We start from the raw sequence: 69,511 nt of genomic DNA, 5'->3' as shown, positions 1-69,511 counted from the left end.
GAGTTACGACGGGGACCTCAGGGACCCGCCCTGGTGGCCTCAGGAGAGGCCAGTCCCCATGCGAGTTGCTACGGGGCCTCTCGGGATTCCTCTCCCGTGGATACTGGGGCCAAAAACCTTGTGTGAAGTCAGGACCGGAATCGAGGATTCCTCTCAGGGGCTGACATGGATCTTTGGGTACTTCTGGAGTCTCCCCAGGGGAGTCAGGCCTCGTCTCAAGTGGGGGCATGCACATGCGCTTTCCTTCCAGGCTGTAGCAGCAATGTCACACTTCCCGTCGCGTGGATCAAAGGATCTGTGATTTTCCCTCGAGGCTTTCCCTCGAGGCTTTCCCACAGGGCTGTCCCACGTGCCACCGTGGAGTGAGTCGATCCTCGGCGTGAAAGATGAGCCAGTGCAGGGCAAAGAGGTTCCTCTGGAATGGACTGAGACATCTGGGGGACTCTTGGCATGGTGGTACGACCATGGAGTTCCTCTCGCCTTTCCTGTTGAGAGTGCCTCCTCTTGAGATGCGACGGGAACGCCGGGAATTCTTTCCCGTTGAAAGCAGGGAAAGGATCCCTCATCTCGAGCTACGAGGGGGAAACGGGGCTCCTCTGAATGTGGGCGGGACCATCGTGCTTCCTCTCGAGTGGAGACAGGTATGGCGGTAAGCTTCTTGAGTTGCAGCAAAGGTGTGAAAGACCCTTTCGAAGTTCCAGAGGTTAGGTGTCATTAGTCTCCAGACGCCTCATTGGAAATAGGCCTCATCTCGCCTGGAAGGGAGAACTTCCTGGGTTTTCTCGAGTTGCGGCAGGTGTTCTCGAGTTACGACGGGGACCTCAGGGACCCGCCCTGGTGGCCTCAGGAGAGGCCAGTCCCCATGCGAGTTGCTAGGGGGCCTCTCGGGATTCCTCTCCCGTCGATACCGGGGCCAAAAACCTTGTGTGGAGTCAGGGCCGGAACCGAGGATTCCTCTCAGGGTCTGACATGGATCTTTGGGTACTTCTGGAGTCTCCGCAGGGGAGTCAGGCCTCGTCTCGTGTGGGGGCATGCACATGCGTTTTCCTTCCAGGCTGTAGCAGCAATGTCACGCTTCCCGTCGCGTGGATCAAAGGATCTGTGGTTTTCCCTCGAGGCTTTCCCTCGAGGCTTTCCCTCGAGGCTTTCCCACAGGGCTGTCCCACGTGCAACCGTGGTGTGAGTCGATCCTCGGCGTGAAAGATGAGCCAGTGCAGGGCAAAGAGGTTCCTCTGGAATGGACTGAGACATCTGGGGGACTCTTGGCATGGTGGTACGACCATGGAGTTCCTTTCGCCTTTCCTGTTGAGAGTGCATCCTCTTGAGATGCGACGGGAACGCCGGGAATTCTTTCCCGTTGAAAGCAGGGAAAGGATCCCTCATCTCGAGCTACGAGGGGAAAACGGGGCTCCTCTGGATGTGGGCGGGACCATCGTGCTTCCTCTCGAGTGGAAACGGGTATCGCGGTGAACTTCTTGAGTTGCAGCAAGGGTGTGAAAGACCCTTTCGAAGTTCCAGAGGTTAGGTGTCATTAGTCTCCAGACGCCTCATCGGAAATAGGCCTCATCTCGCCTGGAAGGGAGAACTTCCTGGATTTTCTCGAGTTGCGGCAGGTGTTCTCGAGTTACGATGGGGACCTCAGGGACCGCCCTGGTGGCCTCAGGAGAGGCCAGTCCCCATGAGAGTTGCTAGGGGGCCTCTCGGGATTCCTCTCCCGTTGATACCGGGGCCAAAAACCTTGTGTGGAGTCAGGGCCGGAACCGAGGATTCCTCTCAGGGGCTGACATGGATCTTTGGGTACTTCTGGAGTCTCCCCAGGGGAGTCAGGCCTCGTCTCGAGTGGGGGCATGCACGTGCGCTTTCCTTCCAGGCTGTAGCAGCAATGTCACGCTTCCCGTCGCGTGGATCAAAGGATCTGTGGTTTTCCCTCGAGGCTTTCCCTCGAGGCTTTCCCACAGGGCTGTCCCACGTGCCACCGTGGTGTGAGTCGATCCTCGGCGTGAAAGATGAGCCAGTGCAGGGCACAGAGGTTCCTCTGGAATGGACTGAGACATCTGGGGGACTCTTGGCATGGTGGTACGACCATGGAGTTCCTCTCGCCTTTCCTGTTGAGAGTGCCTCCTCTTGAGATGCGACGGGAATGCCGGGAATTATTCCCGTTGAAAGGAGGGAAAGGATCCCTCATCTCGAGCTACGAGGGGGAAACGGTTCTCCTCTGGATGTGGGCGGGACCATCGTGCTTCCTCTCGAGTGGAGACGAGTATGGCGGTGAACTTCCTGAGTTGCAGCAAGGGTGTGAAAGACCCTTTCGAACTTCCAGAGGTGAGGTGTCATTAGTCTCCAGACGCCTCATCGGAAATAGGCCTCATCTCGCCTGGAAGGGAGAACTTCCTGGATTTTCTCGAGTTGCGGCAGGTGTTCTCGAGTTACGACGGGGACCTCAGGGACCCGCCCTGGTGGCCTCAGGAGAGGCCAGTCCCCATGCGAGTTGCTAGGGGGCCTCTAGGGATTCCTCTCCCATCGATACCAGGGCCAAAAACCTTGTGTGGAGTCAGGGCCGGAACCGAGGATTCCTCTCAGGGGCTGACATGGATCTTTGGGTACTTCTGGAGTCTCCGCAGGGGAGTCAGGCCTCCTCTCGAGTGGGGCCACGCACGTGCGCTTTCCTTCCAGGCTGTAGCAGCAATGTCACGCTTCCCGTCGCGTGGATCAAAGGATCTGTGGTTTTCCCTCGAGGCTTTCCCTCGAGGCTTTCCCACAGGGCTGTCCCACGTGCCACCGTGGTGTGAATCGATCTTCGGCGTGAAAGATGAGCCAGTGCAAGGCAAAGAGGTTCCTCTGGAATGGACTGAGACATCTGGGGGACTCTTGGCATGGTGGTACGACCATGGAGTTCCTCTCGCCTTTCCTGTTGAGAGTGCCTCCTCTTGAGATGCGACGGGAACGCCGGGAATTCTTTCCCGTTGAAAGCAGGGAAAGGATCCCTCATCTCGAGCTACGAGGGGGAAACTGGGCTCCTCTGGATGTGGGCGGGACCATCGTGCTACCTCTCGAGTGGAGACGGGTATGGCGGTGAACTTCTTGAGTTGCAGCAAGGGTGTGAAAGACCCTTTCGAAGTTCCAGAGGTTAGGTGTCATTAGTCTCCAGACGCCTCATCGGAAATAGGCCTCATCTCGCCTGGAAGGGAGAACTTCCTGGATTTTCTCGAGTTGCGGCAGGTGTTCTCGAGTTACGACGGGGACCTCAGGGACCCGCCCTGGTGGCCTCAGGAGAGGCCAGTCCCCATGCGAGTTGCTAGGGGGCCTCTCGGGATTCCTCTCCCGTCGATACCGGGGCCAAAAACCTTGTGTGGAGTCAGGGCCGGAACCGAGGATTCCTCTCAGGGGCTGACATGGATCTTTGGGTACTTCTGGAGTCTCCGCAGGGGAGTCAGGCCTCGTCTCGAGTGGGGGCATGCACATGCGTTTTCCTTCCAGGCTGTAGCAGCAATGTCACGCTTCCCGTCGCGTGGATCAAAGGATCTGTGGTTTTCCCTCGAGGCTTTCCCTCGAGGCTTTCCCACAGGGCTGTGCCACGTGCCACCGTGGTGTGAGTCGATCCTAGGTGTGAAAGATGAGCCAGTGCAGGGCAAAGAGGTTCCTCTGGAATGCACTGAGACATCTGGGGGACTCTTGGTATGGTGGTACGACCATGGAGTTCCTCTCGCCTTTCCTGGTGAGAGTGCCTCCTCTTGAGATGCGTCGGGAACGCAGGGAATTCTTTCCCGTTGAAAGCAGGGAAAGGATCCCTCATCTCGAGCTACGAGGGGGAAACGGGGCCCCTCTGGATGTGGGCGGGACCATCGTGCTTCCTCTCGAGTGGAGACGGGTATGGCGGAGAATTTCTTGAGTTGCAGCAAGGGTGTGAAAGACCCTTTCGAAGTTCCAGAGGTTAGGTGTCACTAGTCTCCGGAAGCCTCATCGGAAATAGGCCTCATCTCGCCTGGAAGGGAGAACTTTCTGGATTTTCTCGAGTTGCGGCAGGTGTTCTCGAGTTACGACGGGGACCTCAGGGACCCGCCCTGGTGGCCTCAGGAGAGGCCAGTCCCCATGCGAGTTGCTAGGGGGCCTCTCGGGATTCCTCTCCCGTCGATACCGGGGCCGAAAAACTTGTGTGGAGTCAGGGCCGGAAACGAGGATTCCTCTCAGGGGCTGACATGGATCTTTGGGTACTTCTGGAGTCTCCCCAGGGGAGTCAGGCCTCGTCTCGAGTGGGGGCATGCACGTGCGCTTTCCTTCCAGGCTGTAGCAGCAATGTCACGCTTCCCGTCGGGTGCATCAAAGGATCTGTGGTTTTCCCTCGAGGCTTTCCCTCGAGGCTTTCCCACAGGGCTGTCCCACGTGCCACCGTGGTGTGAGTCGATCCTCGGCGTGAAAGATGAGCCAGTGCAGGGCAAAGAGGTTCCTCTGGAATGGACTGAGACATCTGGGGGACTCTTGGAATGGTGGTACGACCATGGAGTTCCTCTCGCCTTTCCTGTTGAGAGTGCCTCCTCTTGAGATGCGACGGGAACGCCGGGAATTCTTTCCCGTTGAAAGCAGGGAAAGGATCCCTCATCTCGAGCTACGAGGGGGAAACGGGGCTCCTCTGGATGTGGGCGGGACCATCGTGCTTCCTCTCGAGTGGAGACGGGTATGGCGGTGAACTTCTTGAGTTGCAGCAAGGGTGTGAAAGACCCTTTCGAAGTTCCAGAGTTTTGGTGTCATTAGTCTCCGGAAGCCTCATCGGAAATAGGCCTCATCTCGCCTGGAAGGGAGAACTTCCTGGATTTTCTCGAGTTGCGGCTGGTGTTCTCGAGGTACGACGGGGACCTCAGGGACCCGCCCTGGTGGCCTCAGGAGAGGCCAGTCCCCATGCGAGTTGCTAGGGGGCCTCTCGGGATTCCTCTCCCGTCGATACCGGGGCCAAAAGCCTTGTGTGGTGTCAGGGCCGGAACCGAGGATTCCTCTCAGGGGCTGACATGGATCTTTGGGTACTGCTGGAGTCCCCCCAGGGGAGTCAGGCCTCGTCTCGAGTGGGGGCATGCACATGCGTTTTCCTTCCAGGCTGTAGCAGCAATGTCACGCTTCCCGTCGCGTGGATCAAAGGATCTGTGGTTTTCCCTCGAGGCTTTCCCTCGAAGCTTTCCCACAGGGCTGTCCCACGTGCCACCGTGGTGTGAGTCGATCCTCGGTGTGAAAGATGGGCCAGTGCAGGGCAAAGAGGTTCCTCTGGAATGCACTGAGACATCTGGGGGACTCTTGGCATGGTGATACGACCATGGAGTTCCTCTCGCCTTTCCTGTTGAGAGTGCCTCCTCTTGAGATGCGACGGGAACGCCGGGAATTCTTTCCCGTTGAAAGCAGGGAAAGGATCCCTCATCTCGAGCTACGAGGGGGAAACGGGGCCCCTTTGGATGTGGGCGGGATCATCGTGCTTCCTCTCGAGTGGAGACGGGTATGGCGGTGAACTTCTTGAGTTGCAGCACGGGTGTGAAAGACCCTTTCGAAGTTCCAGAGGTTAGGTGTCACTAGTCTCCAGACGCCTCATCGGAAATAGGTCTCATCTCGCCTGGAAGGGAGAACTTCCTGGATTTTCTCGAGTTGCAGCAGGTGTTCTCGTGTTACGACGGGGACCTCAGGGACCCGTCCTGGTGGCCTCAGGAGAGGTAGTCCGCATGCGAGTTGCTAGGGGGCCTCTCGGGATTCCTCTCCCGTCGATACCGGGGCCAAAAATCTTGTGTGGAGTCAGGGCCGGAACCGAGGATTCCTCTCAGGGGCTCACATGGATCTTTGGGTACTTCTGGAATCTCCCCAGGGGAGTCAGGCCTAGTCTCGAGTGGGGGCATGCACGTGCGCTTTCCTTCCAGGCTGTAGCAGCAATGTCACGCTTCCCGTCGCGTGGATCAAAGGATATGTGGTTTTCCCTCGAGGCTTTCCCACAGGGCTGTCCCTCGTGCCACCGTGGTGTGAGTCGATCCTCGGCGTGAAAGATGAGCCAGTGCAGGGCAAAGAGGTTCCTCTGGAATGGACTGAGACATCCGGGGGACTCTAGGAATGGTGGTACGACCATGGAGTAACTCTCGCCTTTCCTGTTGAGAGTGCCTCCCCTTGAGATGCGACGGGAACGCCGGGAATTCTTTCTCGTTGAAAGCAGGGAAAGAATCCCTCATCTCGAGCTACGAGGGGGAAACACGGCTCCTCTGGATGTGGGCGGGACCATAGTGCTTCCTCTCGAGTGGAGACGGGTATGGCGGTAAACTTCTTGAGTTGCAGCAAGGGTGTGAAAGACCCTTTCGAAGTTCCAGAGGTTAGGTGTCATTAGTCTCCAGACGCCTCATCGGAAATAGGCCTCATCTCGCCTGGAAGGGAGAACTTCCTGGATATTCTCGAGTTGCGGCAGGTGTTCGCGAGTTACGACGGGGACCTCAGGGACCCGCCCTGGTGGCCTCAGGAGAGGCCAGTCCCCATGCGAGTTGCTAGGGGGCCTCTCGGGATTCCTCTCCCGTCGATACCGGGGCCAAAAACCTTGTGTGGAGTCAGGGGCGGATCCGAGGATTCCTCTCAGGGGCTGACATGGATCTTCGGGTACTTCTGGAGTCTCCGCAGGGGAGTCAGGCCTCGTCTCGCGTGGGGCCATGAAAGTGCGCTTTCCTTCCAGGCTGTAGCATCAATGTCACGCTTCCCGTCGCCTGGATCAAAGGATCTGTGGTTTTCCCTCGAGGCTTTCCCTCGAGGCTTTCCCACAGGGCTGTCCCACGTGCCACCGTGGTGTGAGTCGATCCTCGGCGTGAAAGATGAGCCAGTGCAGGGCAAAGAGGTTCATCTGGAATTCACTGAGACATCTGGGGGACTCTTGCCATGGTGGTACGACCATGGAGTTCCTCTCGCCTTTCCTGTTGAGAGTGCCTCCTCTTGAGATGCGACGGGAACGCCGGGAATTCTTTCCCGTTGAAAGCAGGGAAAGGATCCCTCATCTCGAGCTACGAGGGGTAAACGGGGCTCCTCTGGATGTGGGCGGGACCATCGTGCTACCTCTCGAGTGGAGACGGGTATGGCGGTGAACTTCTTGAGTTGCAGCAAGGGTGTGAAAGACCCTTTCGAAGTTCCAGAGGTTAGGTGTCATTAGTCTCCAGACGCCTCATCGGAAATAGGCCTCATCTCGCCTGGAAGGGAGAACTTCCTGGATTTTCTCGAGTTGCGGCAGGTGTTCTCGAGTTACGACGGGGACCTCAGGGACCCGCCCTGGTGGCCTCAGGAGAGGCCAGTCCCCATGCGAGTTGCTAGGGTCCTCTCGGGATTCCTCTCCCGTCGATACCGGGGCCAAAAACCTTGTGTGGAGTCAGGGCCGGAACCGAGGATTCCTCTCAGGGGCTGACATGGATCTTTGGGTACTTCTGGAGTCTCCGCAGGGGAGTCAGGCCTCGTCTCGAGTGGGGGCATGCACATGCGTTTTCCTTCCAGGCTGTAGCAGCAATGTCACGCTTCCCGTCGCGTGGATCAAAGGATCTGTGGTTTTCCCTCGAGGCTTTCCCTCGAGGCTTTCCCACAGGGCTGTGCCACGTGCCACCGTGGTGTGAGTCGATCCTAGGTGTGAAAGATGAGCCAGTGCAGGGCAAAGAGGTTCCTCTGGAATGCACTGAGACATCTGGGGGACTCTTGGTATGGTGGTACGACCATGGAGTTCCTCTCGCCTTTCCTGGTGAGAGTGCCTCCTCTTGAGATGCGTCGGGAACGCAGGGAATTCTTTCCCGTTGAAAGCAGGGAAAGGATCCCTCATCTCGAGCTACGAGGGGGAAACGGGGCCCCTCTGGATGTGGGCGGGACCATCGTGCTTCCTCTCGAGTGGAGACGGGTATGGCGGAGAATTTCTTGAGTTGCAGCAAGGGTGTGAAAGACCCTGTCGAAGTTCCAGAGGTTAGGTGTCACTAGTCTCCGGAAGCCTCATCGGAAATAGGCCTCATCTCGCCTGGAAGGGAGAACTTTCTGGATTTTCTCGAGTTGCGGCAGGTGTTCTCGAGTTACGACGGGGACCTCAGGGACCCGCCCTGGTGGCCTCAGGAGAGGCCAGTCCCCATGCGAGTTGCTAGGGGGCCTCTCGGGATTCCTCTCCCGTCGATACCGGGGCCGAAAAACTTGTGTGGAGTCAGGGCCGGAAACGAGGATTCCTCTCAGGGGCTGACATGGATCTTTGGGTACTTCTGGAGTCTCCCCAGGGGAGTCAGGCCTCGTCTCGAGTGGGGGCATGCACGTGCGCTTTCCTTCCAGGCTGTAGCAGCAATGTCACGCTTCCCGTCGGGTGGATCAAAGGATCTGTGGTTTTCCCTCGAGGCTTTCCCTCGAGGCTTTCCCACAGGGCTGTCCCACGTGCCACCGTGGTGTGAGTCGATCCTCGGCGTGAAAGATGAGCCAGTGCAGGGCAAAGAGGTTCCTCTGGAATGGACTGAGACATCTGGGGGACTCTTGGAATGGTGGTACGACCATGGAGTTCCTCTCGCCTTTCCTGTTGAGAGTGCCTCCTCTTGAGATGCGACGGGAACGCCGGGAATTCTTTCCCGTTGAAAGCAGGGAAAGGATCCCTCATCTCGAGCTACGAGGGGGAAACGGGGCTCCTCTGGATGTGGGCGGGACCATCGTGCTTCCTCTCGAGTGGAGACGGGTATGGCGGTGAACTTCTTGAGTTGCAGCAAGGGTGTGAAAGACCCTTTCGAAGTTCCAGAGTTTTGGTGTCATTAGTCTCCGGAAGCCTCATCGGAAATAGGCCTCATCTCGCCTGGAAGGGAGAACTTCCTGGATTTTCTCGAGTTGCGGCTTGTGTTCTCGAGGTACGACGGGGACCTCAGGGACCCGCCCTGGTGGCCTCAGGAGAGGCCAGTCCCCATGCGAGTTGCTAGGGGGCCTCTCGGGATTCCTCTCCCGTCGATACCGGGGCCAAAAGCCTTGTGTGGTGTCAGGGCCGGAACCGAGGATTCCTCTCAGGGGCTGACATGGATCTTTGGGTACTGCTGGAGTCCCCCCAGGGGAGTCAGGCCTCGTCTCGAGTGGGGGCATGCACATGCGTTTTTCTTCCAGGCTGTAGCAGCAATGTCACGCTTCCCGTCGCGTGGATCAAAGGATCTGTGGTTTTCCCTCGAGGCTTTCCCTCGAAGCTTTCCCACAGGGCTGTCCCACGTGCCACCGTGGTGTGAGTCGATCCTCGGTGTGAAAGATGGGCCAGTGCAGGGCAAAGAGGTTCCTCTGGAATGCACTGAGACATCTGGGGGACTCTTGGCATGGTGATACGACCATGGAGTTCCTCTCGCCTTTCCTGTTGAGAGTGCCTCCTCTTGAGATGCGACGGGAACGCCGGGAATTCTTTCCCGTTGAAAGCAGGGAAAGGATCCCTCATCTCGAGCTACGAGGGGGAAACGGGGCCCCTTTGGATGTGGGCGGGATCATCGTGCTTCCTCTCGAGTGGAGACGGGTATGGCGGTGAACTTCTTGAGTTGCAGCACGGGTGTGAAAGACCCTTTCGAAGTTCCAGAGGTTAGGTGTCACTAGTCTCCAGACGCCTCATCGGAAATAGGTCTCATCTCGCCTGGAAGGGAGAACTTCCTGGATTTTCTCGAGTTGCAGCAGGTGTTCTCGTGTTACGACGGGGACCTCAGGGACCCGTCCTGGTGGCCTCAGGAGAGGTAGTCCGCATGCGAGTTGCTAGGGGGCCTCTCGGGATTCCTCTCCCGTCGATACCGGGGCCAAAAATCTTGTGTGGAGTCAGGGCCGGAACCGAGGATTCCTCTCAGGGGCTCACATGGATCTTTGGGTACTTCTGGAATCTCCCCAGGGGAGTCAGGCCTAGTCTCGAGTGGGGGCATGCACGTGCGCTTTCCTTCCAGGCTGTAGCAGCAATGTCACGCTTCCCGTCGCGTGGATCAAAGGATATGTGGTTTTCCCTCGAGGCTTTCCCACAGGGCTGTCCCTCGTGCCACCGTGGTGTGAGTCGATCCTCGGCGTGAAAGATGAGCCAGTGCAGGGCAAAGAGGTTCCTCTGGAATGGACTGAGACATCCGGGGGACTCTAGGAATGGTGGTACGACCATGGAGTAACTCTCGCCTTTCCTGTTGAGAGTGCCTCCCCTTGAGATGCGACGGGAACGCCGGGAATTCTTTCTCGTTGAAAGCAGGGAAAGAATCCCTCATCTCGAGCTACGAGGGGGAAACAGGGCTCCTCTGGATGTGGGCGGGACCATAGTGCTTCCTCTCGAGTGGAGACGGGTATGGCGGTGAACTTCTTGAGTTGCAGCAAGGGTGTGAAAGACCCTTTCGAAGTTCCAGAGGTTAGGTGTCATTAGTCTCCAGACGCCTCATCGGAAATAGGCCTCATCTCGCCTGGAAGGGAGAACTTCCTGGATATTCTCGAGTTGCGGCAGGTGTTCGCGAGTTACGACGGGGACCTCAGGGACCCGCCCTGGTGGCCTCAGGAGAGGCCAGTCCCCATGCGAGTTGCTAGGGGGCCTCTCGGGATTCCTCTCCCGTCGATACCGGGGCCAAAAACCTTGTGTGGAGTCAGGGGCGGATCCGAGGATTCCTCTCAGGGGCTGACATGGATCTTCGGGTACTTCTGGAGTCTCCGCAGGGGAGTCAGGCCTCGTCTCGCGTGGGGGCATGAAAGTGCGCTTTCCTTCCAGGCTGTAGCATCAATGTCACGCTTCCCGTCGCCTGGATCAAAGGATCTGTGGTTTTCCCTCGAGGCTTTCCCTCGAGGCTTTCCCACAGGGCTGTCCCACGTGCCACCGTGGTGTGAGTCGATCCTCGGCGTGAAAGATGAGCCAGTGCAGGGCAAAGAGGTTCATCTGGAATTCACTGAGACATCTGGGGGACTCTTGCCATGGTGGTACGACCATGGAGTTCCTCTCGCCTTTCCTGTTGAGAGTGCCTCCTCTTGAGATGCGACGGGAACGCCGGGAATTCTTTCCCGTTGAAAGCAGGGAAAGGATCCCTCATCTCGAGCTACGAGGGGTAAACGGGGCTCCTCTGGATGTGGGCGGGACCATCGTGCTTCCTCTCGAGTGGAGACGGGTATGGCGGTGAACTTCTTGAGTTGCAGCAAGGGTGTGAAAGACCCTTTCGAAGTTCCAGAGGTTACGTGTCATTAGTCTCCAGACGCCTCATCGGAAATAGGCCTCATCTCGCCTGGAAGGGAGAACTTCCTGGATTTTCTCGAGATGTGGCAGGTGTTCTCGAGTTACGACGGGGACCTCAGGGACCCGCCCTGGTGGCCTCAGGATAGGCCAGTCCCCATGCGAGTTGCTAGGGGGCCTCTCGGGATTCCTCTCCCGTCGATACCGGGGCCAAAAACCTTGTGTGGAGTCAGGGCCGGAACCGAGGATTCCTCTCAGGTCCTGACATGGATCTTTGGGTACTTCTGGAGTCTCCCCAGGGGAGTCAGGCCTCGTCTCGAGTGGGGGCATGCACGTGCGCTTTCCTTCCAGGCTGTAGCAGCAATGTCACGCTTCCCGTCGCGTGGATCAAAGGATCTGTGATTTTCCCTCGAGGCTTTCCCTCGAGGCTTTCCCACAGGGCTGTCCCACGTGCCACCGTGGTGTGAGTCGATCCTTGGCGTGAAAGATGAGCCAGTGCAGGGCAAAGAGGTTCCTCTGGAATGGACTGAGACATCTGGGGGACTCTTGGAATGGTGGTACGACCATGGAATTCCTCTCGTTTTTCCTGTTGAGAGTGCCTCCTATTGAGATGCGACGGGAACTCCGGGAATTCTTTCCCGTTGAAAGCAGGGAAAGGATCCCTCATCTCGAGCTACGAGGGGGAAACGGGGCTCCTCTGGATGTGGGCGGGACCATCGTGCTTCCTCTCGAGTGGAGACGGGTATGGCGGTGAACTTCTTGAGTTGCAGCAAGGGTGTGAAAGACCCTGTCGAAGTTCCAGAGGTTAGGTGTCATTAGTCTCCAGACGCCTCATCGGAAATAGGCCTCATCTCGCCTGGAAGGGAGAACTTCCTGGATTTTCTCGAGTTGCGGCAGGTGTTCTCGAGTTACGACGGGGACCTCAGGGACCCGCCCTGGTGGCCTCAGGAGAGGCCAGTCCCCATGCGAGTTGCTAGGGGGCCTCTCGGGATTCCTCTCCCGTCGATACCGGGGCCAAAAACCTTGTGTGGAGTCAGGGCCGGAACCGAGGATTCCTCGCAGGGGCTGACATGGATCTTTGGGTACTTCTGGAGTCTCCCCAGGGGAGTCAGGCCTCGTCTCGAGTGGGGGCATGCACGTGCGTTTTCCTTCCAGGCTGTAGCAGCAATGTCACGCTTCCCGTCGCGTGGATCAAAGGATCTGTGGTTTTCCCTCGAGGCTTTCCCTCGAGGCTTTCCCTCGAGGCTTTCCCACAGGGCTGTCCCACGTGCAACCGTGGTGTGAGTCGATCCTCGGCGTGAAAGATGAGCCAGTGCAGGGCAAAGAGGTTGCTCTGGAATGGACTGAGACATCTGGGGGACTCTTGGCATGGTGGTACCACCATGGAGTTCCTCTCGCCTTTCCTGTTGAGAGTGCCTCCTCTTGAGATGCGACGGGAACGCCGGGAATTCTTTCCCGTTGAAAGCAGGGAAAGGATCCCTCATCTCGAGCTCCGAGGGGGAAACGGGGCTCCTCTGGATGTGGGCGGGACCATCGTGCTTCCTCTCGAGTGGAGACGGGTATGGCGGTGAACTTCTTGAGTTGCAGCAAGGGTGTGAAAGACCCTTTCGAAGTTCCAGAGCTTAGGTGTCACTAGTCTCCAGATGCCTCATCGGAAATAGGCCTCATCTCGCCTGGAAGGGAGAACTTCCTGGATTTTCTCGAGTTGCTGCAGGTGTACTCGAGTTACGACGGGGACCTCAGGGACCCGCCCTGGTGGCCTCAGGAAAGGTCAGTCCCCATGCGAGTTGCTAGGGGGCCTCTCGGGATTCCTCTACCGTCGATACCGGGGCCAAAAACCTTGTGTGGAGTCAGGGCCGGAACCGAGGATTCCTCTCAGGGGCTGACATGGATCTTTGGGTACTGCTGGAGTCTCCCCAGGGGAGTCAGGCCTCGTCTCGAGTGGGGGCATGCACGTTCGCTTTCCTTCCAGGCTGTAGCAGCAATGTCACGCTTTCCGTCGCATGGATCAAAGGATCTGTGGTTTTCCCTCGAGGCTTTCCCTCGAGGCTTTCCCACAGGGCTGTCCCACGTGCCACCGTGGTGTGAGTCGATGCTCGGTGTGAAAGATGAGCCAGTGCAGGGCAAAGAGGTTCCTCTGGAATGCACTGAGACATCTGGGGGACTCTTGGCATGGTGGTACGACCATGGAGTTCCTCTCGCCTTTCCTGTTGAGAGTTCCTCCTCTTGAGATGCGACGGGAACGCCGGGAATTCTTTCCCGTAAAAGCAGGGAAAGGATCCCACATCTCGAGCTACGAGGGGGAAACGGGGCCCCTCTGGATGTGGGCGGGACCATCGTGCTTCCTCTCGAGTGGAGACGGGTATGGCGGAAAATTTCTTGAGTTGCAGCAAGGGTGTGAAAGACCCTTTCGAAGTTCCAGAGGTTAGGTGTCACTAGTCTCCAGACGGCTCATCGGAAATAGGCCTCATCTCGCCTGGAAGGGAGAACTTCCTGGATTTTCTCGAGTTGCGGCAGGTGTTCTCGAGTTACGACGGGGACCTCAGGGACCCGCCCTGGTGGCTTCAGGAGAGGCCAGTCCCCATGCGAGTTGCTAGGGGGCCTCTCGGGATTCCTCTCCCGTCGATACCGGGGCCAAAAACCTTGTGTGGAGTCAGGGCCGGAACCGAGGATTCCTCTCAGGGGCTGACATGGATCTTTGGGTACTTCTGGAGTCTCCCCAGGGGAGTCAGGCCTCGTCTCGAGTGGGGGCATGCACATGCGTTTTCCTTCCAGGCTGTAGCAGCAATGTCACGCATCCCGTCGCGTGGATCAAAGGATCTGTGATTTTCCCTCGAGGCTTTCCCTCGAGGCTTTCCCTCGAGGCTTTCCCACAGGGCTGTCCCACGTGCCACCGTGGTGTGAGTCGATCCTCGGCGTGAAAGATGATCCAGTGCAGGGCAAAGAGGTTCCTCTGGAATGGACTGAGACATCTGGGGGACTCTTGGCATGGTGGTACGACCATGGAGTTCCTCTCGCCTTTCCTGTTGAGAGTGCCTCCTCTTGAGATGCGACGGGAACGCCGGGAATTCTTTCCCGTTGAAAGCAGGGAAAGGATCCCTCATCTCGAGCTACGAGGGGGAAACGGGGCTCTTCTGGATGTGGGCAGGACCATCGTGCTTCCTCTCGAGTGGAGACGGGTATGGCGGTGAACTTCTTGAGTTGCAGCAAGGGTGTGAAAGACCCTTTCGAAGTTCCAGAGGTTAGGTGTCATTAGTCTCCAGACGCCTCATCGGAAATAGGCCTCATCTCGCCTGGAAGGGAGAACTTCCTGGATTTACTCGAGTTGCGGCAGGTGTTCTCGAGTTACGACGGGGACCTCAGGGACCCGCCTTGGTGGCCTCAGGAAAGGCCAGTCCCAATGCGGGTTGCTAGGGGTCCTCTCGGGATTCCTCTCTCGTCGATACCGGGGCCAAAAACCTTGTGTGGAGTCAGGGCCGGAACCGAGGATTCCTCTCAGGGGCTGACATGGATCTTTGGGTACTTCTGGAGTCTCCCCAGGGGAGTCAGGCCTCGTCTCGATTGGGGGCATGCACGTGCGCTTTCCTTCCAGGCTGTAGCAGCAATGTCACGCTTCCCGTCGCCTGGATCAAAGGATCTGTGGTTTTCCCTCGAGGCTTTCCATCGAGGCTTTCCCACAGGGCTGTCCCACGTGCCACCGTGGTGTGAGTCGATCCTCGGCGTGAAAGATAAGCCAGTGCAGGGCAAAGAGGTTCCTCTGGAATGGACTGAGACATCTGGGGGACTCTTGGAATGGTGGTACGACCATGGAGTTCCTCTCGCCTTTCCTGTTGAGAGTGCCTCCTCTTGAGATGCGACGGGAACGCCGGGAATTCTATCCCGTTGAAAGCAGGGAAAGGATCCCTCATCTCGAGCTACGAGGGGGAAACAGGTCTTCTCTGGATATGGGCGGGACCATCGTGCTTCCTCTCGAGTGGAGACGGGTATGGCGGTGAACTTCTTGAGTTGCAGCAAGGGTGTGAAAGACCCTTTCGAGGTTCCAGAGGTTAGGTGTCATTAGTCTCCAGACGCCTCATCAGAAATAGGCCTCATCTCGCCTGAAAGGGAGAACTTCCTGGATTTTCTCGAGTTGCGGCAGGTGTTCTCGAGTTACGACGGGGACCTCAGGGACCCGCCCTGGTGGCCTCAGGAAAGGCCAGTCCCCATGCGAGTTGCTAGGGAGCCTCTCGGGATTCCTCTCCCGTCGATACCGGGGCCAAAAACCTTGTGTGGAGTCAGGGCCGGATCCGAGGATTCCTCTCAGGGGAGGACATGGATCTTCGGGTACTTCTGGAGTCTCCCAAGGGGAGTCAGGCCTCGTCTCGTGTGGGGGCATGAAAGTGCGCTTTCCTTCCAGGCTGTAGCAGCAATGTCACGCTTCCCGTCGCGTGGATCAAAGGATCTGTGGTTTTCCCTCGAGGCTTTCCCTCGAGGCTTTCCCACAGGGCTGTCCCACGTGCCACCGTGGTGTGAGTCGATCCTCGGTGTGAAAGATGAGCCAGTGCAGGGCAAAGAGGTTCCTCTGGAATGCACTGAGACATCTGGGGGACTCTTGGCATGGTGGTACGACCATGGAGTTCCTCTCCCCTTTCCTGTTGAGAGTGCCTCCTCTTGAGATGCCACGGGAACGCCGGGAATTCTTTCCCGTTGAAAGCAGGGAAAGGATCCCTCATCTCGAGCTACGAGGGGGAAACGGGGCTCCTCTGGATGTGGGCGGGACCATCGTGCTTCCTCTCGAGTGGAGACGGGTATGGCGGTGAACTTCTTGAGTTGCAGCAAGGGTGTGAAAAACCCTTTCGCAGTTCCAGAGGTTAGGTGTCATTAGTCTCCAGGCGCTTCATCGGAAATAGGCCTCATCTCACCTGGAAGGGAGAACTTCCTGGATATTCTCGAGTTGTGGCAGGTGTTCTCGAGTTACGACGGGGACCTCAGGGACCTGCCCTGGTGGCCTCAGGAAAGGCCAGTCCCCATGCGAGTTGCTAGGGGGCCTCTCGGGATTCCTCTCCCGTCGATACCGGGGCCAAAATCCTTGTGTGGTGTCAGGGCCGGAACCGAGGATTCCTCTCAGGGGCTGACATGGATCTTTGGGTACTTCTGGAGTCTCCCCAGGGGAGTCAGGCCTCGTCTCGAGTGGGGGCATGCACGTGCGCTTTCCTTCCAGGCTCTAGCAGCAATGTCACGCTTCCCGTCGCGTGGATCAAAGGATCTGTGGTTTTCCCTCGAGGCTTTCCCTCGAGGCTTTCCCACAGGGCTGTCCCACGTGCCACCGTGGTGTGAGTCGATCCTCGGCGTGAAAGATGAGCCAGTGCAGGGCAAAGAGGTTCCTCTGGAATGGACTGAGGCATCTGGGGGACTCTTGGCATGGTGGTACGACCATGGAGTTCCTCTCGCCTTTCCTGTTGAGAGTGCCTCCTCTTGAGATGCGACGGGAATGCCGGGAATTCTATCCCGTTGAAAGCAGGGAAAGGATCCCTCATCTCGAGCTCCGAGTCGGAAACGGGGCTCCTCTGGATGTGGGCGGGACCATCGTGCTTCCTCTCGAGTGGAGACGGGTATGGCGGTGAACTTCTTGAGTTGCCGTAAGGGTGTGAAATACCCTTTCGAAGTTCCAGAGGTTAGGTGTCATTAGTCTCCAGGTGCCTCATCAGAAATAGGCCTAATCTCGCCTGGAAGGGAGAACTTCCTGGATATTCTCAAGTTGCGGCAAGTGTTCTCGAGTTACGACGGGGACCTCAGGGACCCGCCCTGGTGGCCTCAGGAAAGGCCAGTCCCCATGCGAGTTGCTAGGGGCCCTCTCGGGATTCCTCTGCCGTCGATACCGTGGCCAAAAGCCTTGTGTGGAGTCAGGGCCGGAACCGAGGATTCCTCTCAGGGGCTGACATGGATCTTTGGGTACTTCTGGAGTCTCCCCAGGGGAGTCAGGCCTCGTCTCGAGTGGGGGCATACACGTGCGCTTTCCTTCCAGGCTGTAGCAGCAATGTTACGCTTCCCGTCGCGGGGTTCAAAGGATCTGTGGTTTTCCCTCGAGGCTTTCCATCGAGGTTTTCCCACAGTGCTGTCCCACGTGCCACCGTGGTGTGAGTCGATCCTCGGCGTGAAAGATAAGCCAGTGCAGGGCAAAGAGGTTCCTCTGGAATGGACTGAGACATCTGGGGGACTCTTGGCATGGTGGTACGACCATGGAGTTCCTCTCGCCTTTCCTGTTGAGAGTGCCTCCTCTTGTAATGCGTCTTTACAGCCGGGAATTCTTTCCGGTTGAAAGCAAGGAAAGGATCCCTCATCTCGAGCTACGAGGGGTTAACGGGACTCCTCTGGATGTGGGCGGGACCATCGTGCTTCCTCTCGAGTGGAGACGGGTATGGCGGTGAACTTCTTGAGTTGCAGCAAGGTTGTGAAAGACCCTTTCGAAGTTCCAGAGTTTAGGTGTCATTAGTGTCCAGAGGCCTCATCGGAAATAGGCCTCATCTCGCCTGGAAAGGAGAACTTCCTGGATTTACTCGAGTTGCGGCAGGTGTTCTCGAGTTACGATGGGGACATCAGGGACCCGCCCTGGTGGCCTCAGGAAAGCCCAGTTCCCATGCGAGTTGCTAAGGGCCCTCTCGGGATTCCACTCCCCTCGATACCGGGGCCAAAAACCTTGTGTGGAGTCAGGGCCGGAAGCGAGGATTCCTCTCAGGGGCTGACATGGATCTTTGGGTACTTCTGGAGTCTCCCCAGGGCAGTCAGGCCTCGTCTCGAGTGGGGGCATGCACGTGCGCTTTCCTTTAAGGCTGTAGCAGCAATGTCACGCTTCCCGTCGCGTGGATCAAAGGATCTGTGGTTTTCCCTCCAGGCTTTCCCTCGAGGCTTTCCCACAGGGCTGTCCCACGTGCCACCGTGGTGTGAGTCGATCCTCGGCGTGAAAGATGAGCCAGTGCAGGGAAAAGAGGTTCCTCTGGAATGGACTGAGACATCTGGGGGACTCTTGGAATTGTGGTACGACCATGGAGTTCCTCTCGACTTTCCTGTTGAGGGTGCCTCCTGTTGAGATGCGACAGGAACGCCGGGAAATCTTTCCCGTTGAAAGCAGGGAAAGGATCCCTCATCTCGAGCTACGAGGGGGAAACGGGGCTCCTCTGCATGTGGGCGTGACCATCGTGCTTCCTCTCGAGTGGAGACGGGTATGGCGGTGATCTTCTTGAGTTGCAGCAAGGGTGTGAAAGACTCTTTCGAAGTTCCAGAGGTTAGGTGTCATTAGTGTCCAGACGCCTCATCGGAAAAAGGCCTCATCTCGCCTGGAAGGGAGAACTTCCTGGATTTTCTCGAGTTGCGGCAGGTGTTCTCGAGTTACGACGGGGACCTCAGGGTCCCGCCCTGGTGGCCTCAGGAAAGGCCAGTCCCCATGCGAGTTGCTAGGGGCCCTCTCGGGATTCCTCTCTCGTCGATACCGGGGCCAAAAACCTTGTGTGGAGTCAGGGCCGGAACCGAGGATTCCTCTCAGGGGCTGACATGGATCTTTGGGTACTTCTGGAGTCTCCAAAGGGGAGTCAGGCCTCGTCTCGAGTGGGGGCATGCACGTGCGCTTTCCTTCCAGGCTGTAGCAGCAATGTCACGCTTCCCGTCGTGGGGATCAAAGGATCTGTGGTTTTCCCTCGAGGCTTTCCATCGAGGCTTTCCCACAGGGCTGTCCCACATGCCACCGTGGTGTGAGTCGATCCTCGGCGTGAAAGATGAGCCAGTGCAGGGCAAAGAGGTTCCTCTGGAATGGACTGAGACATCTGGGGGACTCTTGGAATGGTGGTACGACCATGGAGTTCCTCTCGCCTTTCCAGCTGAGAGTGCCTCCTCTTGAGATGCGACTTAAACGCCGGGAATTCTTTCCCGTTGAAAGCAGGGAAAGGATCCCTCATCTCGAGCTACGAGGGGGAAACGGAACTCCTCTGGATGTGGGCGGGACCATCGTGCTTCCTCTCGAGTGGAGACGGGTATGGCGGTGAACTTCTTGAGTTGCAGCAAGGGTGTGAAAGACCCTTTCGAATTTCCAGAGGTTAGGTGTCATTAGTGTCCAGACGCCTCATCGGAAATAGGCCTCATCTCGCCTGGAAGGGAGAACTTCCTGGATTTTCTCGAGTTGCGGCAGGTGTTCTCGAGTTACGATGGGGACCTCAGGGACCCGCCCTGGTGGCCTCAGGAAAGGCCAGTCCCCAAGCGAGTTGCTAGGGGGCCTCTCGGGATTCCTCTCCCGTCGATACTGGGGCCAAAAACCTTGTCTGGAGTCAGGGCCGGAACCGAGGATTCCTCTCAGGGGTGACATGGATCTTTGGGTACTTCTGGAGTCTCCCCAGGGCAGTCAGGCCTCGTCTCGAGTGGGGGCATGCACGTGCGCTTTCCTTCCAGGCTGTAGCAGCAATGTCACGCTTCCCGTCGCGTGGATCAAAGGATCTGTGGTTTTCCCTCGAGGCTTTCCCACAGGGCTGTCCCACGTGCCACCGTGGTGTGAGTCGATCCTCGGCGTGAAAGATGAGCCAGTGCAGGGCAAAGAGGTTCCTCTGGAATGTACTGAGACATCTGGGGGACTCTTGGAATGGTGGTACGACCATGGAGTTCCTCTCGCCTTTCCTGTTGAGAGTGCCTCCTCTTGTAATGCGACTTGAACGCCGGGAATTCTTTCCCGTTGAAAGCAGGGAAAGGATCCCTCATCTCGAGCTACGAGGGGGAAACGGCGCTCCTCTGCATGTGGGCGGGACCATCGTGCTTCCTCTCGAGTGGAGACGGGTATGGCGTTGAACTTCTTGAGTTGCAGCAAGGGTGTGAAAGACCCTTTCGAAGTTCCAGAGGTTAGGTGTCATTAGTGTCCAGACGCCTCATCGGAAATAGGCCTCATCTCGCCTGGAAAGTAGAACTTCCTGGTTATTCTGGAGTTGCGGCAGGTGTTCTCGAGTTACGACGGGGACCTCATGGACCCGCCCTGGTGGCCTCAGGAAAGGCCAGTCCCCATGCGAGTTGCTAGGGGGCCTCTCGGGATTCCTCTCCAGTCGATACTGGGGCCAAAAACCTTGTGTGGAGTCAGGGCCGGAACCGAGGATTCCTCTCAGGGGCTGACATGGAACTTTGGGTACTTCTGGAGTCTCCGCAGGGGAGTCAGGGGTCGTCTCGAGTGGGGGCTTGCACGTGCGCTTTCCTTCCAGGCTGTAGCAGCAATGTCACGCTTCCCGTCGCGTGGATCAAAGGATCTGTGGTATTCCCTCGAGGCTTTCCCTCGAGGCTTTCCCACAGGGCTGTCCCACGTGCCACCGTGGTGTGAGTCGATCCTCGGCGTGAAAGATGAGCCAGTGCAGGGCAAAGAGGTTCCTCTGGAATGGACTGAGACATCTGGGGGACTCTTGGAATGGTGGTACGACCATGGAGTTCCTCTCGACTTTCATGTTGAGGGTGCCTCGTCTTGAGATGCGACAGGAACGCCGGGAATTCGTTCACGTTGAAAGCAGGGAAAGGATCCCTCATCTCGAGCTACGAGGGGGAAACGGGGCTCCTCTGCATGTGGGCGTGAACATCGTGCTTCCTCTCGAGTGGAGACGGGTATGGCGGTGATCTTCTTGAGTTGCAGCAAGGGTGTGAAAGACTCTTTCGAAGTTCCAGAGGTTAGGTGTCATTAGTGTCCAGACGCCTCATCGGAAAAAGGCCTCATCTCGCCTGGAAGGGAGAACTTCCTGGATTTTCTCGAGTTGCGGCAGGTTTTCTCGAGTTACGACGGGGACCTCAGGGACCCGCCCTGGTGGCCTCAGGAAAGGCCAGTCCCCATGCGAGTTGCTAGGGGGCCTCTCGGGATTCCTCTCCCGTCGATACTGGGGCCAAAAACCTTGTCTGGAGTCAGGGCCGGAACCGAGGATTCCTCTCAGGGGCTGACATGGATCTTTGGGTACTTCTGGAGTCTCCCCAGGGCAGTCAGGCCTCGTCTCGAGTGGGGGCATGCACGTGCGCTTTCCTTCCAGGCTGTAGCAGCAATGTCACGCTTCCCGTCGCGTGGATCAAAGGATCTGTGGTTTTCCCTCGAGGCTTTCCCACAGGGCTGTCCCACGTGCCACCGTGGTGTGAGTCGATCCTCGGCGTGAAAGATGAGCCAGTGCAGGGCAAAGAGGTTCCTCTGGAATGGACTGAGACATCTGGGGGACTCTTGGAATGGTGGTACGACCAAGGAGTTCTTCTCACCTTTCCTGTTGAGAGTGCCTCCCCTTGAGATGCGACGGGAACGCCGGGAATTCTTTCCCGTTGAAAGAAGGGAAAGGATCCCTTATCTCGAGCTACGAGGGGGAAACGGGGCTCCTCTGCATGTGGGCGGGACCATCGTGCTTCCTCTCGAGTGGAGACGGGTATGGCGGTGAACTTCTTGAGTTGCAGCAAGGGTGAGAAAGTCCCTTTCGAAGTTCCAGAGGTTAGGTGTCATTAGTCTCCAGACGCCTCATCGGAAATAGGCCTCATCTCGCCTGGAAGGGAGAACTTCCTGGATTTTCTCGAGTTGCGGCAGGTGTTCTCGAGTTATGACGGCGACCTCAGGGACCCGCCCTGGTGGCCTCAGGAGAGGCCAGTCCCCATGCGAGTTGCTAGGGGGCCTCTCGGGATTCCTCTCCCGTCGATACCGGGGCCAAGAACCTTGTGTGGAGTCAGGGCCGGAACCGAGGATTCCTCTCAGAGGCTGACATGGATCTTTGGGTACTTCTGGTGTCTCCCCAGGGCAGTAAGGCCTTGTCTCGAGTGGGGGCATGCACGTGCGCTTTCCTTCCAGGCTGTAGCAGCAATGTCACACTTCCAGTCGCGTGGATCAAAGGATCTGGGGTTTTCCCTCGAGGCTTTCCCTCTAGGCTTTCCCACCGGGCTGTCCCACGTGCCACCGTGGTGTGAGTCGATCCTCGGCGTGAAAGATGTGCCAGTGCAGGGCAAAGAGGTTCCTCTGGAATGGACTGAAACATCTGGGGGACTCTTGGAATGGTGGTACGACCATGGAGTTCCTCTCGCCATTCCTGTTGAGGGTGCCTCCTCTTGAGAAACGACGGGAACGCCGGGAATTCGTTCACGTTGAAAGAAGGGAAAGGATACCTCATCTCGAGCTACGAGGGGGAAACGGGGCTCCTCTGCATGTGGGCGGGACCATCGTGCTTCCTCTCGAATGGAGACGGGTATGGCGTTGAACTTTTTGAGTTGCAGCAAGGGTGTGAAAGACCCTTTCGAAGTTCCAGAGGTTAGGTGTCATTAGTGTCCAGACGCCTCATCGGAAATAGGCCTCATCTCGCCTGGAAGGTAGAACTTCCTGGTTATTCTGGAGTTGCGGCAGGTGTTCTCGAGTTACGACGGGGACCTCAGGGACCCGCCCTGGTGGCCTCAGGAAAGGCCAGTCCCCATGCGAGTTGCTAGGGGGCCTCTCGGGATTCCTCTCCCGTCGATACTGGGGCCAAAAACCTTGTGTGGAGTCAGGGCCGGAACCGAGGATTCCTCTCAGGGGCTGACATGGAACTTTGGGTACTTCTGGAGTCTCCGCAGTGGAGTCAGGGGTCGTCTCGAGTGGGGGCATGCACGTGCGCTTTCCTTCCAGGCTGTAGCAGCAATGTCACGCTTCCCGTCGCGTGGATCAAAGGATCTGTGGTTTTCCCTCGAGGCTTTCCCTCGAGGCTTTCGCACAGGGCTGTCCCACGTGCCACCGTGGTGTGAGTCGATCCTCGGCGTGAAAGATGAGCCAGTGCAGGGCAAAGAGGTTCCTCTGGAATGGACTGAGACATCTGGGGGACTCTTGGAATGGTGGTACGACCATGGAGTTCCTCTCGACTTTCATGTTGAGGGTGCCTCGTCTTGAGATGCGACAGGAACGCCGGGAATTCGTTCACGTTGAAAGCAGGGAAAGGATCCCTCATCTCGAGCTACGAGGGGGAAACGGGGCTCCTCTGCATGTGGGCGTGAACATCGTGCTTCCTCTCGAGTGGAGACGGGTATGGCGGTGATCTTCTTGAGTTGCAGCAAGGGTGTGAAAGACTCTTTCGAAGTTCCAGAGGTTAGGTGTCATTAGTGTCCAGACGCCTCATCGGAAAAAGGCCTCATCTCGCCTGGAAGGGAGAACTTCCTGGATTTTCTCGAGTTGCGGCAGGTGTTCTCGAGTTATGACGGGGACCTCAGGGACCCGCCCTGGTGGCCTCAGGAGAGGCCAGTCCCCATGCGAGTTGCTAGGGGGCCTCTCGGGATTCCTCTCCCGTCGATACCGGGGCCAAGAACCTTGTGTGGAGTCAGGGCCGGAACCGAGGATTCCTCTCAGGGGCTGACATGGATCTTTGGGTACTTCTGGAGTCTCCCCAGGGGAGTCAGGGCTCGTCTCGAGTGGGGACATGCACGTGCGCTTTCCTTCCAGGCTGTAGCAGCAATGTCACGCTTCCCGTCGCGTGGATCAAAGGATCTGTGGTTTTCCCTCGAGGCTTTCCCACAGGGCTGTCCCACGTGCCACCGTGGTGTGAGTCGATCCTCGGTGTGAAAGATGAGCCAGTGCAGGGCAAAGAGGTTCCTCTGGAATGCACTGAGACATCTGGGGGACTCTTGGCATGGTGGTACGACCATGGAGTTCCTCTCCCCTTTCCTGTTGAGAGTGCCTCCTCTTGAGATGCCACGGGAACGCCGGGAATTCTTTCCCGTTGAAAGCAGGGAAAGGATCCCTCATCTCGAGCTACGAGGGGGAAACGGGGCTCCTCTGGATGTGGGCGGGACCATCGTGCTTCCTCTCGAGTGGAGACGGGTATGGCGGTGAACTTCTTGAGTTGCAGCAAGGGTGTGAAAAACCCTTTCGCAGTTCCAGAGGTTAGGTGTCATTAGTCTCCAGGCGCTTCATCGGAAATAGGCCTCATCTCACCTGGAAGGGAGAACTTCCTGGATATTCTCGAGTTGTGGCAGGTGTTCTCGAGTTACGACGGGGACCTCAGGGACCTGCCCTGGTGGCCTCAGGAAAGGCCAGTCCCCATGCGAGTTGCTAGGGGGCCTCTCGGGATTCCTCTCCCGTCGATACCGGGGCCAAAATCCTTGTGTGGTGTCAGGGCCGGAACCGAGGATTCCTCTCAGGGGCTGACATGGATCTTTGGGTACTTCTGGAGTCTCCCCAGGGGAGTCAGGCCTCGTCTCGAGTGGGGGCATGCACGTGCGCTTTCCTTCCAGGCTGTAGCAGCAATGTCACACTTCCCGTCGCGTGGATCAAAGGATCTGTGGTTTTCCCTCGAGGCTTTCCCTCGAGGCTTTCCCACAGGGCTGTCCCACGTGCCACCGTGGTGTGAGTCGATCCTCGGCGTGAAAGATGAGCCAGTGCAGGGCAAAGAGGTTCCTCTGGAATGGACTGAGACATCTGGGGGACTCTTGGCATGGTGGTACGACCATGGAGTTCCTCTCGCCTTTCCTGTTGAGAGTGCCTCCTCTTGAGATGCGACGGGAATGCCGGGAATTCTATCCCGTTGAAAGCAGGGAAAGGATCCCTCATCTCGAGCTCCGAGTCGGAAACGGGGCTCCTCTGGATGTGGGCGGGACCATCGTGCTTCCTCTCGAGTGGAGACGGGTATGGCGGTGAACTTCTTGAGTTGCCGTAAGGGTGTGAAATACCCTTTCGAAGTTCCAGAGGTTAGGTGTCATTAGTCTCCAGGTGCCTCATCAGAAATAGGCCTAATCTCGCCTGGAAGGGAGAACTTCCTGGATATTCTCAAGTTGCGGCAAGTGTTCTCGAGTTATGACGGGGACCTCAGGGACCCGCCCTGGTGGCCTCAGGAAAGGCCAGTCCCCATGCGAGTTGCTAGGGGCCCTCTCGGGATTCCTCTGCCGTCGATACCGTGGCCAAAAGCCTTGTGTGGAGTCAGGGCCGGAACCGAGGATTCCTCTCAGGGGCTGACATGGATCTTTGGGTACTTCTGGAGTCTCCCCAGGGGAGTCAGGCCTCGTCTCGAGTGGGGGCATACACGTGCGCTTTCCTTCCAGGCTGTAGCAGCAATGTTACGCTTCCCGTCGCGGGGTTCAAAGGATCTGTGGTTTTCCCTCGAGGCTTTCCATCGAGGTTTTCCCACAGTGCTGTCCCACGTGCCACCGTGGTGTGAGTCGATCCTCGGCGTGAAAGATAAGCCAGTGCAGGGCAAAGAGGTTCCTCTGGAATGGACTGAGACATCTGGGGGACTCTTGGCATGGTGGTACGACCATGGAGTTCCTCTCGCCTTTCCTGTTGAGAGTGCCTCCTCTTGTAATGCGTCTTTAAAGCCGGGAATTCTTTCCCGTTGAAAGCAAGGAAAGGATCCCTCATCTCGAGCTACGAGGGGTTAACGGGACTCCTCTGGATGTGGGCGGGACCATCGTGCTTCCTCTCGAGTGGAGACGGGTATGGCGGTGAACTTCTTGAGTTGCAGCAAGGTTGTGAAAGACCCTTTCGAAGTTCCAGAGTTTAGGTGTCATTAGTGTCCAGAGGCCTCATCGGAAATAGGCCTCATCTCGCCTGGAAAGGAGAACTTCCTGGATTTACTCGAGTTGCGGCAGGTGTTCTCGAGTTACGATGGGGACATCAGGGACCCGCCCTGGTGGCCTCAGGAAAGCCCAGTTCCCATGCGAGTTGCTAAGGGCCCTCTCGGGATTCCACTCCCCTCGATACCGGGGCCAAAAACCTTGTGTGGAGTCAGGGCCGGAAGCGAGGATTCCTCTCAGGGGCTGACATGGATCTTTGGGTACTTCTGGAGTCTCCCCAGGGCAGTCAGGCCTCGTCTCGAGTGGGGGCATGCACGTGCGCTTTCCTTCCAGGCTGTAGCAGCAATGTCACGCTTCCCGTCGCGTGGATCAAAGGATCTGTGGTTTTCCCTCCAGGCTTTCCCTCGAGGCTTTCCCACAGGGCTGTCCCACGTGCCACCGTGGTGTGAGTCGATCCTCGGCGTGAAAGATGAGCCAGTGCAGGGCAAAGAGGTTCCTCTGGAATGGACTGAGACATCTGGGGGACTCTTGGAATGGTGGTACGACCATGGAGTTCCTCTCGACTTTCCTGTTGAGGGTGCCTCCTGTTGAGATGCGACAGGAACGCCGGGAAATCTTTCCCGTTGAAAGCAGGGAAAGGATCCCTCATCTCGAGCTACGAGGGGGAAACGGGGCTCCTCTGCATGTGGGCGTGACCATCGTGCTTCCTCTCGAGTGGAGACGGGTATGGCGGTGATCTTCTTGAGTTGCAGCAAGGGTGTGAAAGACTCTTTCGAAGTTCCAGAGGTTAGGTGTCATTAGTGTCCAGACGCCTCATCGGAAAAAGGCCTCATCTCGCCTGGAAGGGAGAACTTCCTGGATTTTCTCGAGTTGCGGCAGGTGTTCTCGAGTTACGACGGGGACCTCAGGGTCCCGCCCTGGTGGCCTCAGGAAAGGCCAGTCCCCATGCGAGTTGCTAGGGGCCCTCTCGGGATTCCTCTCTCGTCGATACCGGGGCCAAAAACCTTGTGTGGAGTCAGGGCCGGAACCGAGGATTCCTCTCAGGGGCTGACATGGATCTTTGGGTACTTCTGGAGTCTCCAAAGGGGAGTCAGGCCTCGTCTCGAGTGGGGGCATGCACGTGCGCTTTCCTTCCAGGCTGTAGCAGCAATGTCACGCTTCCCGTCGTGGGGATCAAAGGATCTGTGGTTTTCCCTCGAGGCTTTCCATCGAGGCTTTCCCACAGGGCTGTCCCACATGCCACCGTGGTGTGAGTCGATCCTCGGCGTGAAAGATGAGCCAGTGCAGGGCAAAGAGGTTCCTCTGGAATGGACTGAGACATCTGGGGGACTCTTGGAATGGTGATACGACCATGGAGTTTCTCTCGCCTTTCCAGCTGAGAGTGCCTCCTCTTGAGATGCGACTTAAACGCCGGGAATTCTTTCCCGTTGAAAGCAGGGAAAGGATCCCTCATCTCGAGCTACGAGGGGGAAACGGAACTCCTCTGGATGTGGGCGGGACCATCGTGCTTCCTCTCGAGTGGAGACGGGTATGGCGGTGAACTTCTTGAGTTGCAGCAAGGGTGTGAAAGACCCTTTCGAATTTCCAGAGGTTAGGTGTCATTAGTGTCCAGACGCCTCATCGGAAATAGGCCTCATCTCGCCTGGAAGGGAGAACTTCCTGGATTTTCTCGAGTTGCGGCAGGTGTTCTCGAGTTACGATGGGGACCTCAGGGACCCGCCCTGGTGGCCTCAGGAAAGGCCAGTCCCCAAGCGAGTTGCTAGGGGGCCTCTCGGGATTCCTCTCCCGTCGATACTGGGGCCAAAAACCTTGTCTGGAGTCAGGGCCGGAACCGAGGATTCCTCTCAGGGGCTGACATGGATCTTTGGGTACTTCTGGAGTCTCCCCAGGGCAGTCAGGCCTCGTCTCGAGTGGGGGCATGCACGTGCGCTTTCCTTCCAGGCTGTAGCAGCAATGTCACGCTTCCCGTCGCGTGGATCAAAGGATCTGTGGTTTTCCCTCGAGGCTTTCCCACAGGGCTGTCCCACGTGCCACCGTGGTGTGAGTCGATCCTCGGCGTGAAAGATGAGCCAGTGCAGGGCAAAGAGGTTCCTCTGGAATGTACTGAGACATCTGGGGGACTCTTGGAATGGTGGTACGACCATGGAGTTCCTCTCGCCTTTCCTGTTGAGAGTGCCTCCTCTTGTAATGCGACTTGAACGCCGGGAATTCTTTCCCGTTGAAAGCAGGGAAAGGATCCCTCATCTCGAGCTACGAGGGGGAAACGGCGCTCCTCTGCATGTGGGCGGGACCATCGTGCTTCCTCTCGAGTGGAGACGGGTATGGCGTTGAACTTCTTGAGTTGCAGCAAGGGTGTGAAAGACCCTTTCGAAGTTCCAGAGGTTAGGTGTCATTAGTGTCCAGACGCCTCATCGGAAATAGGCCTCATCTCGCCTGGAAAGTAGAACTTCCTGGTTATTCTGGAGTTGCGGCAGGTGTTCTCGAGTTACGACGGGGACCTCAGGGACCCGCCCTGGTGGCCTCAGGAAAGGCCAGTCCCCATGCGAGTTGCTAGGGGGCCTCTCGGGATTCCTCTCCAGTCGATACTGGGGCCAAAAACCTTGTGTGGAGTCAGGGCCGGAACCGAGGATTCCTCTCAGGGGCTGACATGGAACTTTGGGTACTTCTGGAGTCTCCGCAGGGGAGTCAGGGGTCGTCTCGAGTGGGGGCTTGCACGTGCGCTTTCCTTCCAGGCTGTAGCAGCAATGTCACGCTTCCCGTCGCGTGGATCAAAGGATCTGTGGTATTCCCTCGAGGCTTTCCCTCGAGGCTTTCCCACAGGGCTGTCCCACGTGCCACCGTGTTGTGAATCGATCCTCGGCGTGAAAGATGAGCCAGTGCAGGGCAAAGAGGTTCCTCTGGAATGGACTGAGACATCTGGGGGACTCTTGGAATGGTGGTACGACCATGGAGTTCCTCTCGACTTTCATGTTGAGGGTGCCTCGTCTTGAGATGCGACAGGAACGCCGGGAATTCGTTCACGTTGAAAGCAGGGAAAGGATCCCTCATCTCGAGCTACGAGGGGGAAACGGGGCTCCTCTGCATGTGGGCGTGAACATCGTGCTTCCTCTCGAGTGGAGACGGGTATGGCGGTGATCTTCTTGAGTTGCAGCAAGGGTGTGAAAGACTCTTTCGAAGTTCCAGAGGTTAGGTGTCATTAGTGTCCAGACGCCTCATCGGAAAAAGGCCTCATCTCGCCTGGAAGGGAGAACTTCCTGGATTTTCTCGAGTTGCGGCAGGTTTTCTCGAGTTACGACGGGGACCTCAGGGACCCGCCCTGGTGGCCTCAGGAAAGGCCAGTCCCCATGCGAGTTGCTAGGGGGCCTCTCGGGATTCCTCTCCCGTCGATACTGGGGCCAAAAACCTTGTCTGGAGTCAGGGCCGGAACCGAGGATTCCTCTCAGGGGCTGACATGGATCTTTGGGTACTTCTGGAGTCTCCCCAGGGCAGTCAGGCCTCGTCTCGAGTGGGGGCATGCACGTGCGCTTTCCTTCCAGGCTGTAGCAGCAATGTCACGCTTCCCGTCGCGTGGATCAAAGGATCTGTGGTTTTCCCTCGAGGCTTTCCCACAGGGCTGTCCCACGTGCCACCGTGGTGTGAGTCGATCCTCGGCGTGAAAGATGAGCCAGTGCAGGGCAAAGAGGTTCCTCTGGAATGGACTGAGACATCTGGGGGACTCTTGGAATGGTGGTACGACCAAGGAGTTCTTCTCACCTTTCCTGTTGAGAGTGCCTCCCCTTGAGATGCGACGGGAACGCCGGGAATTCTTTCCCGTTGAAAGAAGGGAAAGGATCCCTTATCTCGAGCTACGAGGGGGAAACGGGGCTCCTCTGCATGTGGGCGGGACCATCGTGCTTCCTCTCGAGTGGAGACGGGTATGGCGGTGAACTTCTTGAGTTGCAGCAAGGGTGAGAAAGTCCCTTTCGAAGTTCCAGAGGTTAGGTGTCATTAGTCTCCAGACGCCTCATCGGAAATAGGCCTCATCTCGCCTGGAAGGGAGAACTTCCTGGATTTTCTCGAGTTGCGGCAGGTGTTCTCGAGTTATGACGGCGACCTCAGGGACCCGCCCTGGTGGCCTCAGGAGAGGCCAGTCCCCATGCGAGTTGCTAGGGGGCCTCTCGGGATTCCTCTCCCGTCGATACCGGGGCCAAGAACCTTGTGTGGAGTCAGGGCCGGAACCGAGGATTCCTCTCAGGGGCTGACATGGATCTTTGGGTACTTCTGGAGTCTCCCCAGGGGAGTCAGGGCTCGTCTCGAGTGGGGACATGCACGTGCGCTTTCCTTCCAGGCTGTAGCAGCAATGTCACGCTTCCCGTCGCGTGGATCAAAGGATCTGTGGTTTTCCCTCGAGGCTTTCCCACAGGGCTGTCCCACGTGCCACCGTGGTGTGAGTCGATCCTCGGCGTGAAAGATGAGCCAGTGCAGGGCAAAGAGGTTCCTCTGGAATGGACTGAGACATCTGGGGGACTCTTGGAATGGTGGTACGACCATGGAGTTCCTCTCGCCTTTCCAGCTGAGAGTGCCTCCTCTTGAGATGCGACTTAAACGCCGGGAATTCTTTCCCGTTGAAAGCAGGGAAAGGATCCCTCATCTCGAGCTACGAGGGGGAAACGGAACTCCTCTGGATGTGGGCGGGACCATCGTGCTTCCTCTCGAGTGGAGACGGGTATGGCGGTGAACTTCTTGAGTTGCAGCAAGGGTGTGAAAGACCCTTTCGAATTTCCAGAGGTTAGGTGTCATTAGTGTCCAGACGCCTCATCGGAAATAGGCCTCATTTCGCCTGGAAGGGAGAACTTCCTGGATTTTCTCGAGTTGCGGCAGGTGTTCTCGAGTTACGATGGGGACCTCAGGGACCCGCCCTGGTGGCCTCAGGAAAGGCCAGTCCCCAAGCGAGTTGCTAGGTGGCCTCTCGGGATTCCTCTCCCGTCGATACTGGGGCCAAAAACCTTGTTTGGAGTCAGGGCCGGAACCGAGGATTCCTCTCAGGGGCTGACATGGATCTTTGGGTACTTCTGGAGTCTCCGCAGGGCAGTCAGGCCTCGTCTCGAGTGGGGGCATGCACGTGCGCTTTCCTTCCAGGCTGTAGCAGCAATGTCACGCTTCCCGTCGCGTGGATCAAAGGATCTGTGGTTTTCCCTCGAGGCTTTCCCACAGGGCTGTCCCACGTGCCACCGTGGTGTGAGTCGATCCTCGGCGTGAAAGATGAGCCAGTGCAGGGCAAAGAGGTTCCTCTGGAATGGACTGAGACATCTGGGGGACTCTTGGAATGGTGGTACGACCAAGGAGTTCTTCTCACCTTTCCTGTTGAGAGTGCCTCCCCTTGAGATGCGACGGGAACGCCGGGAATTCTTTCCCGTTGAAAGAAGGGAAAGGATCCCTTATCTCGAGCTACGAGGGGGAAACGGGGCTCCTCTGCATGTGGGCGGGACCATCGTGCTTCCTCTCGAGTGGAGACGGGTATGGCGGTGAACTTCTTGAGTTGCAGCAAGGGTGAGAAAGTCCCTTTCGAAGTTCCAGAGGTTAGGTGTCATTAGTCTCCAGACGCCTCATCGGAAATAGGCCTCATCTCGCCTGGAAGGGAGAACTTCCTGGATTTTCTCGAGTTGCGGCAGGTGTTCTCGAGTTATGACGGGGACCTCAGGGACCAGCCCTGGTGGCCTCAGGAGAGGCCAGTCCCCATGCGAGTTGCTAGGGTGCCTCTCGGGATTCCTCTCCCGTCGATACCGGGGCCAAGAACCTTGTGTGGAGTCAGGGCCGGAACCGAGGATTCCTCTCAGGGGCTGACATGGATCTTTGGGTACTTCTGGAGTCTCCCCAGGGGAGTCAGGGCTCGTCTCGAGTGGGGACATGCACGTGCGCTTTCCTTCCAGGCTGTAGCAGCAATGTCACGCTTCCCGTCTCGTGGATCAAAGGATCTGTGGTGTTCCCTCGAGGCTTTCCCACTGGGCTGTCCCACGTGCCACCGTGGTGTGAGTCGATCCTCGGCGTGAAAGATGAGCCAGTGCAGGGCAAAGAGGTTCCTCTGGAATGGACTGAGACATCTGGGGGACTCTTGGCATGGTGGTACGACCATGGAGTTCCTCTCGCCTTTCCTGTTGAGAGTGCGTCCTCTTGAGATGCGACGGGAACGCCGGGAATTCTTTCCCGTTGAAAGCAGGGAAAGGATCCCTCATCTCGAGCTACGAGGGGGAAACGGGGCTCCTCTGGATGTGGGCGGGACCATCGTGCTTCCTCTCGAGTGGAGACGGGTATGGCGGTGAACTTCTTGAGTTGCAGCAAGGGTGTGAAAGACCCTTTCGAAGTTCCAGAGCTTAGGTGTCATTAGTCTCCAGACTCCTCATCGGAAATAGGCCTCATCTCGCCTGGAAGGGAGAACTTCCTGGATTTTCTCGAGTTGCGGCAGGTGTTCTCGAGTTACGACCGGGACCTCAGGGACCCGCCCTGGTGGCCTCAGGAGAGGCCATTCCCCATGCGAGTTGCTAGGGGGCCTCTTGGGATTCCTCTCCCGTCGATACCGGGGCCAATAACCTTGTGTGGAGTCAGGGCCGGAACCGAGGATTCCTCTCAGGGGCTGACATGGATCTTTGGGTACTTCTGGAGTCTCCACAGGGGAGTCAGGCCTCGTCTCGAGTGGGGGCATGCACGTGCGCTTTCCTTCCAGGCTGTAGCAGCAATGTCACGATTCCCGACGCGTGGATCAAAGGATCTGTGGTTTTCCCTCGAGGCTTTCCCTCGAGGCTTTCCCACAGGGCTGTCCCACGTGCCACCGTGGTGTGAGTTGATCCTCGGCGTGAAAGATGAGCCAGTGCAGGGCTAAGAAGTTCCTCTGGAATGGACTGAGACATCTGGGGGACTCTTGGCATGGTGGTACGACCATGGAGTTCCTCTCGCCTTTCCTGTTGAGAGTGCCTCCTCTTGAGATGCGACGGGAACGCCGGGAATTCTTTCCCGTTGAAAGCAGCGAAAGGATCCCTCATCTCGAGCTACGAGGGGGAAACGAGGCTCCTCTGGATGTGGGCGGGACCATCGTGCTTCCTCTCGAGTGGAGACGGGTATGGCGGTGAACTTCTTGAGTTGCAGCAAGGGTGTGAAAGACCCTTTCGAAGTTCCAGAGGTTAGGTGTCATTAGTCTCCAGACGCCTCATCGGAAATAGGCCTCATCTCGCCTGGAAGGGAGAACTTCCTGGATTTTCTCGAGTTGCGGCAGGTGTTCTCGAATTACGACGGGGACCTCAGGGACCCGCCCTGGTGGCCTCAGTAGAGGCCAGTCCCCATGCGAGTTGCTAGGGGGCTTCTCGGGATTCCTCTCCCGACGATACCGGGGCCAAAAACCTTGTGTGGAGTCAGGGCCAGAACCGAGGATTCCTCTCAGGGGCTCACATGGATCTTTGGGTACTTCTGGAGTCTCCCCAGGGGAGTCAGGCCTCGTCTCGAGTGGGGGCATGCACGTGCGCTTTCCTTCCAGGCTGTAGCAGCAATGTCACGCTTCCTGTCGCGTGGATCAAAGGATCTGTGGTTTTCCCCCGAGGCTTTCCCACAGGGCTGTCCCACGTGCCACCGTGGTGTGAGTCGATCCTCGGCGTGAAAGATGAGCCAGTGCAGGGCAAAGAGGTTCCTCTGGAATGGACTGAGACATCTGGGGGACTCTTGGCATGGTGGTACGACCATGGAGTTCCTCTCGCCTTTCCTGTTGAGAGTGCCTCCTCTTGAGATGCGACGGGAACGACGGGAATTCTTTCCCGTTGAAAGCAGGGAAAGGATCCCTCATCTCGAGCTACGAGGGGGAAACGGAGCTCCTCTGGATGTGGGCGGGACCATCGTGCTTCCTCTCGAGTGGAGACGGGTATGTCGGTGAACTTCTTGAGTTGCAGCAAGGGTGTGAAAGACCCTTTCGAAGTTCCAGAGGTTAGGTGTCATTAGTCTCCAGACGCCTCATCGGAAATAGGCCTCATCTCGCCTGGAAGGGAGAACTTCCTGGATTTTCTCGAGTTGCGGCAGGTGTTCTCGAGTTACGACCGGGACCTCAGGGACCCGCCCTGGTGGCCTCAGGAGAGGCCAGTCCCCATGCGAGTTGCTAGGGGGCCTCTCGGGATTCCTCTCCCGTCGATACCGGGGTCAAAAACCTTGTGTGGAGTCAGGGCCGGAACCGAGGATTCCTCTCAGGGGCTGACACGCATCTTTGGGTAGTTCTGGAGTCTCCCCAGGGGAGTCAGGCCTCGTCTCGAGTGGGGGCATGCACGTGCGCTTTCCTTCCAGGCTGTAGCAGCAATGTCACGCTTCCTGTCGCGTGGATCAAAGGATCTGTGGTTTTCCCTCGAGGCTTTCCCTCTAGGCTTTCCCACCGGGCTGTCCCACGTGCCACCGTGGTGTGAGTCGATCCTCGGCGTGAAAGATGTGCCAGTGCAGGGCAAAGAGGTTCCTCTGGAATGGACTGAAACATCTGGGGGACTCTTGGAATGGTGGTACGACCATGGAGTTCCTCTCGCCATTCCTGTTGAGGGTGCCTCCTCTTGAGAAACGACGGGAACGCCGGGAATTCGTTCACGTTGAAAGAAGGGAAAGGATACCTCATCTCGAGCTACGAGGGGGAAACGGGGCTCCTCTGCATGTGGGCGGGACCATCGTGCTTCCTCTCGAGTGGAGACGGGTATGGCGTTGAACTTCTTGAGTTGCAGCAAGGGTGTGAAAGACCCTTTCGAAGTTCCAGAGGTTAGGTGTCATTAGTGTCCAGACGCCTCATCGGAAATAGGCCTCATCTCGCCTGGAAGGTAGAACATCCTGGTTATTCTGGAGTTGCGGCAGGTGTTCTCGAGTTACGACGGGGACCTCAGGGACCCGCCCTGGTGGCCTCAGTAAAGGCCAGTCCCCATGCGAGTTGCTAGGGGGCCTCTCGGGATTCCTCTCCCGTCGATACTGGGTCCAAAAACCTTGTGTGGAGTCACGGCCGGAACCGAGGATTCCTCTCAAGGGCTGACATGGAACTTTGGGTACTTCTGGAGTCTCCGCAGGGGAGTCAGGCCTCGTCTCGAGTGGGGGCATGCACGTGCGCTTTCCTTCCAGGCTGTAGCAGCAATGTCACGCTTCCCGTCGCGTGGATCAAAGGATCTGTGGTTTTCCCTCGAGGCTTTCCCTCGAGGCTTTCCCACAGGGCTGTCCCACGTGCCACCGTGGTGTGAGTCGATCCTCGGCGTGAAAGATGAGCCAGTGCAGGGCAAAGAGGTTCCTCTGGAATGGACTGAGACATCTGGGGGACTCTTGGAATGGTGGTACGACCATGGAGTTCCTCTCGACTTTCATGTTGAGGGTGCCTCGTCTTGAGATGCGACAGGAACCCCGGGAATTCGTTCACGTTGAAAGCAGGGAAAGGATCCCTCATCTCGAGCTACGAGGGGGAAACGGGGCTCCTCTGCATGTGGGCGTGAACATCGTGCTTCCTCTCGAGTGGAGACGGGTATGGCGGTGATCTTCTTGAGTTGCAGCAAGGGTGTGAAAGACTCTTTCGAAGTTCGAGAGGTTAGGTGTCATTAGTGTCCAGACGCCTCATCGGAAAAAGGCCTCATCTCGCCTGGAAGGGAGAACTTCCTGGATTTTCTCGAGTTGCGGCAGGTGTTCTCGAGTTACGACGGGGACCTCAGGGACCCGCCCTGGTGGCCTCAGGAAAGGCCAGTCCCCATGCGAGTTGCTAGGGGCCCTCTCGGGATTCCTCTCTCGTCGATACCGGGGCCAAAAACCTTGTGTGGAGTCAGGGCCGGAACCGAGGATTCCTCTCAGGGGCTGACATGGATCTTTGGGTACTTCTGGAGTCTCCCAAGGGGAGTCAGGCCTCGTCTCGAGTGGGGGCATGCACGTGCGCTTTCCTTCCAGGCTGTAGCAGCAATGTCACGCTTCCCGTCGCGGGGATCAAAGGATCTGTGGTTTTCCCTCGAGGCTTTCCCTCGAGGCTTTCCCACAGGGCTGTCCCACGTTCCACCGTGGTGTGAGTCGATCCTCGGCGTGAAAGATGAGCCAGTGCAGGGCAAAGAGGTTCCTCTGGAATGGACTGAGACATCTGGGGGACTCTTGGAATGGTGGTACGACCATGGAGTTCCTCTCGCCTTTCCAGCTGAGAGTACCTCCTCTTGAGATGCGACTTAAACGCCGGGAATTCTTTCCCGTTGAAAGCAGGGAAAGGATCCCTCATCTCGAGCTACGAGGGGGAAACGGGGCTCCTCTGGATGGGGGCGGGACCATCGTGCTTCCTCTCGAGTGGAGACGGGTATGGCGGTGAACTTCTTGAGTTGCAGCAAGGGTGTGAAAGACCCTTTCGAAGTTCCAGAGCTTAGGTGTCATTAGTCTCCAGACTCCTCATCGGAAATAGGCCTCATCTCGCCTGGAAGGGAGAACTTCCTGGATTTTCTCGAGTTGCGGCAGGTGTTCTCGAGTTACGAAGGGGACCTCAGGGACCCGCCCTGGTGGCCTCAGGAGAGGCCAGTCCCCATGCGAGTTGCTAGGGGGCCTCTCGGGATTCCTCTCCCGTCGATACCGGGGCCAAAAACCTTGTGTGGAGTCAGGGCCGGAACCGAGGATTCCTCTCAGGGGCTGACATGGATCTTTGGGTACTTCTGGAGTCTCCCCAGGGGAGTCAGTCCTCGTCTCGAGTGGGGGCATGCACGTGCGCTTTCCTTCCAGGCTGTAGCAGCAATGTCACGCTTCCCGTCGCGTGGATCAAAGGATCTGTGGTGTTCCCTCGAGGCTTTCCCACTGGGCTGTCCCACGTGCCACCGAGGTGTGAGTCGATCCTCGGCGTGAAAGATGAGCCAGTTCAGGGCAAAGAGGTTCCTCTGGAATGGACTGAGACATCTGGGGGACTCTTGGCATGGTGTTACGACCATGGAGTTCCTCTCGCCTTTCCTGTTGAGAGTGCCTCCTCTTGAGATGCGACGGGTACGCCGGGAATTCTTTCCCGTTGAAAGCAGGGAAAGGATCCCTCATTTCGAGCTACGAGGGGGAAACGGGGCTCCTCTGGATGTGGGCGGGACCATCGTGCTTCCTCTCCAGTGGAGACGGGTATGGCGGTGAACTTCTTGAGTTGCAGCAAGTGTTTGAAAGACCCTTTCGAAGTTCCAGAGTTTAGGTGTCATTAGTCTCCAGACGCCTCATGGGAAATATGCCTCATCTCGCCTGGAAGGGAGAACTTCCTGGATTTTCTCGAGTTGCGGCAGGTGTTCTCGAGTTACGAGGGGACCTCAGGGACCCGCCCTGGTGGCCTCAGGAGAGGCCAGTCCCCATGCGAGTTGCTAGGGTGCCTCTCGGGATTCCTCTCCTGTCGATACTGGGGCCAAAATCCTTGTGTGGAGTCAGGGCCGGAGCCGAGGATTCCTCTCAGGGGCTGACATGGATCTTTGGGTACTTCTGGAGTCTCCCCAGGGGAGTCAGGCCTCGTCTCGAGTGGGGGCATGCACGTGCGCTTTCCTTCCAGGCTGTAGCAGCAATGTCATGCTTCCCGTCGCGTGGATCAAAGGATCTGTGGTTTTCCCTCGAGGCTTTCCCTCGAGTCTTTCCCACTGGGCTGTCCCACGTGCCACCGGTGTGTGAGTCGATCCTCGGCGTGAAAGATGAGCCAGTGCAGGGCAAAGAGGTTCCTCTGGAATGGACTGAGACATTGGGGGACTCTTGGCATGGTGGTACGACCATGGAGTTCCTCTCGCCTTTCCTGTTGAGAGTGCCTCCTCTTGAGATGCGACGGGAACGCCGGGAATTCTTTCCCGTTGAAAGCAGGGAAAGGATCCCTCATCTCGAGCTACGAGGGGGAAACGGGGCTCCTCTGGATGTGGGCGGGACCATCGTGCTTCCTCTCGAGTGGAGACGGGTATGGCGGTGAACTTCTTGAGTTGCAGCAAGGGTGTGAAAGACCCTTTCGACGTTCCAGAGGTTAGGTGTCATTAGTCTCCAGACGCCTCATCGGAAATAGGCCTCATCTCGCCTGGAAGGGAGAACTTCCTGGATTTTCTCGAGTTGCAGCAGGTGTTCTCGAGTTACGACGGGGACCTCGGGGATCCGCCCTGGTGGCCTCAGGAGAGGCCAGTCCCCATGCGAGTTGCTCGGGGGCCTCTCGGGATTCCTCTCCCGTCGATACCGGGGCCAAGAACCTTGTGTGGAGTCAGGGCCGGAACCGAGGATTCCTCTCAGGGGCTGACATGGATCTTTGGGTACTTCTGGAGTCTCCCCAGGGGAGTCAGGGCTCGTCTCGAGTGGGGACATGCACTTGCGCTTTCCTTCCAGGCTGTAGCAGCAATGTCACGCTTCCCGTCGCGTGGATCAAAGGATCTGTGGTTTTCCCTCGAGGCTTTCCCTCGAGGCTTCCCCACTGGGCTGTCCCACGTGCCACCGTGGTGTGAGTCGATCCTCTGCATGAAAGATGAGCCAGTGCTGGGCAAAGAGGTTCCTCTGGAAGGGACTGAGACATCTGGGGGACTCTTGGAATGGTGGTACGACCATGGAGTTCCTCTCGCCTTTCCTGCTGAGAGTGCCTCCTCTTGAGATGCGACGGGAACGCCGTGAATTCTTTCCCGATGAAAGCAGGGAAAGGATCCCTCATCTCGAGCTACGAGGGGGAAACGGGGCTCCTCTGGATGTGGGCGGGACCATCGTGCTTCCTCTCGAGTGGAGACGGGTATGGCGGTGAATTCTTGAGTTGCAGCAAGGGTGTGAAAGACCCTTTCGAAGTTCCAGAGTTTAGGTGTCATTAGTCTCCAGACGCCTCATCGGAAATTGGCCTCATCTCGCCTGGAAGGGAGAACTTCCTGGATTTTCTCGAGTTGCGGCTGGTGTTCTCGAGTTACGACGGGGACCTCAGGGACCCGCCCTGGTGGCCTCAGGAGAGGCCAGTCCCCATGCGAGTTGCTAGGGGGCCTCTCAGGATTCCTCTTCCGTCGATACCGGGGCCAAAAACCTTGTGTGGAGTCAGGGCCGGAACCGAGGATTCCTCTCAGGGGCTGACATGGATCTTTGGGTACTTCTGGAGTCTCCGCAGGGGAGTCAGGCCTCGTCTCGAGTGGGGGCATGCACATGCGTTTTCCTTCCAGGCTGTAGCAGCAATGTCACGCTTCCCGTCGCGTGGATCAAAGGATCTGTGGTTTTCCCTCGAGGCTTTCCCTCGAGGCTTTCCCTCGAGGCTTTCCCACAGGGCTGTACCACGTGCCACCGTGGTGTGAGTCGATCCTCGGTGTGAAAGATGAGCCAATGCAAGGCAAAGAGGTTCCTCTGGAATGCACTGAGTCATCTGGGGGACTCTTGGCATGGTGGTACGACCATGGAGTTCCTCTCGCCTTTCCTGTTGAGAGTGCCTCCTCTTGAGATGCGACGGGAACGCCGGGAATTCTTTCCCGTTGAAAGCAGGGAAAGGATCCCTCATCTCGATCTACGAGGGGGAAACGGGGCCCCTCTGGATGTGGGCGGGATCATCGTGCTTCCTCTCGAGTGGAGACGGGTATGGCGGTGAACTTCTTGAGTTGCAGCAAGGGTGTGAAAGACCCTTTCGAATTTCCAGAGGTTAGGTGTCATTAGTCTCCAGACGCCTCATCGGAAATAGGCCTCATCTCGCCTGGAAGGGAGAACTTCCTGGATTTTCTCGAGTTGCGGCAGGTGTTCTCGAGTTAGGACGGGGACCTCAGGGACCCGCCCTGGTGGCCTCAGGAGAGGCCAGTCCCCATGCGAGTTGCTAGGGGGCCTCTCGGGATTCCTCTCCCGTCGATACCGGGGCCAAAAACCTTGTGTGGAGCAGGCTGGAACCGAGGATTCCTCTCAGGGGCTGACATGGATCTTTGGGTACTTCTGGAGTCTCCCCAGGGGAGTCAGGCCTCGTCTCGAGTGGGGGCATGCACGTGCGCTTTCCTTCCAGGCTATAGCAGCAATGTTACGCTTCCCGTCACGTGGATCAAAGGATCTGTGGTTGTCCCTCTAGGCTTTCCCTCGAGGCTTTCCCACAGGGCTGTCCCACGTGCCACCGTGGTGTGAGTCGATCCTCGGCGTGAAAGATGAGCCAGTGCAGGGCAAAGAGTTTCCTCTGGAATGGACTGAGACATCTGGGGGACTCTTGGCATGGTGGTACGACCATGGAGTTCCTCTCGCCTTTCCTGTTGAGAGTGCCTCCTCTTGAGATGCGATGGGAACGCCGGGAATTCTTTCCCGTTGAAATCAGGGAAAGGATCCCTCATCTCGAGCTACGAGGGGGAAACTGGGCTCCTCTGGATGTGGGCGGGACCATCGTGCTTCCTCTCGAGTGGAGACGGGTATGGCGGTGAACTTCTTGAGTTGCAGCAAGGGTGTGAAAGACCCTTTCGAAGTTCCAGAGGTTACGTGTCATTAGTCTCCAGACGCCTCATCGGAAATAGGCCTCATCTCGCCTGGAAGGGAGAACTTCCTGGATTTTCTCGAGTTGAGGCAGGTGTTCTCAAGTTACGACGGGGACCTCAGGGACCCGCCCTGGTGGCCTCAGGAGAGGCCAGTCCCCATGCGAGTTGCTAGGGGGCCTCCTGGGATACCTCTTCCGTCGATACCGGGGCCAAAAACCTTGTGTGGAGTCAGGGCCGGAACCGAGGATTCCTCTCAGGGGCTGACATGGATCTTTGGGTACTTCTGGAGTCTCCCCAGGGGAGTCAGGCCTCGTCTCGAGTGGGGGCATACACGTGCCCATTCCTTCCAGGCTGTAGCAGCAATGTCACGCTTCCCGTCGCGGGGATCAAAGGATCTGTGGTTTTCCCTCGAGGCTTTCCCTCGAGGCTTTCCCACTGGGCTGTCCCACGTGCCACCGTGGTGTGAGTCGATCCTCGGCGTGAAAGATGAGCCAGTGCAGGGCAAAGAGGTTCCTCTGGAATGGACTGAGACATCTGGGGGACTCTTGGCATGGTGGTACGACCATGGAGTTCCTCTCGCCTTTCCTGTTGAGAGTGCCTCCTCTTGAGATGCGACGGGAACGCCGGGAATTCTTTCCCGTTGAAAGCAGGGAAAGGATCCCACATCTCGAGCTACGAGGGGGAAACGGGGCTCCTCTGGATGTGGGCAGGACCATCGTGCTTCCTCTCGAGTGGAGACGGGTATGGCGGTGAACTTCTTGAGTTGCAGCAAGGGTGTGAAAGACCCTTTCGAAGTTCCAGAGGTTAGGTGTCATTAGTGTCCAGACGCCTCATCGGAAATAGGCCTCATCTCGCCTGGAAGGTAGAACATCCTGGTTATTCTGGAGTTGCGGCAGGTGTTCTCGAGTTACGACGGGGACCTCAGGGACCCGCCCTGGTGGCCTCAGTAAAGGCCAGTCCCCATGCGAGTTGCTAGGGGGCCTCTCGGGATTCCTCTCCCGTCGATACTGGGTCCAAAAACCTTGTGTGGAGTCAGGGCCGGAACCGAGGATTCCTCTCAAGGGCTGACATGGAACTTTGGGTACTTCTGGAGTCTCCGCAGGGGAGTCAGGCCTCGTCTCGAGTGGGGGCATGCACGTGCGCTTTCCTTCCAGGCTGTAGCAGCAATGTCACGCTTCCCGTCGCGTGGATCAAAGGATCTGTGGTTTTCCCTCGAGGCTTTCCCTCGAGGCTTTCCCACAGGGCTGTCCCACGTGCCACCGTGGTGTGAGTCGATCCTCGGCGTGAAAGATGAGCCAGTGCAGGGCAAAGAGGTTCCTCTGGAATGGACTGAGACATCTGGGGGACTCTTGGAATGGTGGTACGACCATGGAGTTCCTCTCGACTTTCATGTTGAGGGTGCCTCGTCTTGAGATGCGACAGGAACCCCGGGAATTCGTTCACGTTGAAAGCAGGGAAAGGATCCCTCATCTCGAGCTACGAGGGGGAAACGGGGCTCCTCTGCATGTGGGCGTGAACATCGCGCTTCCTCTCGAGTGGAGACGGGTATGGCGGTGATCTTCTTGAGTTGCAGCAAGGGTGTGAAAGACTCTTTCGAAGTTCGAGAGGTTAGGTGTCATTAGTGTCCAGACGCCTCATCGGAAAAAGGCCTCATCTCGCCTGGAAGGGAGAACTTCCTGGATTTTCTCGAGTTGCGGCAGGTGTTCTCGAGTTACGACGGGGACCTCAGGGACCCGCCCTGGTGGCCTCAGGAAAGGCCAGTCCCCATGCGAGTTGCTAGGGGCCCTCTCGGGATTCCTCTCTCGTCGATACCGGGGCCAAAAACCTTGTGTGGAGTCAGGGCCGGAACCGAGGATTCCTCTCAGGGGCTGACATGGATCTTTGGGTACTTCTGGAGTCTCCCAAGGGGAGTCAGGCCTCGTCTCGAGTGGGGGCATGCACGTGCGCTTTCCTTCCAGGCTGTAGCAGCAATGTCACGCTTCCCGTCGCGGGGATCAAAGGATCTGTGGTTTTCCCTCGAGGCTTTCCCTCGAGGCTTTCCCACAGGGCTGTCCCACGTTCCACCGTGGTGTGAGTCGATCCTCGGCGTGAAAGATGAGCCAGTGCAGGGCAAAGAGGTTCCTCTGGAATGGACTGAGACATCTGGGGGACTCTTGGAATGGTGGTACGACCATGGAGTTCCTCTCGCCTTTCCAGCTGAGAGTACCTCCTCTTGAGATGCGACTTAAACGCCGGGAATTCTTTCCCGTTGAAAGCAGGGAAAGGATCCCTCATCTCGAGCTACGAGGGGGAAACGGGGCTCCTCTGGATGGGGGCGGGACCATCGTGCTTCCTCTCGAGTGGAGACGGGTATGGCGGTGAACTTCTTGAGTTGCAGCAAGGGTGTGAAAGACCCTTTCGAAGTTCCAGAGCTTAGGTGTCATTAGTCTCCAGACTCCTCATCGGAAATAGGCCTCATCTCGCCTGGAAGGGAGAACTTCCTGGATTTTCTCGAGTTGCGGCAGGTGTTCTCGAGTTACGAAGGGGACCTCAGGGACCCGCCCTGGTGGCCTCAGGAGAGGCCAGTCCCCATGCGAGTTGCTAGGGGGCCTCTCGGGATTCCTCTCCCGTCGATACCGGGGCCAAAAACCTTGTGTGGAGTCAGGGCCGGAACCGAGGATTCCTCTCAGGGGCTGACATGGATCTTTGGGTACTTCTGGAGTCTCCCCAGGGGAGTCAGTCCTCGTCTCGAGTGGGGGCATGCACGTGCGCTTTCCTTCCAGGCTGTAGCAGCAATGTCACGCTTCCCGTCGCGTGGATCAAAGGATCTGTGGTGTTCCCTCGAGGCTTTCCCACTGGGCTGTCCCACGTGCCACCGAGGTGTGAGTCGATCCTCGGCGTGAAAGATGAGCCAGTTCAGGGCAAAGAGGTTCCTCTGGAATGGACTGAGACATCTGGGGGACTCTTGGCATGGTGTTACGACCATGGAGTTCCTCTCGCCTTTCCTGTTGAGAGTGCCTCCTCTTGAGATGCGACGGGTACGCCGGGAATTCTTTCCCGTTGAAAGCAGGGAAAGGATCCCTCATTTCGAGCTACGAGGGGGAAACGGGGCTCCTCTGGATGTGGGCGGGACCATCGTGCTTCCTCTCCAGTGGAGACGGGTATGGCGGTGAACTTCTTGAGTTGCAGCAAGTGTTTGAAAGACCCTTTCGAAGTTCCAGAGTTTAGGTGTCATTAGTCTCCAGACGCCTCATGGGAAATATGCCTCATCTCGCCTGGAAGGGAGAACTTCCTGGATTTTCTCGAGTTGCGGCAGGTGTTCTCGAGTTACGAGGGGACCTCAGGGACCCGCCCTGGTGGCCTCAGGAGAGGCCAGTCCCCATGCGAGTTGCTAGGGTGCCTCTCGGGATTCCTCTCCTGTCGATACTGGGGCCAAAATCCTTGTGTGGAGTCAGGGCCGGAGCCGAGGATTCCTCTCAGGGGCTGACATGGATCTTTGGGTACTTCTGGAGTCTCCCCAGGGGAGTCAGGCCTCGTCTCGAGTGGGGGCATGCACGTGCGCTTTCCTTCCAGGCTGTAGCAGCAATGTCATGCTTCCCGTCGCGTGGATCAAAGGATCTGTGGTTTTCCCTCGAGGCTTTCCCTCGAGTCTTTCCCACTGGGCTGTCCCACGTGCCACCGGTGTGTGAGTCGATCCTCGGCGTGAAAGATGAGCCAGTGCAGGGCAAAGAGGTTCCTCTGGAATGGACTGAGACATTGGGGGACTCTTGGCATGGTGGTACGACCATGGAGTTCCTCTCGCCTTTCCTGTTGAGAGTGCCTCCTCTTGAGATGCGACGGGAACGCCGGGAATTCTTTCCCGTTGAAAGCAGGGAAAGGATCCCTCATCTCGAGCTACGAGGGGGAAACGGGGCTCCTCTGGATGTGGGCGGGACCATCGTGCTTCCTCTCGAGTGGAGACGGGTATGGCGGTGAACTTCTTGAGTTGCAGCAAGGGTGTGAAAGACCCTTTCGACGTTCCAGAGGTTAGGTGTCATTAGTCTCCAGACGCCTCATCGGAAATAGGCCTCATCTCGCCTGGAAGGGAGAACTTCCTGGATTTTCTCGAGTTGCAGCAGGTGTTCTCGAGTTACGACGGGGACCTCGGGGATCCGCCCTGGTGGCCTCAGGAGAGGCCAGTCCCCATGCGAGTTGCTCGGGGGCCTCTCGGGATTCCTCTCCCGTCGATACCGGGGCCAAGAACCTTGTGTGGAGTCAGGGCCGGAACCGAGGATTCCTCTCAGGGGCTGACATGGATCTTTGGGTACTTCTGGAGTCTCCCCAGGGGAGTCAGGGCTCGTCTCGAGTGGGGACATGCACTTGCGCTTTCCTTCCAGGCTGTAGCAGCAATGTCACGCTTCCCGTCGCGTGGATCAAAGGATCTGTGGTTTTCCCTCGAGGCTTTCCCTCGAGGCTTCCCCACTGGGCTGTCCCACGTGCCACCGTGGTGTGAGTCGATCCTCTGCATGAAAGATGAGCCAGTGCTGGGCAAAGAGGTTCCTCTGGAAGGGACTGAGACATCTGGGGGACTCTTGGAATGGTGGTACGACCATGGAGTTCCTCTCGCCTTTCCTGCTGAGAGTGCCTCCTCTTGAGATGCGACGGGAACGCCGTGAATTCTTTCCCGATGAAAGCAGGGAAAGGATCCCTCATCTCGAGCTACGAGGGGGAAACGGGGCTCCTCTGGATGTGGGCGGGACCATCGTGCTTCCTCTCGAGTGGAGACGGGTATGGCGGTGAATTCTTGAGTTGCAGCAAGGGTGTGAAAGACCCTTTCGAAGTTCCAGAGTTTAGGTGTCATTAGTCTCCAGACGCCTCATCGGAAATTGGCCTCATCTCGCCTGGAAGGGAGAACTTCCTGGATTTTCTCGAGTTGCGGCTGGTGTTCTCGAGTTACGACGGGGACCTCAGGGACCCGCCCTGGTGGCCTCAGGAGAGGCCAGTCCCCATGCGAGTTGCTAGGGGGCCTCTCAGGATTCCTCTTCCGTCGATACCGGGGCCAAAAACCTTGTGTGGAGTCAGGGCCGGAACCGAGGATTCCTCTCAGGGGCTGACATGGATCTTTGGGTACTTCTGGAGTCTCCGCAGGGGAGTCAGGCCTCGTCTCGAGTGGGGGCATGCACATGCGTTTTCCTTCCAGGCTGTAGCAGCAATGTCACGCTTCCCGTCGCGTGGATCAAAGGATCTGTGGTTTTCCCTCGAGGCTTTCCCTCGAGGCTTTCCCTCGAGGCTTTCCCACAGGGCTGTACCACGTGCCACCGTGGTGTGAGTCGATCCTCGGTGTGAAAGATGAGCCAATGCAAGGCAAAGAGGTTCCTCTGGAATGCACTGAGTCATCTGGGGGACTCTTGGCATGGTGGTACGACCATGGAGTTCCTCTCGCCTTTCCTGTTGAGAGTGCCTCCTCTTGAGATGCGACGGGAACGCCGGGAATTCTTTCCCGTTGAAAGCAGGGAAAGGATCCCTCATCTCGATCTACGAGGGGGAAACGGGGCCCCTCTGGATGTGGGCGGGATCATCGTGCTTCCTCTCGAGTGGAGACGGGTATGGCGGTGAACTTCTTGAGTTGCAGCAAGGGTGTGAAAGACCCTTTCGAATTTCCAGAGGTTAGGTGTCATTAGTCTCCAGACGCCTCATCGGAAATAGGCCTCATCTCGCCTGGAAGGGAGAACTTCCTGGATTTTCTCGAGTTGCGGCAGGTGTTCTCGAGTTAGGACGGGGACCTCAGGGACCCGCCCTGGTGGCCTCAGGAGAGGCCAGTCCCCATGCGAGTTGCTAGGGGGCCTCTCGGGATTCCTCTCCCGTCGATACCGGGGCCAAAAACCTTGTGTGGAGCAGGCTGGAACCGAGGATTCCTCTCAGGGGCTGACATGGATCTTTGGGTACTTCTGGAGTCTCCCCAGGGGAGTCAGGCCTCGTCTCGAGTGGGGGCATGCACGTGCGCTTTCCTTCCAGGCTATAGCAGCAATGTTACGCTTCCCGTCACGTGGATCAAAGGATCTGTGGTTGTCCCTCTAGGCTTTCCCTCGAGGCTTTCCCACAGGGCTGTCCCACGTGCCACCGTGGTGTGAGTCGATCCTCGGCGTGAAAGATGAGCCAGTGCAGGGCAAAGAGTTTCCTCTGGAATGGACTGAGACATCTGGGGGACTCTTGGCATGGTGGTACGACCATGGAGTTCCTCTCGCCTTTCCTGTTGAGAGTGCCTCCTCTTGAGATGCGATGGGAACGCCGGGAATTCTTTCCCGTTGAAATCAGGGAAAGGATCCCTCATCTCGAGCTACGAGGGGGAAACTGGGCTCCTCTGGATGTGGGCGGGACCATCGTGCTTCCTCTCGAGTGGAGACGGGTATGGCGGTGAACTTCTTGAGTTGCAGCAAGGGTGTGAAAGACCCTTTCGAAGTTCCAGAGGTTACGTGTCATTAGTCTCCAGACGCCTCATCGGAAATAGGCCTCATCTCGCCTGGAAGGGAGAACTTCCTGGATTTTCTCGAGTTGAGGCAGGTGTTCTCAAGTTACGACGGGGACCTCAGGGACCCGCCCTGGTGGCCTCAGGAGAGGCCAGTCCCCATGCGAGTTGCTAGGGGGCCTCCTGGGATACCTCTTCCGTCGATACCGGGGCCAAAAACCTTGTGTGGAGTCAGGGCCGGAACCGAGGATTCCTCTCAGGGGCTGACATGGATCTTTGGGTACTTCTGGAGTCTCCCCAGGGGAGTCAGGCCTCGTCTCGAGTGGGGGCATACACGTGCCCATTCCTTCCAGGCTGTAGCAGCAATGTCACGCTTCCCGTCGCGGGGATCAAAGGATCTGTGGTTTTCCCTCGAGGCTTTCCCTCGAGGCTTTCCCACTGGGCTGTCCCACGTGCCACCGTGGTGTGAGTCGATCCTCGGCGTGAAAGATGAGCCAGTGCAGGGCAAAGAGGTTCCTCTGGAATGGACTGAGACATCTGGGGGACTCTTGGCATGGTGGTACGACCATGGAGTTCCTCTCGCCTTTCCTGTTGAGAGTGCCTCCTCTTGAGATGCGACGGGAACGCCGGGAATTCTTTCCCGTTGAAAGCAGGGAAAGGATCCCACATCTCGAGCTACGAGGGGGAAACGGGGCTCCTCTGGATGTGGGCAGGACCATCGTGCTTCCTCTCGAGTGGAGACGGGTATGGCGGTGAACTTCTTGAGTTGCAGCAAGGGTGTGAAAGACCCTTTCGAAGTTCCAGAGGTTAGGTGTCATTAGTCTCCAGAGGCCTCATCGGAAATAGGCCTCATCTCGCCTGGAAGGGAGAACTTCCTGGATTTTCTCGAGTTGCGGCAGGTGTTCTCGATTTACGAAGGGGACCTCAGGGACTCGCCGTGGTGGCCTCAGGAGAGGCCAGTCCCCATGCGAGTTGCTAGGGGGCCTCTCGGGATTACTCTCCCGTCGATACCGGGGCCGAAAACCTTGTGTGGAGTCAGGGCCGGAACCTAGGATTCCTCTCAGGGGCTGACATGGATCTTTGGGTACTTCTGGAGTCTCCCCAGGGGAGTCAGGCCTCGTCTCGAGTGGGGGCATGCACGTGCGCTTTCCTTCCAGGCTGTAGCAGCAATGTCACGCTTCCCGTCGCGTGGATCAAAGGATCTGTGGTTTTCCCTCGAGGCTTTCCCTCGAGGCTTTCCCACAGGGCTGTCCCACGTGCCACCGTGGTGTGAGTCGATCCTCGGCGTGAAAGATGAGCCAGTGCAGGGCAAAGAGGTTCCTCTGGAATGGACTGAGACATATGGGGGACTCTTGGCATGGTGGTACGACCATGGAGTTCATCTCGCCTTTCCTGTTGAGAGTGCCTCCTCTTGAGATGCGACGGGAACGCCGGGAATTCTTTCCCGTTGAAAGCAGGGAAAGGATCCCACATCTCGAGCTACGAGGGGGAAACGGGGCTCCTCTGGATGTGGGCGGGACCATCGTGCTTCCTCTCGAGTGGAGACGGGTATGGCGGTGAACTTCTTGAGTTGCAGCAAGGGTGTGAAAGACCCTTTCGAAGTTCCAGAGGTTAGGTGTCATTAGGCTCCAGACGCCTCATCGGAAATAGGCCTCATCTCGCCTGGAAGGGAGAACTTCCTGGATTTTCTCGAGTTGCGGCAGGTGTTCTCGAGTTACAACGGAGACCTCAGGGACACGCCCTGGTGGCCTCAGGAGAGGCCAGTCCCCATGCGAGTTGCTAGGGGGCCTCTCGGGATTCCTCTCCCGTCGATACCGGGGCCAAAAACCTTGTGTGGAGTCAGGGCCGGAACCGAGGATTCATCTCAGGGGCTGACATGGATCTTTGGGTACTTCTGGAGTCTCCCCAGGGGAGTCAGGCCTCGTCTCGAGTGGGGGCATACACGTGCGCTTTCCTTCCAGGCTGTAGCAGCAATGTCACGCTTCCCGTCGCGTGGATCAAAGGATCTGTGGTTTTCCCTCGAGGCTTTCCCTCGAGGCTTTCCCACTGGGCTGTCCCACGTGCCACCGTGGTGTGAGTCGATCCTCGGCGTGAAAGATGAGCCAGTGCAGGGCAAAGAGGTTCCTCTGGAATGGACTAAGACATCTGGGGGACTCTTGGCATGGTGGTACGACCATGGAGTTCCTCTCGCCTTTCCTGTTGAGAGTGCCTCCTCTTGAGATGCGACGGGAACGCCAGGAATTCTTTCACGTTGAAAGCAGGGAAAGGATCCCTCATCTCGAGTTACGAGGGGGAAACAGGGCTCCTCTGGATGGGGGCGGGACCATCGTGCTTCCTCTCGAGTGGAGACGGGTATGGCGGTGAACTTCTTGAGTTGCAGCAAGGGAGTGAAAGACCCTTTCGAAGTTCCAGAGCTTAGGTGTCATTAGTCTTCAGACCCCTCATCGGAAATAGGCCTCATCTCGCCTAGAAGGGAGAATTTCCTGGATTTTCTCGAGTTGCGGCAGGTGTTCTCGAGTTAGGACGGGGACCTCAGGGACCCGCCCTGGTGGCCTCAGGAGAGGCCAGTCCCCATACTGAGTCGATCCTCGGCGTGAAAGATGAGCCAGTGCAGGGCAAAGAGGTTCCTCTGGAATGGACTGAGACATCTGGTGGACTCTTGGCATGGTGGTACGACCATGGAGTTCCTCTCGCCTTTCCTGTTGAGAGTGCCTCCTCTTGAGATGCGACGGGAACGCCGGGAATTCTTTCCCGTTCAAAGCAGGGAAAGGATCCCACATCTCGGGCTACGAGGGGGAAACGGGGCTCCTCTGGATGTGGGCGGGACCATCGTGCTTCCTCTCGAGTGGAGACGGGTATGACGGTGAACTTCTTGAGTTGCAGCAAGGGTGTGAAAGACCCTTTCGAAGTTCCAGACGTTAGGTGTCATTAGTCTCCAGACGCCTCATCGGAAATAGGCCTCATCTCGCCTGGAAGGGAGAACTTCCTGGATTTTCTCGAGTTGCGGCAGGTGTTCTCGAGTTACGACGGAGACCTCAGGGACCCGCCCTGGTGGCCTCAGGAGAGGCCAGTCCCCATGCGAGTTGCTAGGGGGCCTCTCGGGATTCCTCTCCCGTCGATACCGGGGCCAAAAACCTTGTGTGGAGTCAGGGCCATTAGAGGATTCGTCTCAGGGGCTGACATGGATCTTTGGGTACTTCTGGAGTCTCCCCAGGGGAGTCAGGCCTCGTCTCGAGTGGGGGCATGCACGTGCGCTTTCCTTCCATGCTGTAGCAGCAATGTCACGCTTCCCGTGGCGGGGATCAAAGGATCTGTGGTTTTCCCTCGAGGCTTTCCCTCGAGGCTTTCCCACAGGGCTGTCCCACGTGCCACCGAGGTTTGAGTCGATCCACGGCGTGAAAGATGAGCCAGTGCAGGCCAAAGAGGTTCCTCTGGAATGGACTGAGACATCTGGGGGACTCTTGGCATGGTGGTACGACCATGGAGTTCCTCTCGCCTTTCCTGTTGAGAGTGCCTCCTCTTGAGATGCGACGGGAACGCCGGGAATTCTTTCCAGTTGAAAGCAGGGAAAGGATCCCTCATCTCGAGCTACGAGGGGGAAACGGGGCTCCTCTGGATGTGGGCGGGACCATCGTGCTTCCTCTCGAGTGGAGACGGGTATGGCGGTGAACTTCTTGAGTTGCAGCAAGGGTGTGAAAGACCCTTTCGAAGTTCCAGAGTTTAGGTGTCATTAGTCTCCAGACGCCTCATCGGAAATAGGACTCATCTCGCCTGGAAGGGAGAACTTCCTGGATTTTCTCGAGTTGCGGCAGGTGTTCTCGAGTTAGGACGGGGACCTCAGGGACCCGCCCTGGTGGCCTCAGGAAAGGCCAGTCCCCATGCGAGTTGCTAGGGGGCCTCTCAGGATTCCTCTCCCATCGATACCGGGTCCAAAAACCTTGTGTGGTGTCAGGTCCAGAACCGAGGATTCCTCTCAGGGGCTGACATGGATCTTTGGGTACTTCTGGAGTCTCCCCAGGGGAGTCAGGCCTCGTCTCGAGTGGGGGCATGCACGTGCGCTTTCCCTCCAGGCTGTAGCAGCAATGTCACACTTCCCGTCGCGTGGATCAAAGGATCTGTGGTTTTCCCTCGAGGCTTTCCCTCGAGGCTTTCCCACAGGGCTGTCCCACGTGCCACCGTGGTGTGAGTCGATCCTCGGCGTGAAAGATGAGCCAGTGCAGGGCAAAGAGGTTCCTCTGGAATGGACTGAGACATCTGGGGGACTCTTGGCATGGTGGTACGACCATGGAGTTCCTCTCGCCTTTCCTGTTGAGAGTGCTTCCTCTTGAGATGCGACGGGTACGCCGGGAATTCTTTCCCGTTGAAAGCAGGGAAAGGTTCCCACATCTCGAGCTACGAGGGGGAAACGGGGCTCCTCTGAATGTGGGCGGGACCATCGTGCTTCCTCTCGAGTGGAGACGGGTATGACGGTGAACTTCTTGAGTTGCAGCAAGGGTGTGAAAGACCCTTTCGAAGTTCCAGAGGTTAGGTGTCATTAGTCTCCAGACGCCTCATCGGAAATAGGCCTCATCTCGCCTGGAAGGGAGAACTTCCTGGATTTTCTCGAGTTGCGGCAGGTGATCTCGATTTACGAAGGGGACCTCAGGGACCCGCCCTGGTGGCCTCAGGAGAGGCCAGTCCCCATGCGAGTTGCTAGGGGGCCTCTCGGGATTCCTCTCCCGTCGATACCGGGGCCAAAAACCTTGTGTGGAGTCAGGGCCGGAACCTAGGATTCCTCTCAGGGGCTGACATGGATCTTTGGGTACTTCTGGAGTCTCCCCAGGGGAGTCAGGCCTCGTCTCGAGTGGGGGCATGCACGTGCGCTTTCCTTCCAGGCTGTAGCAGCAATGTCACGCTTCCCGTCGCGTGGATCAAAGGATCTGTGGTTTTCCCTCGAGGCTTTCCCTCGAGGCTTTCCCACAGGGCTGTCCCACGTGCCACCGTGGTGTGAGTCGATCCTCGGCATGAAAGATGAGCCAGTGCAGGGCAAAGAGGTTCCTACAGAATGGACTGAGACATATGGGGGACTCTTGGCATGGTGGTACGACCATGGAGTTCCTCTCGCCTTTCCTGTTGAGAGTGCCTCCTCTTGAGATGCGACGGGAACGCCGGGAATTCTTTCCCGTTGAAAGCAGGGAAAGGATCCCTCATCTCGAGCTACGAGGGGGGAACGGGGCTCCTCTGGATGTGGGCGGGACCATCGTGCTTCCTCTCGAGTGGAGACGGGTATGACGGTGAACTTCTTGAGTTGCAGCAAGGGTGTGAAAGACCCTTTCGAAGTTCCAGAGGTTAGGTGTCATTAGTCTCCAGACGCTTCATCGGAAATAGGCCTCATCTCGCCTGGAAGGGAGAACTTCCTGGATTTTCTCGAGTTGCGGCAGGTGTTCTCGAGTTACGACGGAGACCTCAGGGACCCGCCCTGGTGGCCTCAGGAGAGGCCAGTCCCCATGCGAGTTGCTAGGGGGCCTCTCGGGATTCCTCTCCCGTCGATACCGGGGCCAAAAACCTTGTGTGGAGTCAGGGCCGGAACCGAGGATTCCTCTCAGGGGCTGACATGGATCTTTGGGTACTTCTGGAGTCTCCCCAGGGGAGTCAGGCCTCGTCTCGAGTGGGGGCATGCACGTGCGCTTTCCTTCCAGGCTGTAGCAGCAATGTTACGCTTCCCGTCACGTGGATCAAAGGATCTGTGGTTGTCCCTCTAGGCTTTCCCTCGAGGCTTTCCCACAGGGCTGTCCCACGTGCCACCGTGGTGTGAGTCGATCCTCGGCGAGAAAGATGAGCCAGTGCAGGGCAAAGAGTTTCCTCTGGAATGGACTGAGACATCTGGGGGACTCTTGGCATGGTGGTACGACCATGGAGTTCCTCTCGCCTTTCCTGTTGAGAGTGCCTCCTCTTGAGATGCGATGGGAACGCCGGGAATTCTTTCCCGTTGAAATCAGGGAAAGGATCCCTCATCTCGAGCTACGAGGGGGAAACTGGGCTCCTCTGGATGTGGGCGGGACCATCGTGCTTCCTCTCGAGTGGAGACGGGTATGGCGGTGAACTTCTTGAGTTGCAGCAAGGGTGTGAAAGACCCTTTCGAAGTTCCAGAGGTTACGTGTCATTAGTCTCCAGACGCCTCATCGGAAATAGGCCTCATCTCGCCTGGAAGGGAGAACTTCCTGGATTTTCTCGAGTTGAGGCAGGTGTTCTCAAGTTACGACGGAGACCTCAGGGACACGCCCTGGTGGCCTCAGGAGAGGCCAGTCCCCATGCGAGTTGCTAGGGGGCCTCTCGGGATTCCTCTCCCGTCGATACCAGGGCCAAAAACCTTGTGTGGAGTCAGGGCCGGAACCGAGGATTCCTCTCAGGGGCTGACATGGATCTTTGGGTACTTCTGGAGTCTCCCCAGGGGAGTCAGGCCTCGTCTCGAGTGGGGGCATACACGTGCGCTTTCCTTCCAGGCTGTAGCAGCAATGTCACGCTTCCCGTCGCGTGGATCAAAGGATCTGTGGTTTTCCCTCGAGGCTTTCCCTCGAGGCTTTCCCACTGGGCTGTCCCACGTGCTACCGTGGTGTGAGTCGATCCTCGGCCTGAAAGATGAGCCAGTGCAGGGCAAAGAGGTTCCTCTGGAATGGACTAAGACATCTGGGGGACTCTTGGCATGGTGGTACGACCATGGAGTTCCTCTCGCCTTTCCTGTTGAGAGTGCCTCCTCTTGAGATGCGACGGGAACGCCGGGAATTCTTTCCCGTTGAAAGCAGGGAAAGGATCCCTCATCTCGAGTTACGAGGGGGAAACAGGGCTCCTCTGGATGGGGGCGGGACCATCGTGCTTCCTCTCGAGTGGAGACGGGTATGGCGGTGAACTTCTTGAGTTGCAGCAAGGGTGTGAAAGACCCTTTCGAATTTCCAGAGGTTAGGTGTCATTAGTCTCCAGACGCCTCATCGGAAATAGGCCTCATCTCGCCTGGAAGGGAGAACTTCCTGGATTTTCTCGAGTTGCGGCAGGTGTTCTCGAGTTAGGACGGGGACCTCAGGGACCCGCCCTGGTGGCCTCAGGAGAGGCCAGTCCCCATGCGAGTTGCTAGGGGGCCTCTCGGGATTCCTCTCCCGTCGATACCGGGGCCAAAAACCTTGTGTGGAGCAGGGCTGGAACCGAGGATTCCTCTCAGGGGCTGACATGGATCTTTGGGTACTTCTGGAGTCTCCCCAGGGGAGTCAGGCCTCGTCTCGAGTGGGGGCATGCACGTGAGCTTTCCTTCCAGGCTATAGCAGCAATGTTACGCTTCCCGTCACGTGGATCAAAGGATCTGTGGTTGTCCCTCTAGGCTTTCCCTCGAGGCTTTCCCACAGGGCTGTCCCACGTGCCACCGTGGTGTGAGTCGATCCTCGGCGTGAAAGATGAGCCAGTGCAGGGCAAAGAGTTTCCTCTGGAATGGACTGAGACATCTGGGGGACTCTTGGCATGGTGGTACGACCATGGAGTTCCTCTCGCCTTTCCTATTGAGAGTGCCTCCTCTTGAGATGCGATGGGAACGCCGGGAATTCTTTCCCGTTGAAATCAGGGAAAGGATCCCTCATCTCGAGCTACGAGGGGGAAACTGGGCTCCTCTGGATGTGGGCGGGACCATCGTGCTTCCTCTCGAGTGGAGACGGGTATGGCGGTGAACTTCTTGAGTTGCAGCAAGGGTGTGAAAGACCCTTTCGAAGTTCCAGAGGTTACGTGTCATTAGTCTCCAGACGCCTCATCGGAAATAGGCCTCATCTCGCCTGGAAGGGAGAACTTCCTGGATTTTCTCGAGTTGAGGCAGGTGTTCTCAAGTTACGACGGGGACCTCAGGGACCCGCCCTGGTGGCCTCAGGAGAGGCCAGTCCCCATGCGAGTTGCTAGGGGGCCTCCTGGGATACCTCTTCCGTCGATACCGGGGCCAAAAACCTTGTGTGGAGTCAGGGCCGGAACCGAGGATTCCTCTCAGGGGCTGACATGGATCTTTGGGTACTTCTGGAGTCTCCCCAGGGGAGTCAGGCCTCGTCTCGAGTGGGGGCATACACGTGCCCATTCCTTCCAGGCTGTAGCAGCAATGTCACGCTTCCCGTCGCGGGGATCAAAGGATCTGTGGTTTTCCCTCGAGGCTTTCCCTCGAGGCTTTCCCACTGGGCTGTCCCACGTGCCACCGTGGTGTGAGTCGATCCTCGGCGTGAAAGATGAGCCAGTGCAGGGCAAAGAGGTTCCTCTGGAATGGACTGAGACATCTGGGGGACTCTTGGCATGGTGGTACGACCATGGAGTTCCTCTCGCCTTTCCTGTTGAGAGTGCCTCCTCTTGAGATGCGACGGGAACGCCGGGAATTCTTTCCCATTGAAAGCAGGGAAAGGATCCCACATCTCGAGCTACGAGGGGGAAACGGGGCTCCTCTGGATGTGGGCAGGACCATCGTGCTTCCTCTCGAGTGGAGACGGGTATGGCGGTGAACTTCTTGAGTTGCAGCAAGGGTGTGAAAGACCCTTTCGAAGTTCCAGAGGTTAGGTGTCATTAGTCTCCAGAGGCCTCATCGGAAATAGGCCTCATCTCGCCTGGAAGGGAGAACTTCCTGGATTTTCTCGAGTTGCGGCAGGTGTTCTCGATTTACGAAGGGGACCTCAGGGACTCGCCGTGGTGGCCTCAGGAGAGGCCAGTCCCCATGCGAGTTGCTAGGGGGCCTCTCGGGATTACTCTCCCGTCGATACCGGGGCCGAAAACCTTGTGTGGAGTCAGGGCCGGAACCTAGGATTCCTCTCAGGGGCTGACATGGATCTTTGGGTACTTCTGGAGTCTCCCCAGGGGAGTCAGGCCTCGTCTCGAGTGGGGGCATGCACGTGCGCTTTCCTTCCAGGCTGTAGCAGCAATGTCACGCTTCCCGTCGCGTGGATCAAAGGATCTGTGGTTTTCCCTCGAGGCTTTCCCTCGAGGCTTTCCCACAGGGCTGTCCCACGTGCCACCGTGGTGTGAGTCGATCCTCGGCGTGAAAGATGAGCCAGTGCAGGGCAAAGAGGTTCCTCTGGAATGGACTGAGACATATGGGGGACTCTTGGCATGGTGGTACGACCATGGAGTTCCTCTCGCCTTTCCTGTTGAGAGTGCCTCCTCTTGAGATGCGACGGGAACGCCGGGAATTCTTTCCCGTTGAAAGCAGGGAAAGGATCCCACATCTCGAGCTACGAGGGGGAAACGGGGCTCCTCTGGATGTGGGCGGGACCATCGTGCTTCCTCTCGAGTGGAGACGGGTATGGCGGTGAACTTCTTGAGTTGCAGCAAGGGTGTGAAAGACCCTTTCGAAGTTCCAGAGGTTAGGTGTCATTAGACTCCAGACGCCTCATCGGAAATAGGCCTCATCTCGCCTGGAAGGGAGAACTTCCTGGATTTTCTCGAGTTGCGGCAGGTGTTCTCGAGTTACAACGGAGACCTCAGGGACACGCCCTGGTGGCCTCAGGAGAGGCCAGTCCCCATGCGAGTTGCTAGGGGGCCTCTCGGGATTCCTCTCCCGTCGATACCGGGGCCAAAAACCTTGTGTGGAGTCAGGGCCGGAACCGAGGATTCATCTCAGGGGCTGACATGGATCTTTGGGTACTTCTGGAGTCTCCCCAGGGGAGTCAGGCCTCGTCTCGAGTGGGGGCATACACGTGCGCTTTCCTTCCAGGCTGTAGCAGCAATGTCACGCTTCCCGTCGCGTGGATCAAAGGATCTGTGGTTTTCCCTCGAGGCTTTCCCTCGAGGCTTTCCCACTGGGCTGTCCCACGTGCCACCGTGGTGTGAGTCGATCCTCGGCGTGAAAGATGAGCCAGTGCAGGGCAAAGAGGTTCCTCTGGAATGGACTAAGACATCTGGGGGACTCTTGGCATGGTGGTACGACCATGGAGTTCCTCTCGCCTTTCCTGTTGAGAGTGCCTCCTCTTAAGATGCGACGGGAACGCCAGGAATTCTTTCACGTTGAAAGCAGGGAAAGGATCCCTCATCTCGAGTTACGAGGGGGAAACAGGGCTCCTCTGGATGGGGGCGGGACCATCGTGCTTCCTCTCGAGTGGAGACGGGTATGGCGGTGAACTTCTTGAGTTGCAGCAAGGGAGTGAAAGACCCTTTCGAAGTTCCAGAGCTTAGGTGTCATTAGTCTTCAGACCCCTCATCGGAAATAGGCCTCATCTCGCCTAGAAGGGAGAATTTCCTGGATTTTCTCGAGTTGCGGCAGGTGTTCTCGAGTTACGACGGGGACCTCAGGGACCCGCCCTGGTGGCCTCAGGAGAGGCCAGTCCCCATGCGAGTTGCTAGGGGGCCTCTCGGGATTCCTCTCCCGTCGATACCGGTGCCAAAAACCTTGTGTGGAGTCAGGGCCGGAACCGAGGATTCCTCTCAGGGGCTCACATGGATCTTTGGGTACTTCTGGAGTCTCCCCAGGCGAGTCAGGCCTCGTCTCGAGTGGGGGCATGCACGTGTGCTTTCCTTCCAGGCTTTAGCAGCAATGTCACGCTTCCCGTCGCGTGGATCAAAGGATCTGTGGTTTTCCCTCGAGGCTTTCCCTCGAGGCTTTGCCACAGGGCTGTCCCACGTGCCACCGTGGTGTGAGTCGATCCTCGGCGTGAAAGATGAGCCAGTGCAGGGCAAAGAGGTTCCTCTGGAATGGACTGAGACATCTGGGGGACTCTTGGCATGGTGGAACGACCATGGAGTTCCTCTCGCCTTTCCTGTTGAGAGTGCCTCCTCTTGAGATGCAACGGGTATGCCGGGAATTCTTTCCCGTTGAAAGCAGGGAAAGGATCCCACATCTCGAGCTACGATGGGGAAACGGGGCTCCTCTGGATGTGGGCGGGACCATCGTGCTTCCTCTCGAGTGGAGACGGGTATGGCGGTGAACTTCTTGAGTTGCAGCAAGGGTGTGAAAGACCCTTTCCAAGTTCCAGAGGTTAGGTGTCATTAGTCTCCAGACGCCTCATCGGAAATAGGCCTCATCTCGCCTGGAAGGGAGAACTTCCTGGATTTTCTCGAGTTGCGGCAGGTGTTCTCGAGTTACGATGGTGACCTCAGGGACCCGCCCTGGTGGCCTCAGGAGAGGCCAGTCCCCATGCGAGTTGCTAGGGAGCCTCTCGGGATTCCTCTCCCGTCGATACCGGGGCCAAAAACCTTGTGTGGAGTCAGGGCCGGAACCGAGGATTCCTCTCAGGGGCTGACATGGATCTTTGGGTACTTCTGGAGTCTCCCCAGGGGAGTCAGGCCTCGTCTCGAGTGGGGGCATGCACGTTCGCTTTCCTTCCAGGCTGTAGCAGCAATGTCACGCTTCCCGTCGCATGGATCAAAGGATCTGTGGTTTTCCCTCGAGGCTTTCCCTCGAGGCTTTCCCACAGGGCTGTCCCACGTGCCACCGTGGTGTGAGTCGATCCTCGGCGTGAAAGATGAGCCAGTGCAGGGCAAAGAGGTTCCTCTGGAATGGACTGAGACATCTGGGGGACTCTTGGCATGGTGGTACGACCATGGAGTTCCTCTCGCCTTTCCTGTTGAGAGTGCCTCCTCTTGAGATGCGACGGGAACGCCGGGAATTCTTTCCCGTTGAAAGCAGGGAAAGGATCCGTAATCTCGAGCTACGAGGGGGAAACGGGGCTCCTCTGGATGGGGGCGGGACCATCGTGCTTCCTCTCGAGTGGAGACGGGTATGGCGGTGAACTTCTTGAGTTGCAGCAAGGGTGTGAAAGACCGTTTCGAAGTTCCAGAGGTTAGGTGTCATTAGTCTCCAGACGCCTCATCGGAAATAGGCCTCATCTCGCCTGGAAGGGAGAACTTCCTGGATTTTCTCGAGTTGTGGCAGGTGTTCTCGAGTTACGACGGGGACCTCAGGGACCCGCCCTGGTGGCCTCAGGAGAGGCCAGTCCCCATGCGAGTTGCTAGGGAGCCTCTCGAGATTCCTCTCCCGTCGATACCGGGGCCAAAAACCTTGTGTGGAGTCAGGGCCGGAACCGAGGATTCCTCTCAGGGGCTGACATGGATCTTTGGGTACTTCTGGAGTCTCCCCAGGGGAGTCAGGCCTCGTCTCGAGTGGGGGCATGCACGTGCGCTTTCCTTCCAGGCTGTAGCAGCAATGTCACGCTTCCCGTCGCGTGGATCAAAGGATCTGTGGTTTTCCCTCGAGGCTTTCCCTCGAGGCTTTCCCACAGGGCTGTCCCACGTGCCACCGTGGTGTGAGTCGATCCTCGGCGTGAAAGATGAGCCAGTGCAGGGCAAAGAGGTTCCTCTGGAATGGAATGAGACTTCTGGGGGACTCTTGGCATGGTGGTACGACTATGGAGTCCCTCTCGCCTTTCCTGTTGAGAGTGCCTCCTCTTGAGATGCGACGGGAACGCCGGGAATTCTTTCCCGTTGAAAGCAGGGAAAGGATCCCTCATCTCGAGCTACGAGGGGGAAACGGGGCTCCTCTGGATGTTGGCGGGACCATCGTGCTTCCTCTCGAGTGGAGATGGGTATGGCGGTGAACTTCTTGAGTTGCAGCAAGGGTGTGAAAGACCCTTTCGAAGTCCAGAGCTTAGGTGTCATTAGTCTCCAGACGCCTCATCGGAAATAGGCCTCATCTCGCCTGGAAGGGAGAACTTCCTGGATTTTCTCGAGTTGCGGCAGGTGTTCTCGAGTTACGACGGGGACCTCAGGGACCCGCCCTGGTGGCCTCAGGAGAGGCCAGTCCCCATGCGAGTTGCTAGGGGGCCTCTCGGGATTCCTCTCCCGTCGATACCGGTGCCAAAAACCTTGTGTGGAGTCAGGGCCGGAACCGAGGATTCCTCTCAGGGGCTCACATGGATCTTTGGGTACTTCTGGAGTCTCCCCAGGCGAGTCAGGCCTCGTCTCGAGTGGGGGCATGCACGTGCGCTTTCCTTCCAGGCTGTAGCAGCAATGTCACGCTTCCCGTCGCGTGGATCAAAGGATCTGTGGTTTTCCCTCGAGGCTTTCCCTCGAGACTTTCCCACTGGGCTGTCCCACGTGCCACCTTGGTGTGAGTCGATCCTCGGCGTGAAAGATGAGCCAGTGCAGGGCAAAGAGGTTCCTCTGGAATGGACTGAGACATCTGGGGGACTCTTGGCATGGTGGTACGACCATGGAGTTCCTCTCGCCTTTCCTGTTGAGAGTGCCTCCTCTTGAGATGCGACGGGAACGCCGGGAATTCTTTCCCGTTGAAAGCAGGGAAAGGATCCCTCATCTCGAGCTACGAGGGGGAAACGGGGCTCCTCTGGATGTGGGCGGGACCATCGTGCTTCCTCTCGAGTGGAGACGGGTATGGCGGTGAACTTCTTGAGTTGCAGCAAGGGTGTGAAAGACCCTTTCGAAGTCCAGAGCTTAGGTGTCATTAGTCTCCAGACGCCTCATCGGAAATAGGCCTCATCTCGCCTGGAAGGGAGAACTTCCTGGATTTTCTCGAGTTGCGGCAGGTGTTCTCGAGTTACGACGGGAACTCAGGGACCCGCCCTGGTGGCCTCAGGAGAGGCCAGTCCCCATGCGAGTTGCTAGGGGTCCTCTCGGGATTCCTCTCCCGTCGATACCGGGTCCAAAAACCTTGTGTGGAGTCAGGGCCGGAACCGAGGATTCCTCTCAGGGGCTCACATGGATCTTTGGGTACTTCTGGAGTCTCCCCAGGCGAGTCAGGCCTCGTCTCGAGTGGGGGCATGCACGTGTGCTTTCCTTCCAGGCTTTAGCAGCAATGTCACGCTTCCCGTCGCGTGGATCAAAGGATCTGTGGTTTTCCCTCGAGGCTTTCCCTCGAGACTTTCCCACTGGGCTGTCCCACGTGCCACCTTGGTGTGAGTCGATCCTCGGCGTGAAAGATGAGCCAGTGCAGGGCAAAGAGGTTCCTCTGGAATGGACTGAGACATCTGGGGGACTCTTGGCATGGTGGTACGACCATGGAGTTCCTCTCGCCTTTCCTGTTGAGAGTGCCTCCTCTTGAGATGCGACGGGAACGCCGGGAATTCTTTCCCGTTGAAAGCAGGGAAAGGATCCCTCATCTCGAGCTACGAGGGGGAAACGGGGCTCCTCTGGATGTGGGCGGGACCATCGTGCTTCCTCTCGAGTGGAGACGGGTATGGCGGTGAACTTCTTGAGTTGCAGCAAGGGTGTGAAAGACCCTTTCGAAGTTCCAGAGGTTAGGTGTCATTAGTCTCCAGACGCCTCATCGGAAATAGGCATCATCTCGCCTGGAAGGGAGAACTTCCTGGATTTTCTCGAGTCGCGGCAGGTGTTCTCGAGTTACGATGGGGATTTCAGGGACCGGCCCTGGTGGCCTCAGGAGAGGCCAGTCCCCATGCGAGTTGCAAGGGGGCCTCTCGGGATTCCTCTCCCGTCGATACCGGGGCCAAAAACCTTGTGTGGATTCAGGGCCAGAACCGAGGATTCCTCTCAGGGGCTGACATGGACCTTTGGGTACTTCTGGAGTCTCCCCAGGGGAGTCAGGCCTCGTCTCGAGTGGGGGCATGCACGTGCGCTTTCCTTCCAGGCTGTAGCAGCAATGTCACGCTTCCCGTCGCGTGGATCAAAGGATCTGTGGTTTTCCCTCGAGGCTTTCCCTCGAGACTTTCCCACAGGGCTGTCTCACGTGCCACCATGGTGTGAGTCGATCCTCGGCGTGAAAGATGAGCCAGTGCAGGGCAAAGAGGTTCCTCTGGAATGGAATGAGACTTCTGGGGGATTCTTGGCATGGTGGTACGACTATGGAGTCCCCCTCGCCTTTCCTGTTGAGAGTGCCTCCTCTTGAGATGCGACGGGAACGCCGGGAATTCTTTCCCGTTGAAAGCAGGGAAAGGATCCCTCATCTCGAGCTACGAGGGGGAAACGGGGCTCCTCTGGATGTTGGCGGGACCATCGTGCTTCCTCTCGAGTGGAGACGGGTATGGCGGTGAACTTCTTGAGTTGCAGCAAGGGTGTGAAAGACCCTTTCGAAGTCCAGAGCTTAGGTGTCATTAGTCTCCAGACGCCTCATCGGAAATAGGCCTCATCTCGCCTGGAAGGGAGAACTTCCTTGATTTTCTCGAGTTGCGGCAGGTGTTCTCGAGTTACGACGGGGACCTCAGGGACCCGCCCTGGTGGCCTCAGGAGAGGCCAGTCCCCATGCGAGTTGCTAGGGGGCCTCTCGGGATTCCTCTCCCGTCGATACCGGGGCCAAAAACCTTGTGTGGAATCAGGTCCGGAACCGAGGATTCCTCTCAGGGGCTCACATGGATCTTTGGGTACTTCTGGAGTATCCCCAGGCGAGTCAGGCCTCGTCTCGAGTGGGGGCATGCACGTGCGCTTTCCTTCCAGGCTGTAGCAGCAATGTCACGCTTCCCGTCGCGTGGATCAAACGATATGTGGTTTTCACTCGATGCTTTCCCTCGAGGCTTTCCCTAAGGGCTGTCCCACGTGCCACCGCGGTGTGAGTCGATCCTCGGCGTGAAAGATGAGCCAGTGCAGGGCATAGAGGTTCCTATGGAATGGACTGAGACATCTGGGGGACTCTTGGCATGGTGGTACGACCATGGAGTTCCTCTCGCCTTTCCTGTTGAGAGTGCCTCCTCTTGAGATGCGACGGGAACGCCGGGAATTCTTTCCCGTTGAAAGCAGGGAAAGGATCCGTCATCTCGAGCTACGAGGGGGAAACGGGGCTCCTCTGGATGTGGGCGGGACCATCGTGCTTCCTCTCGAGTGGAGACGGGTATGGCGGTGAACTTCTTGAGTTGCAGCAAGGGTGTGAAAGACCCTTTCGAAGTCCAGAGCTTAGGTGTCATTAGTCTCCAGACGCCTCATCGGAAATAGGCCTTATCTCGCCTGGAAGGGAGAACTTCCTGTATTTTCTCGAGTTGCGGCAGGTGTTCTCGAGTTACGACGGGGACCTCAGGGACCCGCCCTGGTGGCCTCAGGAGAGGCCAGTCCCCATGCGAGTTGCTAGGGGGCCTCTCGGGATTCCTCTCCCGTCGATACCGGGTCCAAAAACCTTGTGTGGAGTCAGGGCCGGAACCGAGGATTCCTCTCAGGGGCTCACATGGATCTTTGGGTACTTCTGGAGTCTCCCCAGGCGAGTCAGGCCTCGTCTCGAGTGGGGGCATGCACGTGCGCTTTCCTTCCAGGCTTTAGCAGCAATGTCACGCTTCCCGTCGCGTGGATCAAAGGATCTGTGGTTTTCCCTCGAGGCTTTCCCTCGAGACTTTCCCACTGGGCTGTCCCACGTGCCACCGTGGTGTGAGTCGATCCTCGGCGTGGAAGATGAGCCAGTGCAGGGCAAAGAGTTTCCTCTGGAATGGACTGAGACATCTGGGGGACTCTTGGCATGGTGGTACGACCATGGAGTTCCTCTCGCCTTTCCTGTTGAGAGTGCCTCATCTTGAGATGCGACGGAAACACAGGGAATTCTTTCCCGTTGAAAGCAGGGAAAGGATCCGTCATCTCGAGCTACGAGGCGGAAACGGGGCTCTTCTGGATGGGGGCAGGACCATCGTGCTTCCTCTCGAGTGGAGACGGGTATGGCGGTGAACTTCTTGAGTTGCAGCAGGGTGTGAAAGACCCTTTCGAAGTTCCAGAGGTTAGGTGTCATTAGTCTCCAGACGCCTCATCGGAAATAGGCCTCATCTCGCCTGGAAGGGAGAACTTCCTGGATTTTCTCGAGTTGCGGCAGGTGTTCTCGAGTTACGACGGGGACCTCAGGGACCCGCCCTGGTGGCCTCAGGAGAAGCCAGCCCCCATGCGAGTTGCTAGGGGGCCTCTCGGGATTCCTCTCCCGTCGATACCGGGGCCAAAAACCTTGTGTGGAGTCAGGGCCGGAACCGAGGATTCCTCTCAGGGGCTGACATGGATCTTTGGGTACTTCTGGAGTCTCCCCAGGCGAGTCAGGCCTCGTCTCGAGTGGGGGCATGCACGTGTGCTTTCCTTCCAGGCTGTAGCAGCAATGTCATGCTTCCCGTCTCGTGGATCATAGGATCTGTAGTTTTCCCTCGAGGCTTTCCCTCGAGGCTTTCCCACGGGGCTGTCCCACGTGCCACCGTGGTGTGAGTCGATCCTCGGCGTGAAAGATGAGCCAGTGCAGGGCAAAGAGGTTCCTCTGGAATGGACTGAGACATCTGGGGGACTCTTGGCATGGTGGTACGACCATGGAGTTCCTCTCGCCTTTCCTGTTGAGAGTGCCTCCTCTTGAGATGCGACGGGAACGCCGGGAATTCTTTCCCGTTGAAAGCAGGGAAAGGATCCCTCATCTCGAGCTACGAGGGGGAAACGGGGCTCTTCTGGATGTGGGCAGGACCATCGTGCTTCCTCTCGAGTGGAGACGGGTATGGCGGTGAACTTCTTGAGTTGCAGCAAGGGTGTGAAAGACCCTTTCGAAGTTCCAGAGCTTAGGTGTCATTAGTCTCCAGACGCCTCATCGGAAATAGGCCTCATCTCGCCTGGAAGGGAGAACTTCCTGGATTTTCTCGAGTTGCGGCAGGTGTTCTCGAGTTACGACGGGTACCTCACGGACCCGCCCTGGTGGCCTCAGGAGAGGCCAGTCCCCATGCGAGTTGGTAGGGGGCCTCTCGGGATACCTCTTCCGTCGATACCGGGGTCAAAAACCTTGTGTGGAGTCAGGGCCGGAACCGAGGATTCCTCTCAGGGGCTGACATGGATCTTTGGGTACTTCTGGAGTCTCCCCAGGGGAGTCAGGCCTCGTCTCGAGTGGGGGCATGCACGTGCGCTTTCCTTCCAGGCTGTAGCAGCAATGTCACGCTTCCCGTCGCGGGGATCAAAGGATCTGTGGTTTTCCCTCGAGGCTTTCCCTCGAGGCTTTCCCACAGGGCTGTCCCACGTGCCACCGTGGTGTGATTCGATCCTCGGCATGAAAGATGAGCCAGTGCAGGGCAAAGAGGTTCCTCTGGAATGCACTGAGACATCTGGGGGACTCTTGGCATGGTGGTACGACCATGGAGTTCCTCTCGCCTTTCCTGTTGAGAGTGCCTCCTCTTGAGATGCGACGGGAACGCCGGGAATTCTTTCCCGTTGAAAGCAGGGAAAGGATCCCTCATCTCGAGCTACGAGGGGGAAACGGGGCTCCTCTGGATGTGGGCAGGACCATCGTGCTTCCTCTCGAGTGGAGACGGGTATGGCGGTGAACTTCTTGAGTTGCAGCAAGGGTGTGAAAGACCCTTTCGAAGTTCCAGAGGTTAGGTGTCATTAGTCTCCAGAGGCCTCATCGGAAATAGGCCTCATCTCGCCTGGAAGGGAGAACTTCCTGGATTTTCTCGAGTTGCGGCAGGTGTTCTCGATTTACGAAGGGGACCTCAAGGACTCGTCGTGGTGGCCTCAGGAGAGGCCAGTCCCCATGCGAGTTGCTAGGGGGCCTCTCGGGATTCCTCTCCCGTCGATACCGGGGCCAAAAACCTTGTGTGGAGTCAGGGCCGGAACCGAGGATTCCTCTCAGGGGCTGACATGGATCTTTGGGTACTTCTGGAGTCTCCCAAGGGGAGTCAGGCCTCGTCTCGAGTGGGGGCATACACGTGCCCATTCCTTCCAGGCTGTAGCAGCAATGTCACGCTTCCCGTCGCGTGGATCAAAGGATCTGTGGTTTCCCTCGAGGCTTTCCCTCGAGGCTTTCCCACTGGGCTGTCCCACGTGCCACCGTGGTGTGAGTCGATCCTCGGCGTGAAAGATGAGCCAGTGTAGGGCAAAGAGGTTCCTCTGGAATGGACTGAGACATATGGGGGACTCTTGGCATGGTGGTACGACCATGGAGTTCCTCTCGCCTTTCCTGTTGAGAGTGCCTCCTCTTGAGATGCAACGGGAACGCCGGGAATTCTTTCCCGTTGAAAGCAGGGAAAGGATCCCTCATCTCGAGCTACGAGGGGGAAACGGGGCTCCTCTGGATGTGGGCAGGACCATCGTGCTTCCTCTCGAGTGGAGACGGGTATGGCGGTGAACTTCTTGAGTTGCAGCAAGGGTGTGAAAGACCCTTTCGAAGTTCCAGAGTTTAGGTGTCATTAGTCTCCAGAGGCCTCATCGGAAATAGGCCTCATCTCGCCTGGAAGGGAGAACTTCCTGGATTTTCTCGAGTTGCGGCAGGTGTTCTCGATTTAAGAAGGGGACCTCAGGGACTCGCCGTGGTGGCCTCAGGAGAGGCCAGTCCCCATGCGAGTTGCTAGGGGGCCTCTCGGGATTACTCTCCCGTCGATACCGGGGCCGAAAACCTTGTGTGGAGTCAGGGCCGGAACCTAGGATTCCTCTCAGGGGCTGACATGGATCTTTGGGTACTTCTGGAGTCTCCCCAGGGGAGTCAGGCCTCGTCTCGAGTGGGGGCATGCACGTGCGCTTTCCTTCCAGGCTGTAGCAGCAATGTCACGCTTCCCGTCGCGTGGATCAAAGGATCTGTGGTTTTCCCTCGAGGCTTTCCCTCGAGGCTTTCCCACAGGGCTGTCCCACGTGCCACTGTGGTGTGAGTCGATCCTCGGCGTGAAAGATGAGCCAGTGCAGGGCAAAGAGGTTCCTCTGGAATGGACTGAGACATATGGGGGACTCTTGGCATGGTGGTACGACCATGGAGTTCCTGTCGCCTTTCCTGTTGAGAGTGCCTCCTCTTGAGATGCGACGGGAACGCCGGGAATTCTTTCCCGTTGAAAGCAGGGAAAGGATCCCACATCTCGAGCTACGAGGGGGAAACGGGGCTCCTCTGGATGTGGGCGGGACCATCGTGCTTCCTCTCGAGTGGAGACGGGTATGGCGGTGAACTTCTTGAGTTGCAGCAAGGGTGTGAAAGACCCTTTCGAAGTTCCAGAGGTTAGGTGTCATTAGGCTCCAGACGCCTCATCGGAAATAGGCCTCATCTCGCCTGGAAGGGAGAACTTCCTGGATTTTCTCGAGTTGCGGCAGGTGTTCTCGAGTTACGACGGGGACCTCAGGGACCCGCCCTGGTGGCCTCAGGAGAGGCCAGTCCCCATGCGAGTTGCTAGGGGGCCTCTCGGGATTCCTCTCCCGTCGATACCGGGGCCAAAAACCTTGTGTGGAGTCAGGGCCGGAACCGAGGATTCCTCTCAGGGGCTGACATGGATCTTTGGGTACTTCTGGAGTCTCCCCAGGCGAGTCAGGCCTCGTCTCGAGTGGGGGCATGCACGTGCGCTTTCCTTCCAGGCTGTAGCAGCAATGTCACGCTTCCTGTCGCGTGGATCAAAGGATCTGTGGTTTTCTCTCGAGGCTTTCCTTCGAGCCTTTCCCACAGGGCTGTCCCACGTGCCACCGTGGTGTGAGTCGATCCTCGGCGTGAAAGATGAGCCAGTGCAGGGCAAAGAGGTTCCTCTGGAATGGACTGAGACATCTGGGGGACTCTTGGCATGGTGGTACGACCATGGAGTTCCTCTCGCCTTTCCTGTTGAGAGTGCCTCCTCTTGAGATGCGACGGGAACGCCGGGAATTCTTTCCCGTTGAAAGCAGGGAAAGGATCCCTCATCTCGAGCTACGAGGGGGAAACGGGGCTCTTCTGGATGTGGGCAGGACCATCGTGCTTCCTCTCGAGTGGAGACGGGTATGGCGGTGAACTTCTTGAGTTGCAGCAAGGGTGTGAAAGACCCTTTCGAAGTTCCAGAGCTTAGGTGTCATTAGTCTCCAGACGCCTCATGGGAAATAGGCCTCATCTCGCCTGGAAGGGAGAACTTCCTGGATTTTCTCGAGTTGTGGCAGGTGTTCTCGAGTTAAGACGGGGACCTCAGGGACCCGCCCTGGTGGCCTCAGGAGAGGCCAGTCCCCATGCGAGTTGCTAGGGGGCCTCTCGGGATTCCTCTCCCGTCGATACCTGGGCCAAAAACCTTGTGTGGAGTCAGGGCCGGAAGCGAGGATTCCTCTCAGGGGCTGACATGGATTTTTGGGGTCTTCTGGAGTCTCCCCAGGGGAGTCAGGCCTCGTCTCGAGTGGGGGCATGCACGTGCGCTTTCCTTCCAGGCTGTAGCAGCAATGTCACGCTTCCCGTCGCGTGGATCAAAGGATCTGTGGTTTTCCCTCGAGGCTTTCCCTCGAGGCTTTCCCACGGGGCTGTCCCACGTGCCACCGTGGTGTGAGTCGATCCTCGGCATGAAAGATGAGCCAGTGCAGGGCAAAGAGGTTCCTCTGGAATGGACTGAGACATCTGGGGGACTCTTGGCATGGTGGTACGACCATGGAGTTCCTCTCGCCTTTCCTGTTGAGAGTGCTTCCTCTTGAGATGCGACGGGAATGCCGGGAATTCTTTCCCGTTGAAAGCAGGGAAAGGATCCCTCATCTCGAGCTACGAGGGGGAAACGGGGCTCCTCTGGATGTGGGCGGGACCATCGTGCTTCCTCTCGAGTGGAGACGGGTATGGCGGTGAACTTCTTGAGTTGCAGCAAGGGTGTGAAAGTCCCTTTCGAAGTTCCAGAGCGTAGGTGTCATTAGTCTCCAGACGCCTCATCGGAAATAGGCCTCATCTCGCCTGGAAGGGAGAACTTCCTGGATTTTCTCGAGTTGCGGCAGGTGTTCTCGAGTTACGACGGGGACCTCAGGGACCCGCCCTGGTGGCCTCAGGAGAGGCCAGTCCCCATGCGAGTTGCTAGGGGGCCTCTCGGGATTCCTCTCCCGTCGATACCTGGGCCAAAAACCTTGTGTGGAGTCAGGGCCGGAAGCGAGGATTCCTCTCAGGGGCTGACATGGATTTTTGGGTTCTTCTGGAGTCTCCCCAGGGGAGTCAGGCCTCGTCTCGAGTGGGGGCATGCACGTGCGCTTTCCTTCCAGGCTGTAGCAGCAATGTCACGCTTCCCGTCGCGTGGATCAAAGGATCTGTGGTTTCCCCTCGAGGCTTTCCCTCGAGGCTTTCCCACGGGGCTGTCCCACGTGCCACCGTGGTGTGAGTCGATCCTCGGCGTGAAAGATGAGCCAGTGCAGGGCAAAGAGGTTCCTCTGGAATGGACTGAGACATCTGGGGGACTCTTGGCATGGTGGTACGACCATGGAGTTCCTCTCGCCTTTCCTGTTGAGAGTGCTTCCTCTTGAGATGCGACGGGAATGCCGGGAATTCTTTCCCGTTGAAAGCAGGGAAAGGATCCCTCATCTCGAGCTACGAGGGGGAAACGGGGCTCCTCTGGATGTGGGCGGGACCATCGTGCTTCCTCTCGAGTGGAGACAGGTATGGCGGTGAACTTCTTGAGTTGCAGCAAGGGTGTGAAAGACCCTTTCGAAGTTCCAGAGCTTAGGTGTCATTAGTCTCCAGACGCGTCATGGGAAATAGGCCTCATCTCGCCTGGAAGGGAGAACTTCCTGGATTTTCTCGAGTTGCGGCAGGTGTTCTCGAGTTACGACGGGGACCTGAGGGACCCGCCCTGGTGGCCTCAGGAGAGGCCAGTCCCCAGGCGAGTTGCTAGGGGGCCTCTCGGGATTCCTCTCCCGTCGATACCGGGGACAAAAACCTTGTGTGGAGTCAGGGCCGGAACCGAGGATTCCTCTCAGGGGCTGACATGGATCTTTGGGTACTTCTGGAGTCTCCCCAGGGGAGTCAGGCCTCGTCTCGAGTGGGGAAATGCACGTGCGCTTTCCTTCCAGGCTGTAGCAGCAATGTCACGCTTCCCGTCGCATGGATCAAAGGATCTGTGGTTTTCCCTCGAGGCTTTCCCTCGAGGCTTTCCCCCGGGGCTGTCCCACGTGCCACCGTGGTGAGTCGATCCTCGGCGTGAAAGATGAGCCAGTGCAGGGCAAAGAGGTTCCTCTGGAATGGACTGAGACATCTGGGGGACTCTTGGCATGGTGGTACGACCATGGAGTTCCTCTCGCCTTTCCTGTTGAGAGTGCCTCCTCTTGAGATGTGATGGGAACGCCGGGAATTCTTTCCCGTTGAAAGCAGGGAAAGGATCCCTCATCTCGAGCTACGAGGGGGAAACGGGGCTCCTCTGGATGTGGGCGGGACCATCGTGCTTCCTCTCGAGTGGAGACGGGTATGGCGGTGAACTTCTTGAGTTGCAGCAAGGGTGTGAAAGACCCTTTCTAAGTTCCAGAACTTAGGTGTCATTAGTCTCCAGACACCTCATCGGAAATAGGCCTCATCTCGCCTGGAAGGGAGAACTTCCTGGATTTTCTCGAGTTTCGGCAGGTGTT

The sequence above is a fragment of the Capricornis sumatraensis genome, chromosome X (assembly GCF_032405125.1).
Source record: "Capricornis sumatraensis isolate serow.1 chromosome X, serow.2, whole genome shotgun sequence".
Classification (NCBI taxonomy): Eukaryota; Metazoa; Chordata; class Mammalia; order Artiodactyla; family Bovidae; genus Capricornis; species Capricornis sumatraensis.
The sequence above is the reverse complement of the archived record's forward strand: the minus strand, read 5'-3'. Positions refer to the sequence as shown.